This window comes from Rhineura floridana, chromosome 2 (genome assembly GCF_030035675.1).
Source record: "Rhineura floridana isolate rRhiFlo1 chromosome 2, rRhiFlo1.hap2, whole genome shotgun sequence".
NCBI classification, from domain to species: Eukaryota; Metazoa; Chordata; class Lepidosauria; order Squamata; family Rhineuridae; genus Rhineura; species Rhineura floridana.
The window spans coordinates 97,367,292-97,426,859 of record NC_084481.1 but is presented as its reverse complement, the minus strand read 5'-3'; the positions used below and the strand labels follow the sequence as shown (position 1 = coordinate 97,426,859).

Below are 59,568 nucleotides of genomic sequence, written 5' to 3'. Positions count from 1 at the left end.
TAACCTTAACTGGTCTACATCTATGTGGGTTTGGGGACAGAGGCTAAAGGAATTAGAGGGCACGGCTGTCTCTGTAGCGCTTTCCTTTGAACAGAACAGCCGCTGGGAGAAATAAATTTCTCTTTTCATTCCTCTCTATCTTCCGACCGCAGTGTTTGGCTCGTACTTGTCTCGCAGGGAAAAAAAGACAGCACTGTTCTTGATGGCTGAAATCTGATTTCATTACCATTGGAAAGATTTCGAGGTATTTCTCAGCAGCCTGACAGAGAGACCAGGGTGGCTTTTTAGAGGGAGTGGGGGAGGCATCGGAGTACCAGCGTCTGCTCTTCCAAATCGAAGTAGCTAAGGAGCTAAGCGGTGACCTTTTTCAAACGCAGTCTTCTCCAGTTCCCACCACACACACACGCAGAGTGGGGGAGAATCAGGACAGAGGAAAACAGAACTCCATGAAACTGCTACAGATGTGAAATAATTTACACTGAAAGGGCCGGTGACTGAAACAGGACACTTAAGAACGGGGTTGGTTCGTGTAAACGTTGGATCCAGGATCCAGGTGTGGGACATCTGTGGCGTTCCAAATGCTGTTGGACTCCAACTCCCATCACCACCCCGACCATTGGCCATGCTGGCTGGGACTGATGGGAATTGGAGTTCAACAACATCTGGGAAGCCGCAGGATCCTCATCCCTGATTATGGATCCTCCAGAAAATTGCCTGGTTTTGAAGCACAGCAACAGGAAAGGCGATTTTTAAAACATAGATCCACCCACTTGTTTTCTAGCGTGTTGCAAGCTTTCGAATCAAACGAAAGTCTATATGGAACACAGGCATTTGCAGAGCAGTCCTATCGCGTTCAATGGGATTTACTCCCATCATAGGTGTGTTTAGGATTACAGCATCCATTCAATGCTAATTTCTCTACCGCCCTTCAATAGACATTCCCAGGGCGGTTTGCCTAAAAGGCAGGTTAAAGAGCAAAGAAAGGTGCCCTCTGCTAAAACAGACACCAGCTCGACAGCGTTCCCAGATGGAAAAGGCTCGTCAGGATTATTCACCAGCAGAACGCTCGTCATTATGAGTAGCAGGGTGAGAGTGCGGGAGAACTTTTATGTCCTCTGCCGGGTGCCGTGCGTCTCAACGACTCATTTGTTTCTCCTGCGGGATCAGCCAGAGGCGCACGTCGTAACAGGTCACCCGGGGTCAGTGATGGGTGGTGGGCTGGTCTTGCCTCTCTGCCCCCTCCCCCGCCGCCACTGTCCTCGGTGCAGCTCTTGTGCCAACAGGAGTGAACGAATGCCTCTGTGCACTGGTAAAGAAGTGGTGGCTAAAACGGCTCCCTGCCACCACCGGTGGACTATTGAGAATTAAGCTTGCTCCTGTCTGCAGAACCAGTGGTGCCTTTAGGCAGTGGAGGTTGGTCCGTTAGGGTAAATGGGGCACTTCCTCACCAACGTCAGTCTGACCTCAGCCAGCCCTCGCTTGCCTACCTCTTGACTTACAACCAGTCCAGGGGATGGCATCGGCCGTCAGCCTCAGCAGGAAGGAGGAGGAAGGCATAACTATAATACGTTATCTCCACCTATCATTTCATGTGGCTCCACCTACTGTTGGCCTCCCTGCCTTCCGCCCTACCACTCTCAATGGGCACCAACCTGTACGGTAAGACTTGGGCAGACTCTAAAGCCCCCAAACGCGGCTTAACACATTTTGAAGTAAGTGAAATATACACAAGTGAAGTATGTATAGGGGCGGAGGGGGCATAAGATCACTATGTCCAGAGTGAAAAAAGTACCTAATTGCACAGCTGCCATGCTAGATTCTGTTTCCTGGTCAAGCAAGATTGTGACAAAACTTGGAAAGCCTACGATGCAGCGCTAACAAGGAGGCGAAAGGCAGTGTGGTGCAGTGGTTAGAATACCGGACTAGGACTAGGTCTGGACTAGGTTCTAATTTCCGCCACTCGGCCATGAATTTCCATCGCGGGATGCTGGGCCCTCAGTCACGGTCTCTTATCCTAAACTACCTCGAGGGATCTTTGTGAGTTTCAGATGGGATGAACCACGGGACAGGATATAATAAATGGGGGGAGGGAGAGAGCAGAAGATGGGACGGGCCTGGCTGGGCTCCCCCAGAGCATGTTTCTTCACCATCGCCCCCTGAGTGGTGGGGAGAGCCTGGAGGACCCGAAAGCCGCCACCCAAGAAAACTGGGTCACTGGCTGAAGCAGCGGGTGGCCAAAACCCAAGACAAGGCTCGGGAAGGAAAGGAGGTGAAGGAGAAGATGGAGCCCGTGCCGAGGATAACCTGGACGAGTCGCCAGCTGGTCGAAGCTCAGCCAGAGACTCCCCTGCCAATAATCGCTGCTCTTCCAGGAAAGAAAGCCGCCGCCGCCGCGGGGCCAGCAAGAGCTCCCCCGCCTCCGCCTCCACAATTTATCGCGCTCTCGCTCTCTTTCGGGCCAGTAGTTCATCCGCCAGTAGCCATGCGAAAGAGGGCACGGCCTGGGATTTTCTCCTCGCGGGACTTCGTCATCCTGGCCAAAAAATTAACAACATAAATAATAAATAAGGATTCGTCTGTCAACGCTCGCTCACGGACCGAAGGGGCTTCAGGGCTGGTGTAGCCGCGGAGTGTCCAGGGCTGCGATCCTATGCGCGCTTTACGTGGGAAGTAAATCCCGCTGGCGTCAGTGGGGCTTCCTTCCAAGTCAACATCAGAGGCGTGTGTGTGTGTGTGAGCGAAGGTTCAAGTCTTCACCCGGTTCAAATCTCAACTTGACCAAGAACTCTCGAATCTCAGGGGTGTACTCGTCCAGGGTCTCAGGGGGTCCTAGGCCCTTTACATTTTTGGGAGCTGAGTCCCAGCAGGGTCACTATGTCTCCAGCATCCTACCAGCCACGAAATGGGAGTGTGTTAGCCACTGAGAAGAGTCTTCTTATATGCTCCATTGTCCTTTCCTGCTGATTGGAGCCAATCAGAGTGAAAGGGGGCGAGTTGGCCACTGAGAAGACTCTTTTCAGTAGCTAAAACTTGCATGCTTATTGGCTCCTAGGGACTTCTGTTGTTGCTGGATAAGGCATTAACAAGGATCTCATTCTCAACCCAGTAGCAAGAAAAGGTGGAGGGGGCGTGACTCTGACTATCACGAAGGGACCCTGCACTTCTAAATTTGCCACTACACTATTGTCTACTCTAGATGGTATCTTAGGTCAGCCTCAGCTGCAGTAGGACGATAATATCCCAACCTCTCAGGATTGGTGTAGGAGAAGATGGGTTGGATCCACACTTATTAGTAATGCTTGGAGTAGACGCATTGAAATTAACAGGGTCTAACGAGTCCCGTTTATTTCACTGGGTCTGTTCTAATCATCACTGAGGTTGCAGTCCTGACCCCACATACCCCCCCGTTGCGTTCAATAGAAATTACCTGTGAGCAGATATGGTTAGGATTGGGTTGTAAATCTGGATCCCACCCAAATTATGTGAAGTGCCTTAAACTACTGGCTTACAGTGGCAAGCATGGAACCAATGTAATGTTATCCGGGTTCAGGCCTCAGGAAAACAGGTTGCTCCATTGTAATGTAAAGAAGTAGGTTTACAATGTGTATGGTAGGACATTCCTCAAGCCCATTCCCGCAATAATTTCTGCATAGATAGGAGTCCGGCCCTAATCACATGTATTTGGCAGTGATTATCCTATCCTTAAGGAACTAATGGTTTAGGATGGCCATCTAATAGTCATGCATCCAATCCAATGCATGTTTAAAGTCCGGAGTAAGTCTCATTAAGACCAATGGGGCTTACTCTGAGGTAAGTATACCAATAAGACTGCATCCCATATCATTAGTAAATTTGATTACCCTCTTGCTGCACAACTGCAAGCATGTGGAGGAATCTATGTGCTCCAGTGTAGCCATCTACAAAGCAGTGGCATGGCTAGCTTGTTTGGTGGCATGTAAACCAACTGGGATTTAAAAATGGAAATATTGCCTTTCTGAAGACAAGGATTTGTGGGTTTGGTCAATTTTGGTTACCAGAAACCTGAGCAAAACTAAAATAAACAAACTAAAAACACCCTCCAGTCAAAATTTTCATAGACTTGAACTTCTGGCAAAAGCTGAACATTTTAGGATTTACAAAAATGCTATCTTGTGACCAAAAATCAACCCACGTTGAACAGCTTTAGTTATTATAACTTGGAACATGCCATTTTTTTTTAATCGAGTGACAGAATGTACACGCAGGATCTTCTTAATCTGCATTAAGGAATGGGGGAAAAAACTCTTGGTGTAAATGATCTCATCGCGCAATGCAGGGGAGTGGGCCGCAATTATCATTTATAGGGAGATGAGCCTCTGATTGGCACGGTTAGGGAGGAGGGGGCAAGTCTGGGGCCAGGGAGGGGGGAATGTGTGTGTATGAGTGTGTGCGTGTTGGGAGGGGGGATACAATTCTACGACCCAGCCAACCAATGTTGATGAAGAGCTCTGGAGAGCGTAGGGAGGGCTGGGGAGGGGCTCTTCAGTACAATCTGGCATCGAGTTTGTTTGCCTCGCTGCCTCCGGAGTGAAATATCACAAGATGGAGAGACAGACGGTGAGGGTGCAGGTGGGTGGTGGCGGGCGGTAGCTCAGGCTGACTCAGGGGGGCCGTCATCCGCTTGGCTAGCCATATGCGGCTCGCTTAAGGAGGGAGGATCACTCCCAGAATGCACTGAGGCTAACCAAGCATGGGCAGCTGCCATCATGAGCGTGGCTTCCACTGCTTTCCTTTTCCTCCCCCGTCCTCTGTAGAGCCTTTAAATCAGATCCCCGCTTTCCTCAGTTGTCTTCCTCAAGCTATTTGCCTATATAGCCGTTCCACGTCCTTTCCTCTTTCAAGACAGTTAAGGTATCTTCTCCTTTCCTGCCTCCACATAGTATGTTGGCTTCAGATTCTCACCGGCCCATCCTAGTTGGTTGCCCATCAAGGATTGCATTCCCTCTCCAGGCACTCTGGAAGAAACTAGAGTTTCTGACTATCCAGTATCCTTTTCACAGCAATTGTGGTCTGTCAGATGCCTCCTGGAAGCTTAGAAAAAGGACATGACGCGGATCACCATCCTCTGGTGTCTGTCTCCAGCATTTGAGAAACAGGGACATACTGCTTTTGCTCACGGACTTCGTTTTTCTAATTATTATTATTTTAAACTAATAATCATTGATAGTTGGTTATCAGTGATGTGGCTAATCAGGCTAGTAACCATCACAATTTCTTATGGCCATCCATTCCATAAGTTAATTCAGTGCTGCATGAAAATCCCCTCTCCTCTGTTTGCCAGGGACCTGCTACCAGTCAGTGTCATTCTAGCGTTTTGAGAGCAAAATAAGCTTTTCTTTTGTTTTCTCTCTCCACAGTTATGATAAACCTCAGTGTAAATAAACCTTCCCCTTTAGGCTACCCCACTTACGTGGGAGTAATCTCAGTGAATTCAATAGATCTTACTTAATCCTTTCTCTTTCTTCCTTCCTTTCTTCCTTTCTTCCTTCCTTCCTTTCTTTCTTTCTTTCTTTCTTTCTTTCTTTCTTTCTTTCTTTCTTTCTTTCTTTCTTTCTTTCTTTCTTTCTTTCTTTCTTTCTTTCTTTCTTTCTTTCTTTCTTTCTTTCTTTCTTTCTTTCTTTCTTTCTTTCTTTCTTTCTTTCTTTCTTTCTTTCTTTCTTTATAATTTCCCCTTTTGAGTCCCCCTCCCCCTGCTCTCCATCTTCTCTGAGATGGGGGCGATTAGAACTGCTTCCCACTAAAAGCAGGAAAAGTAGATTCATAATAGTACTGTGATACCTGCTGTTTTTGTTTCAGTTGCTTTCCCAGCGGTTCCTAACATCACATTTGCCTTTTTAAAACCAAAAAGATGACAGCACCAGTCGACTGACTTTCATGACTCTATGATCTCTTTTAAGGGTAGATACAGTAAATTCAAATCCCATCAGAGTTTTTCCACTCCACAGCTAATGCATGTGACTCTGTGCTTATTATTTATGTTGAATCTCCTCTGCCATCTGTTGCCCAGTTACCCAATTCGAAAAGACCCTTTTGGTGCTCTTCACACAGTCTGTTTGATTTCATCATCCATGATAATTTGATGCCATCTGCAAACTTGGTTACTGTACTATTCAACCCCTGACACCAGATCATCCATGAGCAAGCTAAATAGCATAAATCAACCCAATACAGATTCTTAAAAGGATCCAGCTGGAATGGACTTGTCCACTAATAGGAAACAGTGGGAATTTCATCTCATTTCTTCAGTCCATAGACATGCCCATAAGCCACACTAGCCCTGCACCTCATTAGAGACAGGAACATAGGAAGCTATCTTGTATTGAGTCAGATCACTGATCCATCTAGGTCAGTACTGTCTGTACTGATTGGCAGCAGCTCTCCAGAGTTACAGACGGGAGATGCTCCCAAGTCCTACCCGGAGATGCCAGGGATTGAACCTGGGACCTTATGCATGCAAAGCAGATGCTCTACCACTGAGCTATGGCTCTTCTACCGTTACTCAATGATACAGAAAATATCCTCTTTACATGCTCTGAGGAATTCTTATTTCATTCTACAAGTTCATTGATTAAGCCCAGACAGTGAAGACAGCAAGGCCCAGCTGAAATTACATCTTTTCTCATCTGTTCATAATGAACACATTCCTTCAGTTTGCCCCTGAATCCCTGCACTTTCCCATTCCTTTATCCTGATTTGTATGCAACATTTGCAGTACAATACTCTAAGCATGTTTGCACAAAAGAAAGTCCAACTGAATTCAATGGAACTTACATCCATTTATTTATTTATTATTTGATTTATATCCTGTCCTTCCTCCCAGCAGGAAATCCATCTTTAATGGATTTGTAAATATTTTATTTAAAGAATTTTATAAACTGCCCACCATTTGAAAATATTGTAGAGGTGTACATTAAAAAGAAATAAAAACAAAATAAAAATAAATAGTAACTAGGTTTACTGATTTAGGTAGATATTTTACATAGGTAGAGTACTTTGCACCAAACAGGTGTTTTTTTGGGGGTGGGGGTGGGGGAGTCCACTATGCACCCAATGAGCCATCTATTCCCAGTATTTGTTCCACACGCCATCATGGCTGAATATGCAAGGAGCTTCTCTGACATGCACCAGATCGCTGCTGCAGAGCTATGAAGTAAAACTTACTAGTAATACCTCTCAAAGTTATCAGTTTTTAGACCTTTCAAGTCCCAAATTCATGCTTGCACCTTCAGTTGGCTGCCTAATGATGGATAATACAGAAGACAGGCTGGGTAAAGAGCTTGTCAAATTGCAGTGGTACATATACATGGGCCTAAGGCCCCCTCTGGTGGCTGCTGGTAAAATGTCAATTCTGGGTAACAACTTCCAGTGGAGATAGCTAAATCTTTTGCAGAAAAGCTAACACAGAGTCTTGTTTCAAATTAAAAACGCACATATTTATAATGACATAAAATTTCTGTGGTCCATAAATATTTATGCTATAATGAATCTTTTAGTCTTTAAGGTACCATAAGACTCTTGTTGTTTTCAATACCTGTTTTCAATACTTGTTGTTTTCAGTTCCAGATAGACCCCTTGTTAAAGTGCTGCTTCATACATGACTTTTTTTCCAACATGAAGAAAACCTCCATGCAGGAAAAATGTGTGCATGTTGCACACACCATCACAAACAAGTAGCTGTTTTGCTTCAGTTACATGATTTTGCTGCAAGGATGCGTCACACACTGAAATAATATTTTCATGCAGGAAATAGCATGTGCCAGCAGAACATGCCTACCATCATGTAGGGAGAACACATACAATGTCTTCATCATTGCAACCACAGAGTCAGTAATGGGTTTCCCCTACTATGTGTTTATGAAGGGAAATAAATACACACACACTTTTCACACTTAATAGTGTGCATATGTTTTTCTTATGTGGAAGTTATAAATGTGTATAAAAAAACATATGAAGCAGCCTGGAGTGGCTCCAAATATGTGTTATGACACAACAGGGAAGTGTGCAGTTTTCACAGGCTGCTTCATGATGGTGAATGTGTATGTATGGTGTGTGTTATCGTAGTTGTATGTCTGGCACACCAGGGCCTGAAGGTGAAGATGGCACACACACACCCATGGCTTGTACAGAAGTCTGATGGACTGGCAGTTGAATCTTATTTCAACACTAGCAATAGTACAGTATCCTTTCCATACATGAGAGAAAAAGGCTAACTTAGGGGATGAAGAGTAGAATGTGCAACAAAGTTCTGTCCTCTAAGACTTCATTGCTTCTTGCTCATTGCTCAGCCTGGTGTCTGCTTGCTGTCTGCTCCAACAAATGCTGCAATGCAGCCATGGTGGCCAGCATGCATCATATGAACAGAGCAATGTATGTGCATATGCAGTGCCTGCTGAAGTGCATGGCCTGGGATGGCTCCCTCTCTGCCTGCTTCCATGGTCAGAAGCCTTTCGCAGTGATGTTGTCAGTGATGTGTTGAGATAATATTATTCAAGTGAGACAGAGAGACATCAGCTCAGCTCAGGAGAAATCAAGCACTGCAGCTGCTTGAGCACCAGCTCAGGAGGGTGGGAATGCCAGGTGGAGGGGAGTGCTTGGAGAACAGGGGGGCTGCCATTGCTGCATCCTCAGCACCCACTGCCTAAGGCAGCTAGCTCACTCTTCCTAATGGTAGGGTTGCCCCTCCCTCCTCCACACAATACATATAGAATCTGATAATGTCTGGGACTATTCACAATCGTTTCAGCAGGAAGCATCTGTGGTTTTCAGTTAGATTGCGTCAGGTTTTCATTTTGCTGTAAGGCAGCAATGGTACAGAGCAGCAGAGTCAGTATGGAGAGGCTTTTTACTCTGCCATATTGCTACTGGTCCCTTAAAAGTTTCTTTTGAGGACCAAACTGGATATGATGGGGGCAGTCATGTTTGTTTATCAATGTGTTTGCTCTGACCACTATAAAGTGAAGGTGGATTGTAATTTTAACGGCAAAAGGCAGATGGGTGAGGGGAAGTGGATCTTCTCAAGCAGTATCTCTTCTATTGCTCCTATTACTTTTTTCTTAGACTGACTTCCTTCTGATAATGGAGTGAGATTGTGGTGGTGGGTAAATTCCTCTAGCGACGGAAGAATGGAAGAATACAAAAGAGAGGTAAGTCCACTCCACACACCCCATTCTTGCTGATGTAAAAATTAAACCTGCTCCCACCCACTGCTTTAGATATGAACAAACCAGGCAGTGGCCCAGCTAGATAATTCTAGAGTCTGGACTTAATGCTCTTATGAAGGGCCCTTTAGATGGCCACATGTATTATTTCACTTGTGAAGCACTCAATTAACATTTATCTTCTCCCCACCATTACCACTATCACTCCATGCTTTACAACTGCTTCTATATTCCTCATTCACTCCTACATTCCTGTTTGCCAACCCTGATTTTAAAAATAAATAAAACTGAGCATCTGCATTTTCATGTTTTAAACTCACTCAAATCACTGACATTATGACTGTGATTTCTTTAAAGGACATGGCCCCATATTAAGTACAACAGATATTCCATTAGGTGCATTGAGCCAGGTAGAAAGACAGATGTAATCCAGTTCCTAACTCTGCTACACTTCAGTGTGACCAAGAAACAGAACCACAGGGTGGGCTTACACAGGTGAAAAGACAGGAATGTGAATGAGAAATGGGGATGTGATAACGGCAGCAGGGTTGAATCTCAGGGACTAGACAGCATCCTTTCCCAACCAGTGTGCCTCCAGATGTTGTTAGACCACAACTCCCATCAGCCTCAGCCAGCATTGCCAATGGTCAGGAAGATGGGAGTTGTGGTCCAACAACATCTGGAGACACACTGGTTGGGAAAGGCTGGACTAGAGTCACCAAAAGCAGGCAGCAGGTTTAACCCCCACCTGATGTTATCCATCCTTTTTTACACACAGGGCCAGACCTACTATTAGGCAGAGTGAGATAGCTGCCTCAGGTGGCAAGTGCCATGGGGGAAGCAGCACTCCCCCCTCCCATTTTTGAGTTTCCTAAGCTAGTCTTCTCTACACCTCCTAAGCTAGTCTGCTCTACACCTCCTAATCTAGACTGCTACCTTCAAGTATGGTGGAAAATTTTGTTTCATCTCCACTGTTGAAAGAAGATTCAACTGACCGTCCAGTCAGATTCTGTATGTGGAAAGTGTGTATTTGTGCCATTTTGCCCTTTGTCTCAAGCAGCGAAATTTCTTGGGCTGGCCCAACATGAATGCTTGCTATTCACTCCAGTAGGCAAAGTAAAGTGTTGCCCTTGACTATTGTGGTGAGAGCAAAACATACTCTCTACCTTGACAATGAGTGACCTTGCCCTCACTGAGAGGGGTTCCACTAAGGGACACAATGCACCTCCCCAGATATCTGTGCAATATACTGTATACAATAGGGAGCATGTTACTGTGCTCATGTCCAGTATGAGGTTTTCCAATAAACATCTGCTTGGCTGCTATTGGAACAGAATACAGGACTAGATAGCTTTTGGTCTGATCCAGTTGGCTCATCTTATGTTTCTGTCTATTACTCATTTAGAGTCACACATAACAATAGTTCACTGGCCAGCTAACTCTTATACTACACATCCACACTCTGCCCTACATAACCACAAGCATTTTGCTGGCAACTAAAACATGCACAGCTTTCTGCTCAATAATAATAGCAAATTATGCTTTAAATTGGATTCCTGCATTGAGAAGGGCGTTGGACTTGATGGCCTTATAGGCCCCTTCCAACTCTACTATTCTATGATTCTAAGTTTAAGAGCTTGGCTACACATTTTACACACACACATACATACCCTATGTCAAAAATAATTGTGTGTATGCTGGGCTCTGACTGTTGCAAATTCTGGAGCCTCTCCAAAGAAAGGCAGAGAAAGTTTGTGTGGTGGGGAGAACACAGGCAAGCATACAACAAATCTAGGGCTGCTGGCTACATTTCTGTCTCTTTATGTTTTCTCTTTCCTTATCAGCGTCCCTGTGTATTTTCCTGTACAATTAATTACTTCCAACCTGGGAGAACTTCAGAGTTCTCAGCAGTCACTAGTTTACGTACATGCAGCCGAATCAAGCGGCAAAGCTTTCTTCGACTGTTCAAATAGTTGCTTTATGAAGAAGATTCCCTGAACACAACAAAGCAGCATGCCAGGTTAGCAAGTTGTAACAGTGGTTCAATACCATGTTGACCATTTTTATTTTATTTATTTATTTTTACCCCACTCTTCAGCAGAAAAGGCTCCCAAAGTGGCTTACAAAATATTAATAAAAACAACAAACAAGACACTCTGTGCCCATAGGCTTGCAATCTAAAGTTGTGATTGAAGATTGTGATTGAAGAAGGCATCTGAGGAAGAACTGGGTTTGAAAAGCATTGGGCTTAATGAAAATTGTGCTCTCCCCCCCCCCTTGTGCACATCCTTTCTTTTCCCAGCCTGCCAGGTTGCCTTGCTTTGAAATGAATTGGAGGGAGATGGTGGCTTGCCAAATGTATTGCAGTTATTGTATTATTGTTCTTGTGTTGTGAGACACTTGGACACATGCATGTAGAAGACTGACACACAAATTTAGCAGAACAGCAGCTCCTTACCTGCATTGCTCAGGGGAAAAAAGAAACACTCTCACATGATTGTACTGGGCCTCCTGCACATGATGCAGGATGAGATGGTAATAGAATGTAGAGGTGGTAGAATGGTCTTTCCCAATTTGGACTAGAGGGATTTGACTTTTGGATATTTCTCCACCCCCATTTGAACAAAATCCCCACAAATTGGAAGCTAGAACTTCAGGAAAGCAGGACCACCCTACCGTTGGGGAGCATAAGGCAGCTGTCTCAGCGGGTTGATTTGGGCTGCAATGGAAGGACAACAAACTGTTATTCAATTTATTATTTCATTTTTTACTGCCAGAGAAGGAAAGAGGTGCTTGTGGCGTTTTCTGCCTCAGGTACTCAAAATTACTTGGGGAAGGATCTTATCTCAGGGGTTAGAACATCTGCTGTGGAGTGCAGAAGGTCCCAGGTTCAATCTCTGTCATCTCCAGGTAAGGCTAGGAAAGACCACTGTCTGAAATCCAGGAGAGCTGCTGCCAGTCAGAATAGACAGTACTGAGCTAGATGGACCAATGTCCTCACTCGGTATAAGGCAGCTTCCTATGTTCAAAGAGCGGGATTGCAAGGTCCTACTTCCCAGGGTACTATATACACTGACTTGGGGGGGCCCATAGCTCTTCCGCCTCAAGCAACAAAATGTCTTGAGCCAACATTGTCAGGGTGGTTCAAGACCAGCATGTTGCCCACTGTGTTATTTTCTTTTTCATTATTATTATTTGCAGGGATTTTAACTTTTCTTTAAAAAAATGTGGGGGAGCATTCAAAAATTTGATCCTCTGAAGTGGTGCAGTCCATTCTATACCCTCAGCAGGCTACCACCTCATTCTGACGCGCCTCTAGAGCCCAAACTAGCTTCCACCTTGCAGGAGATGAGTGTTCTCAGAGCACTCTAAGGGCCCAATCCTGTACCCCTTTCCTCAGAAATAAGTGGGGCTTCTTCTCCCTGAGGTAAAACGCCCATGAGATTTAACCTATATGGTTCTAGGAGAGCTGACCGCAAAAGCGCAGCAGTTTTGGCGCCCGGAAGGTCGCGAAAAGAACAATCCTTCTTAAGGGGGGGATGGCTCCGTAAGAGGCGCGAGGAGGCTCTTTTCCGAGGGGAGGGGAGAGCGGGAGGTGTGTCTTTCGGCTGACGTCAGAGCCACCTCGCGCCTCGTTTGGCCAACGAGGGACTGGACACCCGCGGCGGGCAGCCAGGGCTACACGACCAGCCGCTATGATAATACTCTGGAGGCCGGATTAAAGCGGGGAGGGTGAGTCTCCCAGGAACAAAGACGCGCGTCGTTCTTTCACGAGGCCTGTCCCTGTCCCTGCTGGGAGCGTTCAGAGAGCCCGGTGCGGCTGCCTTGGTCCGGCACCATCTCATTTCTGCAAGCAGGCTTGGGAGGTGGTAGAGTTGAGGCGGGAAGAGAGAGGTCGATGCCCAATCGGAGAGGGGGGCAGAGCGGGGGTGGGGCTGATGACTGACACCGGGCAGGGAATGGAAAAACATCCTGTAGCTGAAGGAGATTGTGTGCACGCGGATGGGAAGGGAATATTGGTCTCTTCCAAGGGGGGGGGGGGACGGACGGACGAATATTGGTCTCTTCCAGAGCAGCCTGCCTTTCCCCCTCCCTTTGGCAGTGCTGGTCTACCTTTCCTGCTGTCCACGTTCCTCGCTTTGCATTGTGCTGAGTGGAAGTGGTGCCCTGAACCTTAGTAAGGAGGTACGTCTGAAACACGAAGGAACCCCCCCCCAGGGTGTGTTGAAAGAGTTATATGACAGAAAGGTGTTTGGGCTGCGATAGTAATTTTGCACGCCTACCTTGAACAAATCAGTGGGGACTTGTGAATAAATGTGCACGCGTTGGGTACTGCTGCTATGAAAATGCAGGTAGGGATGCAGCCTCGGTGCCTAACCACAGAGGGGAACATCGGAAAGTTTGGTTTGTATAGATCTGCGTCTGAGCAGTAGGGAGAAGCTGCAGCTCTTGTACCGAAAAGCTGGCAGAGGTTATAGGGCTACAGGTAATAACAGTGCAGATATGAGTAGGCAGGCTACCTGAGTAAATCCTGGGCAGTGGGGTGATTGTGATGAGGAGTTTGTATTCCATGTGTTGTGCATTTATTTCTAACATTTCTAAGCTGCTCTGTCTCCAGGGTAGATGCCACTACTGAAAACAAGCCAGGAAAATGAATGGGCTAAGATCTTAATCAAGTATAAAATTCTACACAGAATTCAAATCAGTGGATTGAACTGTTCTGGCCTCTGAAAGGCAAGCCAAATAAATAAGCCTTACGGCACATCTGGAAAATGTTCAGGGTTGGGCTTTTGAGATGCTGAAAGTTCACAGCAGCCAGCTGTAGCAGAGACTAAATTAGATGGAAGTGAAATTCAGGGCAGGACTGAATCTCTGGAGAAGGGCTGGCAGGATTAGTTTGTATCCTTTGGTACTGGCAAGTATTTGGTGGCTTTCTGGATCTCTGGGACATGCAGGAGTTTTTGTTGTGAATTACAGAGGCAGAAGGATTTTGGGTAAAGGCCTTACTCAAGGGAAGCTCTTTTGTGGGAGAGGAATGGCTTGTTTGTTTTCAGCGTTGAACGTGGTTTCAGAAAGTGTCCCGTTACAATGTCTGACAAACTGGCCTTGCCGCATTTCATATTGTTTCAACAGTTGTTTGGCGAGAGGCAACAGTGGGACAAAAGCAATATGTGAGTTCAGTGAGACCTACTGCCTTGTAAGTGTGCACTACTTTCTTTTTAAAAAAACACTGCCTGCCTCCAGTCTTTATCTCTGAGGTCCTGTCCACTGTTTGTGGTTCTGAAACTGCAGGCAAGGAGACACTGAAAGGAATCAGTCTTTGTCTGACATCTACAGACTTTCCTTTTGCTGCTTTTTGTGCTCATTAGCAAGAACATATGCCACTGCCATGTTTCTGAGGTTGGCTGAAGAGTATTTTTCACACAGTACTCCTTTCATTTCCCACTAATTCAATTATTACCGAAGAGTTTATACAGGCCCTGCTGTTCGCACTGTTCAGGAAATAGCACTGTTGGACAGTGTCTCCCATTTTTATGCCCCAGGTGTCCCCAGACTTTGGGCACAGAGCCAGACAGTTGTTTTATTCTTTCAATTAAATACTAAAGGCTGGGTTCTGGGCTGGTATAAATAAGTCTCCTTTTTGTATTAGTAGGAGAACAGTTTGTGTAAATTACTTCTTTCTATTCTGTCTGGTGAGATAAGGATGGAATTGTGTGGGGTATGGCCTATGAAGAGTTGTTGTCTTTTCTGTTCCCCTAGACTTGCTGTTCCCTTAGGTCCTGCCCACTGTTTGTGGTCCATCTCTGAAAGGGACTCATGCTTCAGAGCATGAGCCAACTTCTGTTTCTAAAAGTAAAAGAGGAAGCTCTTTTACAGACTGACCAAAACTTTGGGTGAAACCACATTCAGTTAGGCAGCATTTGCATCCTTAAATCATTTTTAATCACATTTCACAGCTATCTTTACATTTCTTTGCTTCAGTAGGATACAGTGCTGATAAATGAGCCCAGATCTCCCCCCAAAGAAACAAAAGTGGGATCTGCAACAAAATGTTGCAGCAGTGGAGAGTTTTTGTTCAGGATGCCAGCCAGCTTTTTCTAGGATACTCTGTTCCATTCCCCCTCTCTACAATTTTCAGTTATTTTCCTTTTAAAGAAAGTCAGTATTCTGTCTTTGCCCACTGGTCATACTCAGTCCTCAATGAGCTGTTTGTTTGGATCCCTACCCCCCATAGAGTTTTTTCCTTAAACATTTTTCTTGTATTGATATAAACCTTGGGGTTTCCCCAAACCTGTTTGTGCGTGAATGCTGTCATTTGACTGTATAAAGATAAGCTGTCAGTTTGCTTTTAGTATATGCACAGCAAAGACCTCTGAAAACAGAATAATCATATTGATACTACTGAATTGCAATATATTATTCCCATTTAAAACCCAGCTCAATACACTTCTATATTAGTCATAAACAGAACTCAAGTGCTGTATGTGGGGTGATGAGATGCAAAAGAAAACAGGGTTTCTATAGAAAAGGGGAATTTCAGCAAGAGGTGAGGAAAGTTGTAGTTAGTTTCCTTCTCTGTGAAATGATTAAAGGTGTAGAAGCCTTCTCTTCTTGGGGAACTGATCACCATAACTTTATGTTGTGAAACTGGAGTTTTTGTGGAAAGTTTTGTCCTGACTACCTCAGGATATGGGGGAGTCCAAAGTCTGGAAAATGTCATTCTATTTCATTGTCTGGAAAGTCAACATAGCAGCTGAAATTAGAAACAAGAGTAAATAAACAAAGTTTTGACCTAGTTATGAAGCAAATCCCTTTTGGATTAGCCTTTGGTTATCACTGAATATGAGTGATAAGAAACTTTTAAGGATGATTGGCTTGCTTGTTCATTGTATGGGTCTGATCTATATCCTAGAGTCACCGATGGACAGCAACAAGGGTGTTGGGCTCCTTGTAGGTAGAAGGGCGGGATATAAATGTAATAAATAAATAAATAATAAAATAAATATTCCCATCTCTGACTAATTTGGGGCAGACAGGATATTGCAATAATGTCATAGAAGAGGGACTTGCTAGAGTATCTCTCAACTGCTAAAAAGTTATTGGAAGTAACAATGCAATTCTATACATGTCTCCATAGAAGTAAGTCTCATGGAGTTCAATAAAGCTTCCTTCCAGGTAAGTGGGCATAGAAGCACAGAGTTTGTTTGAAACTTTAGAGTTGGAATTGACATTAAGTTATCTAGCCCTGTCTTTAGACTGCAATCCTAAATGCACTTACTAGGAATTTATGTTGCAATCCTATACTTGCATATCTAGTTGTAAGTCTAATTGGACAGTGGGACTTGCTTCTGAGTATACATGTATAGGAATGTACTGTAAGCCTAACTGAACTCAGCAGAACACATTTCCAAGTAGACCTGCATAGGATCCAATTGCACCTCTACTTAAGAGAGTCATTGGATTTAGTTGGTCTTTTGACCTATAATGGGAAAGCAACATTTAGGGCATAGTTAATAATAGGGAGGGAAAAATAAAAATGCCAAAAGGTGTATCCCATATGTAAAAAAAAGTTACCACCAGTACTTTTCCCTCCATATTGTCATCATGTCACCCGAAAGCAAATAATTTAGAGAGATGTTTCAGTGTAAAAAAGGAGGGTGTGGTGGGGGAGAAAGAGATAAGTATCTAGAAAACAATACGAATCATAAACACAAGGAAAGTTGTGGTGAAATGGAATGGTGAGCTTGGTGATTCAAGAATTATAACCCAAGGGAATATTTTGTTCAAGGCAGACTGTTAGAGATGCTTGTACCAAACTGGTTTCAGCATGATCCCTCAAACTTTAGGACTCAGAGGAAACTGGGAGGGGGGACACACCACCAGATGAAATCATTTCATTTGTAGCTACACAAGCAGGCTGATTCAACAGTTGCATTATGCTAGCAGTTGCTTCACTGAAGTTAACACCAGCACAATATAGTTGCAAGCCTATGTTCAGTTTGCACCTGTAGAAGCAAAAGCTAATATCATCACTGACAGACATTCACAAAGTGATTCCACCACCGATCACAGTGCTGCTTGCCAATGGAAGCCCCATTAGTATTTTGCAGATACCAATCAAGATGCTGTGATGCTGGACTGTCCCCTTGAAATCGCCCAACCCAGCATGCATATGTTAGTATACGCAACCAGGGAGCCAAAATGAATCCATAGCACAAGTTGCCGTAATGCTTCAGGTAGGAGGCCTTCATAGAGAACCTATGTGATAGGAATGGCTTTGTGCAGATAATTGTGATAGTGTTGCTGCCTTTGTGAGGAGAAATGGCATTCTGCAGGGAAAAAGGATAGAGGTTATGTGCGTATTGAAGAGTAGAAGCTACAATAGCAGGCTCAGAGCAGAGAGTGCTATGAATTGTGTGGAAGCTCAGTGAGGAAAATAACTCCGGGGAAACAGAAGAGACCCTCCTTCAGAGATCTAAACATAGCCCCCACAAGGCAATATTCACCTTTTGTGAGTCCTAATGGAAAAGGGTGAGGCAGTCAAAATTCAGCCCATTCTTCCCAGTCCACAAACCAACATCTAAACTATACAGAAGACCAGTGGAAGACTTATGAGGGGGATACTTGTAGTCTAACCTGTGGCATGACCCAATTTGCTTTCTCTGTGTTGCGTCAAGTCATACACCATGTACCAGAGAATGGGAGCCTATGGCCCTCCAGATGATGTTGAACTACAGCTCCCAACATTCATGCCCATTTACCATGCTGACTGGGACTGATGGGAGTTGTAGTTCCACAGTATCTGGAGGGACATTAGTTCCCCATCCCTCCTATACTCAAAAGTGACCTATGATGTTAGTTCTCATTATGCCTTTGATGCTGCTAGTGAGGGACCGCTTTCTGCTCTGTTGCTGCTTAGCCTCTGGCCCCACCTGCTCAGCTGGTTTAAGGACAACAAGGGTCTCCTTAATAATCATTCTGTCTCCTTGAAGAACTTTAGTTATGCAAATAGAGGCTGGAGAATTCTAACAGAAGACTTTTTCTCAGCACTCTTACCAAGGTGCAGGTTCTTTTTGTTAAACCAGGCCAGTTAAACTGGTATAAAACATATGTAAGTCTGTAGTATAGATGTCTACTCTGTCCCTGATTTAAGGCTACACATTATCGTGGTTGCAGTCCTGCAGATTGGAATCAATGGGGCTTGAGCACATATAACTGTTATCTGGATTATGGCCTTTGTTCTTTATCATGTGTTTAGATGCCATTGAGGTTGCTGGATTTGAGGTAAATGTTCTGCTGAATCAGAGCCTCTAGTTGTTGCTTAGCACTCGGTCTACTGACCACCAAGGGCATTCTGTTCAATGCATTTCTGCTCATGACCTTTGTGTCCTACTATTCTTACTGTTTCATGTAGTTAATCATTCACAAATTGAAAGTGAATTCTTCAGAAACTCAAAACTAATTCATAATCTGTTTTCATGTTATACCTCATGTTGATGATTCTCGTCCTTAGAAAAGAGTGCTTGAAGGTACATTTTCAACATTAGTTTAGTATGATTGTCTCCTTTTTTGATTGTCTACTGATCTTCTGCCTCTAACAGCACCTGACAAACAGAAATTTTGCAGGTTTTTTTAAAGCAAGGAGATAGAAGTGATGAGAAAAGCTTTATCTAGTTATTTACAACATGCTTGGTTACTGTTAACAGAACATAAGTAAGGCCAGTAAAAGAAAGAAAAAGGGGAAAAATCACAAACCTATCCTGAAAAGCCAGCACTGTGGGCAGATGCAAAAGAAATCAGGGCTCTTTCACCTTTAACATTTGTGTAGAACAGGGGATGTCAGCAGGCAGAGCTGGTCATGCAAACTACACACCTGTTAAAGGTGCAGGAGCCCTGCCCCCTTATGCCATCTGCTCAGCCTAAAATCTGCACTTTTTCCCCACCCCCAATAGTGGTTTGCCATGAACAGCATTTATGTGTACCTCACAAGTGATTCATAGATATCCCAGAATGTATTACTAATTCTGTTTGCATCATAAAATAAAACTAGAAGTCCAAAAAGAGCAGGACTGATTTTGGGGATGTTGTCAGTCACTGGGACACAAAAGGGAGCTCTGTATACATAAAAGAGAACTGCAAAATGTTTCTGAGAGGGGGAGGTGTGCACTGTAGAAACATGAATAGGCTGTTCATAATCCAATATTGTCCAGCATATGATCCCAGGGACTGATTTTCTTAGATTGTCCTGGTAGTGTCATGCTTGGGATTTAATGAGACAGAACTTCATTTCCAGAAGTAATTGGTAATTTATACCAGCTAAGAGCTGACAATAGAGAGTATTTTCCCAGGGTTTGTTTGTGTTTTGCTTGAAAGTCCAAGATTTTTTTATCAGATAAACCTGGGGTGACCTTGGGCCCGTCACTGCCTCTCAGCCTCAGAGGGAGGCAATGGTAAACCCCCTCTGAATACCGCTTACCATGAAAACCCTATTCATAGGGTTGCCATAAGTTGGAATTGACTTGAAGGCAGTCCATTTCCTTTTTCAATTAACATAATACATAATTTATCCAGTACTAAAGAAAATGGAGGAGTGGGGGGAAATGTTGAAGGTATGACTGGTGGGATACAGCCCAAAAGAACCATATTTCTCCCCCCCTGAAGATGTCTAAGGAGATTCTGCTTCTGTGGGATTGCTAAAGTGAACTGCACCTGGGTCTGCATTCCTGCAAGCCTAGTGCAGGTGCATAAGTAGTGGCCTTAGGGCACTGGCTGTGTGCGCAGGTTACTGTGTTTAAAATAGAAGCAATCAATCCATATAATGAGGAGCCTTTACTTGTAGCTTTCCCAAATAATTCCAGATAACTATCCACAAAAGGCATTCTTGTTTTATAGTCTCACTGGCTAGTCCTGGATTAAATGACAGAATACTTCCATCAATTTAGGTTGCTCTTTATGTCATAGTTATCTGCTGCTACTCCCATATATTACACACAGATTCTATTCGCTATGTGATTAGATTCCTTTCAATCTGCCTTCCCAACTGGGCAGCCTTATTACTTCTCTCTCCCAGTCTTTTTCTGCAAGCTGAACAGTTTGAGTGATTACAAAGAATGTACTTGACACCTTCCTTGTCTTCCTCCTTCTGTCACCTCTCAAAACTAATGGATGAATGTGGTAATTTTTTCTTCCCTATTCTACATGCAGCCTTTTTGCATCTCCAGGCACAACATACTCCTGCCACCTGTATTGGTTAAATGATTCCTACACTAGGAAGCTTTCCTTTTCTTTAAGCCCAAATTACAATGAATGTGAGCAAAAATAAAGCATGGCTGTGCTGTGACCAACTTCCACTCATTTTAATGGAGCTCGCAGAACAGAACTTCTCTTATCAATTGTGACTCATTAGGTTGGGGGTGAAGTGAGGGAACTGTGGCCCTCAAGATGATGTTGGACTCACAACTCCCACAAGCTGCAGCCAGCATGGTCAGGGATGATGGGAGCTGTAGTCCAGCAACATATGTCCTAGTGTCACAGACTGGTACAATTACTTGTGACCCACTATACTACATGCAGCTCACCATATGTGATTTGGGACTACTAGGTGCTTGACAGGCTGCCTGCATCACATTTCCAGTCCCTTAGAAGAGTTTCATATCCCCAGTATTTCAATAACACCAATTATTAAAGAAACAAACTTGAGAATAGAACTTTAATAAAAAAACTAATTGACTACAAAATGTCAAACGATATTTATATATGGTATGAGAGTATAGAACATAGACAAAAGCACAATATAGTGGTAGTAGTAATAAACAAATAACACATTTAAAAAGCTTTCTTAAGAATCTTAAAGAAGTATTTTCTTTCTATAAAGTGTCTTTCTCAAAATTATTTTCTGTATTCTGCAATTATGAAACTTACATAAAAGTAGATTAAAAAAACCCTATAGCACATCTTTCAGGGCACACTGCCCTCACTAGGTGTTTTACATAAAGTTTTAAAAACTTTGCAATTTAATCATTCATCTTAAAACATTAATTGAAAACTATCAACAGCTAAAATTCTTCAAGCAGAGCTCATTAATTAATCAAATACAGACTGGAATAAAACATCTTCAGAGATTTCTTAAACAGCAACAGTAATGAAACCACATAGATTTCCCTGGGAGGGAATTCCAAAGGTGTGGGGCCATGACTGAAAAAGTCCTGTTCCTGGCACCCACCAATCTAAGAGCTCTTACTGGCAGGCTAGAGTGCAGAGTCTCAGACACTCTGATTTTAATGCTTTGCAAGCTCATATGGGTGCATGTGCTCCTTAGATAATCTGATCTCAAACTTTTTAGGGCTTTAAAGGCCAAAACCAGCACCTTGCATTGGGCATGGAACTGGTTCAGAATAGGTATAATATTATCTGAATGCCTGGATTAATTTAATGCATAGTAATAGAAAACAGTGCCTTTGAAGCACAATATTAAAGAAGAATATACATTTATAATGCAATATGGCAGTGTTCATTCTACGATGCTGCCACATACACTCCAGCTTGATCACTGAGGTCTTCTGATAGGTTGGTCTTTACCAGGAACCCCTTTTGTGTGGTAGGCCCTGCCTTGTGGAACTCCTAGCCAACAGGAGTTTGGCAGGAGTCATCCCTGTTCGCTTTTAGACACCTTCTGAAAACTGTTATTTAAACAGGTCTTTCAAACCTGAGCTCTTTGCCAACCAGCTTTTACTGATGTGCCTGACATTTTTATTTTTAAATTATAGTATTGTGTTTTTAGGTGTATACTGGCTTATTTTAGATGAAAGTGTGGTTTACAAATATTTGTATATAAAAATAAGTATTCTTTTGTTAATGTATTTTAATATTTGTTATGAGGCACTGTTTTCAAATCTCTGATCAGTCATGATCAGTCATACCTCACAGGATTGTTGTGAGGATTAAATATGAGTGAGGGGTGGGGAGAAGCATGTATGCTGCCTTGAGCTTCCTGAAGGAAAGGTGGGATATTATTTAATAAATGATAACCTGTTCTGTTGTCTCTGGTCAAACACGTTTTTTCAGGTTTTAAAGCACTGCGTTAACCAAGTGTGTATACCATGGGCAGTGATAACTCTATTAATGTCACTTTCAGCTGAGAGAAAAATACTGCTTGCCTCTAGCTGTAGTAAACTACTCTGGACAGAAGAACAGGTACCATGCCAGCAGTACAGTTATAACTCAGATTGGAAAAGTGTAAAGAAAGAAAGAAAGAAAGAAAGAAGTGATAAAAATGTTAACAGAGAAATTACTGAGTGAATTTTAAAAAGAGTATGACCTACAAATGCTGGCGTAGTTGGTGTAAATAATGACATAGTCAATGCAATGGTGAAGGGAATATTGAAAGAGTGACAGTTCTTGACCAAAGTTAATCTTTAGTATTGAAAAGCAACTGTTTGGCATAATTAAGTGGACTTTTTACAAGCTCTTGCAATAATGTACCTCCATTAAAGGCCCATTAAGGAAGTTAAATAAACAAGTGGAAGGTGCAAAGTCTTGTTAGGGATTAAAAGGTCTTTCTAACTGTAAACAGTAGCAGGTGGTATGGTGCTTCTTTTTGCAGTTTAGAGTGGGAGCAGTGCTAATGGCTCGGAAGAAGCGTGGATAGTAGGCCTCTGATGTTGTCCTAACAATCCACAGGTGGTAGTTCATCTAAGATATCCAGATGGGTAATTGAACAGCAGGATGGCAGATGAAAAACAACGTAGGTATATTTCCAGGACTGTGGAGGTGCTGGTGGTCTTTTGGGTGAAATGTTCAGAAAGTGCATGTAAGGTTTTCCCAGTTCTAGCCTCATAGGCATGTTACAACTGTAATTCATACTGTGTGCTAGGAATGGAGTGGTTATAAAAAAGCCCCTGTATTATTTAGACAGGACTTTCAAACCTGAGATCTTCACCAACCAGCTTTTATTGATGTGCCTGACATTTTATTTTTAATCTTTAAATCATAGTATTGTGTTTTTGGGTGCGATCGGGCTGGTTTTTCTTTTCTACACCATAACATCTGTGTTAAGCCTAAGCATACTTTTGCTTTGTAGACCGATAATGCATGTACAATTTTTTGGTAGGGCTTTGTGGGGAAAATGCAAATATCCTAGAATTCCTGAGGGGGTGGGGTGGGGGTATAGGGGTGAGGCAAAGTAAAGTGAGTGACTTGCTGTATACTGATTTAGTGAAAGAAATCTGCATTAAGTTCTAAGTTGGGGATACAATGCAGCCTAATGCCTTAACTTTTCATGATCTGGTTTGTGGCACTTGTATTCTGGACTGCATTATGGGTAAAAGAGAATATATGGAGCATTTTCATGATCTAGTTACAACAAAGTAAACTTAATAGTAGATATCTGTGGTGATGCCATACAGATAATGAAAAATAAATGGCGATATGGCTCTACTCTTAAAGGCATGATTTAGAACTAGTCGTTTCACTGTAGAGTGAAGGCCTGTGCTGTTCTCCTATGCTGTCTTGTTTAGAATGCTTCATAGCAGAGCACTATAGATTGTGTACACAAATTCAGTGTTTTTGAATGCATTACCTCGGTGGAATGGCTTTAAACTTTATTTGGTCTTCATTATGTCACCATTAGAAACTCCTTTCTTGGGAGAGCTTGAATGTCCACTATGCGCCATTGCTCTGTCAAGATACAGAACTACTTCCTGTGTTCCTTGTGTGGTGAACCATTGAGGGAGTATGAAGTGTCTGTGGAAAAGGCAGACCTTGAGGATCTTAATCCTTCGGTTACTTGGACCAGTTTGGAATCCAAGGTGGCTTGCATCCAAGGGAGTCTGAGATGTATCAGGCTGGTTGTGAGGCTTTGGAACTGCTTCAGAATCTTGGGAGGTCTACTAAGGTGTCCTTAAAATGGGGAATACTTGGCTCAGCAATACTACACGTGAGAAGGATCTTGGGATTGTTGTTTATCACAAGCTGAATGTGAGCCAACAGTGTGATGTGGCTGCAAAAAAGGCAAATGCTATTTTAGGCTGCTTTAACAGAAGTATAGTTTCCAAATCACATAAAGTATTAATTCCCCTCTATTCAGCACTGGTTAGGCCTCATCCTGAGTACTGTGTACAGTTCAGGACACCACAGTTTAAGAAGGATGCAGACAAACTGGAACAGGTTCAGAGGAGGGCAATAAGGACAGAAAACAAAGCCCTATGAGGAGAGATGGAAAGAACTGGGAATTTTTAGACTTAAGAAGAGAAGACTGAAAGGAGATATGATAGCACTGTTCAAGTACTTGAAGGGTTGTCACATAGAGGAGGGCCAGGATCTCTTCTTGATCATCCCAGAGTGCGGGACACGGAATAATGGGCTCCAGTTACAGGAAGCCAGATTTCAAATGAACATCAGGAAAAACTTCCTAACTGTTAGAGTGGTACGACAATGGAACCAATGACCTAGGGAGGTGGTGGGCTCTCCAACACTGGAGGTATTCAAGAAGCAGCTGGACAGCCACCTGTCGGGTATGATTTAGGTTGGATTCCTCATTGAGCAGGGGGTTGGACTCGATGGCTTTATTGGCCCCTTCCAACTCTACGATTCTATGAAATATATTTTGTAACCTTACCCAAGCATTTCATGAAATTGAAAACACCAGACAGAGAAGAGGTAGGAGGCAGGGGAAGGATGTGTGTGTAATTTTGTGACTTGCAGTTCTAGCTTCCAGTCAAAGTATGACTTTACCAGGTCTCTCTTTTTACTGCCATTCACACTGCTCTTGGGAGGAACACCTTCATCCTAACCAGGTTTTTGCTTTCTGTGGATTTTAGTGCGAACTGAGCAGAAAACAAAATAATGATGTTTAAAACCTCAGACTGTTTTTATTCACAGCATCCTAACCTCTGCATCAATCCTTTTCTAAATGTTTCATGGAACTTATCTAAGGGCACATCTATACTGTATGACTTATTCATACACAGTTCCTATAAAATCATAGGGCAAGGCATCAAGCCTATCACATAGGGAAAAAGGCACTTTGGGGTTATGGTTATGTACAAAGTGTCAAAGGAAGGGGGCCTGGGAATCCCAAATTTGAGGCTTTACTGGGGGTTTACCACCTGAGACAGTTAAACCCAGTTTTGCCCAAGGCAAAATCAGTGTACCAGGCATCCATGGAATATGATGGGCCTCGCCCAGACTTTAGACAGTCCCATTTGGCACTCTGTCCAAACCTAATTTGGACTCCCTGAACAATCCTTTTTTGAGTTGTACTTTAAAGGTTTGGAGGAGATGTTGAAAACACTTAGCTCCCTCTCCCTCGCTTCTTTCCCATTCTGGACCATCCTGATTTGCCAGGCCTGGTCGCTATGCCTAATTCAAAAGCTGGGAGAGTAGAGGAGTCCTATAGCTAAGGGATCTGTTTCAGGATGGATTGCCTGTGTCTCAAGAACACCTGTTAGCCTCTTTCTCTGCAACTGGTTGTTCTTGGCTGCATGCCGCCTAGCTTCATAGTTTTACAAGTAGGTTCCGGGAAGGAGACAGACTTAATAGGATCATGATGCCATTTGAAAATGAATGTATTCAACAACCAAACAGGCCTAGGGGCACCATTTCTCTTTTTTTATATGTTAATCTCCATCTCCTTTAAGGATTTGGGAGGGATTAAATTGGAGTGGTAGGGAAATCTAGGAGAATCCATACCTGACATGGCATGAAAATCTATTTGGACCAAACCCCTTTTCAAAACTATTTCAGCTGCAGTAAGAAAAACAGCACTTAAGGTGGTTCATCAGCAGCATTTGACACCTGCTCGCCTAAATTACATGTATCTGACTATGTCTCCCAATTGTTGGACAGGATGTGCATCTTTTCCATATGTGGTGGCAATGCCACCATGTTGGTTTCTGGGATCTGATGTTTGATCACATCTCCAAAATTGCCAGCCAGACAATTTCCAAATCACTGGCTTTGGGGCTTCTCTCTATACATTTGGGACCTAAATTAACACACAAGAATGGCAGCACAGCATATGACTGGGGTTTTTTTTTTGGAAAACATCCTCAGACTTTACGCTGAGTGTCTGTTATACCCATATCTGGTTCCTAGTTCTGTCTGAGAAAGTAATACAGTCAGTTCAGCAAGCTAGGGGTTATCCCAAACTGGGCTTCTTTGAAGAAACCGGGGATAGAAACACACAAACTGTTGTGCCAATTCCATCTCTGTCTTCTGAAAATGGAGGCACATGACACTAGTCAAACCCTGCTCCTTTTTACTGTAAAACCTGGTGGGAGCAGCTTGAGTGCTTTTTTTAAAAAAAAAAATCAGCTTCAAAGAGATTTTGCAACTGATCGACAGATCAACCCATTCCCCCTTCAGGGGTGGCTAATGAAAACACTTTGATGTGATGACTAGTGTGTTTACAGCCATGGTTTTCTTCTCATTTGTGAAAGATTTAGTTGGAGGCACTAGACCACCTGCAACCTAAAGACACTTCAGCAGAAGATTTATTCGATAAGATTCTTGGTGGGAGTCTTTTTGACTGCATGCTGGTGTCCCCTTGCTACCCTCTTATCCCCACTTTCTTTCCTCTTGTTTAATTGAAATGCAACACTGAAACCTTGTGGTGATGTTTGTGGTCTTGATTGTTGTGTGTCATTTTTTACTTGTTTATTACAAAAATGTCAATAATATATATATATATATATATATATATATTAAAAAACTCAAACCCTAAAAGTGCCTAGCACAGAAAACCCTATGCCTGTTTGTCTGAAATTCAGCAGGCTTCATCCCTTCAAAAGGGGCTATTACACCTTTAAATTTCATCCAGTTCTGACTGAATTTTAAAAGGTCATAGGCATTTGTTAATTTTTTCCTTGTAGTCAGTGGGGAGCACACATGAGACTTCAGAAAATGTGGTGTGACCCTTCCACTTGGATCCAAGGTGAAGTGTGACATTCATCCGAGCCACAGGGCTGAGACAGCCACCTATCCAAGCCAATGAGACTGATATTTTTCTGTGTGTAGCCCTGTTAACATACCCATGCATAATGCAAGGCTTGGATGTGCTGAGACAGTTTGCCTGGTTTGTTTAAAGTTGTGTGGATGCTCGCTTGGATCATAGGAAGAGTTTTTCACCTGGGGCCAAGTGCCATGTGGCTCCTCTCTTTGGGAATTGTCTTCATCAGCAGCCATGCCACCTGGCCGCTTCAGTGACAGAGGGGAAAAGGTTGTTTCCTCCTAGTGGCTTAGCTGGAACCTGCAGCCATTTGACTCCCTCCCATGAGCATCTTGTGCAGTGCCCACGCCACTCAATCATTATGTAAGAACTGCCATGTGAATTTGCTTATTTCCCTCTTCCCCCCATGTCTTTTTCTTTTTGTATCATATTTATTAAATTTCAAGCTTTTTTAAAAACCTGTGAACTGGCTTGAGCACATTGGCAGAAAAGCAGCATATAGATTTTGTAAACAAATATAAATAAGACTAGATGTGGAGTGGATTGTAGTTAGGGGAATGAGAGCCAGAAACTGAGCGATTCTTTAGTCTGAATGCTGTACAGTGCATTTCACTGCTGTGGTTTCAAACAGCACTATTAAAAAAAAAATTATTATGAGCATGGACAGCTGGCTTATACCAAGCCATCCCAGTGGTCCATCTTGCTTGTTGTTGTCTGCATTGGACAGCAGTGGCTCCAGCAGGGGTATTTCCCAGCCCTAGCTAAAGATGGCAGGGATTAAACCTGAGACCTTCTGCATGAAAATGATGTATTGTACTGCTGAGCTATGGCCTCTCTCCTCCACTGGCCCACTCTCCACCTTAATTTGAGCTGTATTTGCCTTCTGTACTATTTGTACTGCCAGTTCAGTAGGGATACAATATTTCTGTTCTTTTCACCTTGCCTCCATGTTGGTTATCTCATATACCACTACATAAACTAGATTAAAGGAATATGAAGGGTGCTGCATTGAAAATGGTACTCCATACAACCATTTCTGCCTAGGAGGGCAACAGTAGCCATACTCAGAACCATTTGCACAATGTTTAAAGCAGGGTGTCAGGCATGAAGGTTGAGCTGTTTTATTGTATTTATTTATTATTTGATTTATATCCCGCCATCCTCCTCGCAGGAGCCATGTTACGCACCACCACCACTAACTCCACTGTTTATTGAACCATATGGTAATCAGGTCCTTTGCTAGGAAGTTGAGGGCCTTAGCAGGACAAAGGATCTGACAACAGCAGCTATTGTTGCATGGGTTGGCTAGTCCTTTCACTCTTTGGAGGATTTTGATGTTTGCAGGATCCACTGCTAGTACTATTATTATTTTCTGAAAAGCAAGGTATTGGAACACACCATCTAACTTGAAAGTCCTTATCATGGATGTGTGGTGATAATTTAGGCAAATATACTTGGCACTTGTAGCCACCAAGTGACTCTTGAATAGAAAACTGATTGTGAGCTCAACTCTGGCAAGTTCTGGCTCAAATGCAGCTCTAGATGGCATATAGAAAGGGTGTGTGTGAGAGAGGGGGGGAGAGAGAGAGATGGAGAGTGATGGAGAGCTTTGCTGGCACACAATATTTGGCAGGGTAGTGTGTCTTGACAGGATCTTTGACCTGGACTCATGGACTGCAGTTATTCAGTGGTGAGTATAGAGCATGGCGAGTATAATGCTCATGGTCAGACAGAGATACTCTTAGTTGTTTTTATAGATATTTGCGTTGATATCATGAAATGAAAGTGTGTTGGATGGAATTTGACTAAGTGTGGGATGCTATGTATAAGGATATTCAAGTTTTTTAAAAAACTTGTTATGGAGGATAGGGCATTCTTACATTTAAGGCCAGCTTCTGTCATTGATGATTTTGTATATGTGAGTGATCACAATCTTGTTCTAATGGCAGTTTGAGAAATGTAATAAAGTGCTCCTGGATTCTCCAGAATGCAGCAAATAAATTAAACAAAATGTGGGTGCATAAAATTCCCTTTTATGATGATAGTTATTCTGGAAATGCTTAAGAGCAAATATTGAACCATACCAGCAAGGTGGAGGTGGGGAGGGGAAAAAATGAAAAATGGAAATGGACTGCCTTTGAAGAACCTATATTATTTCCCAGATGGATCTTTTGTGGCCCATAGGGCCACCCAAAGACATTTTGCTGCTTGAGGTAGAGCAACAAATTGCCCTCCCCTCCCAAGTCAAGGTACCTAGTACCCAAGGCTGGTCAAGTTATTTTGGGACCTGCAGCATAAAATCCCACAAGTACTTCTTCCCCTCCCTGACAATAGAAATGCCACAATAATTAAAATAACAACTTTCTGACTACTCATGACCCCTGAAATCAGCTTCTTGAGGTGGCCACCTCATTCTACCTAATGTTAGGGCTGGCCCAGTCCGCCGTGAGATAACGGGTTGCTAGCCTCTCCTTCTAGGCTAGCCTGGTGGCTGAGATAAGGAGCAAAGAGGTTACAAGCTCCTGAGTCTGCGATGATAGGGACGGGGAGAGGTAGTCTGGCATCATTTGTCTACATTACATATTGTAGGTGTAAAGGAAGGGAGTGGGGAAGAAGAAAATGCAGGGGAAATTTTAGGTTGTTGTGGGGGCTAGTTGTGCAGAGTAAAAGGCATTCTGAAGCTGCTTAGAGAACCTCTGCATATACTTCAGCTGTCGCATATTTTCTAGCCCCTCTCCCAGGTAAGTCCCTATTCTTGTATTTTGGGAAATGCCTTGTTCAAATTTTGTTAGTGTGCATTCCTAGATCTACTGTTCTTTGGGTTTCAGCTTCCTACCCCAGGCCTGTAGAAATTAAATCAGTGAGCTTGATTGAGGAAATGAATGCATTTTGCTTCCAGTATGTATCCATGTAAATCAGGGTGGTGCATCCTTTTTTTATCTGTCGAGGGCCACTTTCCATTGCATGGTGATTGTGGGGACTGCCTACCAGTGGTGGGTTTGTTAGTAGTCCAAATTGGGTGAGACCAGAGCCAAAGGTGGGTGGAGCTGCCACTTTTCCATCTTTCTGCCACTTCTTTTTTGCTCTTTTTCCCTTTTCCTTATTTTATTCCTCCTTGCCACCTGCATACAATTAGGCCACAGATCACAGGTTGCCCACCACTGATGCATGCACATGAGGAGTGAGGTCCTATGAGCATGAACAGTAAAACCCTGTGTAGCATGCAGACTGCCATTTTACAGCCCTGCAGCTGCTTAAGATATGTTTTTGAACTATTGTAGGATATGTTTCACATATTGTACATCTTTAAGCAAATGATCCAACACCCTCTTAGTTTTTAAATCAGCAGAGGAGAGACATTTGCAGAGTAAACCAATTCAGTAGATCTGAAGCAGAGTCTTCAGCAATGTATAATTGTGTGTGTGTGTGCATGTAGGATGGGGGCAGTGATTCTTGGTGTGAAAATTGAGGTGTTATAAGCATATATTTATTTCATCAGTGAATTTTCTGGGAATGTGACCCTGCTCCTTATGAGCGCCTCTAGTGTTCTTGTTCGTTGGTTCATAAACTTCAGGAAAGATGATGCATTTGCAAGCTAGAGGTTTTTGCACCACTTTTACATAGTTTGAACTCCAAATCTTGGGTCATGATTAAGAGAATCTGCACTACAGAGTGAATCCTCTGGCTTCATCTCATGTGTGGTGTTTTGCTTTTACAGAGAGAAAATCCGGCATAGATAAAAATGTGCATGTTGTCCTCACTTGTGAAGTGTGTCACATGACTTAATTTACAACATGGGTTAGGAAGCTGCTGTGTGCCTCAGCGTCCCAGGATGTGTACTGGTAGCTCTCGAGAAAAAGACAGTGAAATGCCTCAGTGGAAATTGAGTAAAGGAGAGACCTGAGATGGCAGCTTATGCATAAATGTGAATATACCAGTCAGTATGTGTCACTGTGCCTGTTGCAAGTGCCATAGTCTGTTTATGGAGCTAACATAAGCTTCCCTGCTTCAGGTTTTGCCCTTTCAACATCCGTTTCCTTCCTGTAGGGAAAGAGGGATGAGGCTTAAGGGAGGAGAGACTCTGTGGGTGTTCTCTGCTATGTTTGACAGCTTGTTCATGCTAGATGTGGTCCCAGTCCAGTGTCTGCTTCATAACTCTGTCAAGCCACACTGCCTTCTCACTGGAAGAGCTCTCATTCTTGAGGAGACTATGTACCTTCCAGGTCTTGTCCAAGAGTGAGTTGCGGAAAACTACATTGATCCCGACATATAACAGGCTAGGTTGGTCAGCAACATACTCTGCCCCTTTTCTCCTTGCAGTAGGTGTCCAACCCTCAAGAGCCTAGTCAAGAGTAAGATTTTCCATGGGGAAAATATGATGAAGTTTTGAAAATAGCTAAATGTTTCTAAGAGAAACCAGATGCCATGGGAGTGAAGGAGCAAGGATTAATGTTTGGGAGGTTGAAAGTGACTCAGAAATGAGGGAGGATGATTGAAGAGGACAAAGAAGGCTTAAATCAATATAACATAGATATCAAGAGATAGTGAGGAATGTGGTGTCATGGTAGTAGAAGGTACAAGATGAAATAAGAATTTTAGTAGGAGTGGGGGAAAGATAACATATTGTTGCGTGCCTCCCCAATCTCCAAGCGGTGAGATTTCAGGGGTCCCTGCACTCGCCCTGGGTTTGGTTTCCTTGGGAAGAAGGTCAGCGGAGACTGTGGTGTCTTTATGAAATATGGTTTGTTTATTTACACACATTCCAACCTGAGCTTAGGATGGAGGGGGTTCAAGGCATCAGCAGTCCAATATCCAGCTTTTCCATCAGGGTTTCAGGAGGCATCCTAAAGCCATGGTGCAGAGAGCCAGCCTCTCTACCTGACTCCAGTTCTCAGCCTTTCTCCAGACACAACTCTAAACACAATCAAAGCACAAACCTCTGCTAGCTGCCCATGGGGGAGAGAGGCTCTCCTGAAGAGTTTCAATGACAAAAGGATCTTCCTGGCCCATTCACCAGTTGCTGGGCACCTGAAAGACCCATTAGCAAACTGGCCACCCTATTAGCTTAACAAAAGAAACTCATCTGGCCAGCAGAGCCAGCCCCTCACCCCAAGGCACAGGATTCCAAATCAGGGCTGGAAGGGGACTCACAGGGATCATCCATTCCAACCCCAAACTCACAACAATATCTACTGAATCTGAAACTACTTTAGTCATATATAGCTAGCTGTGTTGGTTCTGTTGGGGAAAAATTGCCAAGATCTCAAAACTTTGCTCACAATTTTTGTGACCTTTTTAGTTGGTTCTAGTAGAGGCATTACTCCACCATGACTTTAGGAGTCCAGCTACTGTGTGGTCTGAGAAGAAGATGAGCCGAGTAAGGGACAGGCATGGGTAAGAGGTTTTAATTTGAGTTAATTGATGGGATAGGTGCAAGGAAAGGATACTTATTAGATCTCTGCTACTCTATTAGCTCTATTAGTTTCCAGTGGAAAAATTAATCCCTAGATGTTTACCTAGCTTTGGACAGCATCCCCCTGATCTGTGAAACCCTATAGTGAGATCAGCATGTTAGAGGAAGTCTATCTGTGACTCTATACTCAAGTTTTCCTTCTCCCCACCCCTTCACATACTATTCAGTACTCAGCAGGGTTCCAATGTTTATAGCAGAAAAGACTTGAGTCTGTGGAGAGTATCTGGATTCAGCCAGGTCTAATCCTGGGAAGATGGGCCTCAGTTTCCTTCTAAGTGATTGAGAGGTGATGGTATTTATTTACCAGTCATTGAGGCTGGGCTTGGGTAGTTAATTTAGGTGGAACATATTGATAGGGCTATGGATTGAACGGTCCCAGAAACGTGGAACATTATTTTTAACATTTACCACCACCCACAGCTGAGAGGGAACAGGCTTTTATTAAAAGAATGTGTGATTAATGATTCACAGAGAAAGCTGCAACGATGAAGGTTATACAATGCAACATATATATATATATATATATATAGTTGTGTGTGTATATATATGTGTGAGTGTGTGTGTGTGTATGTATATATGTACGTACACACACACACACACACAGATTTTCTTTCTCCAGATACAACTCGTCCCAATAACCAAAGACCAAACCTATATCTATATTTATTATACAGCACTGAAGAAATACCATGGTGATGAGCTTGCCAGCAAGATATAGGAGGATGGTAGAAATACAGATAGCGAGGGGATAACTGGTGGCACAGGCGCATGTCAAGTAGGAAAATAGTTGATTGACAGGAAGTTGGGTGTCTTTAAGTTAAACAGATGGTGGGATGTGAATCTGTGAATATTAGAGGGAGTTTGAGAGGGTGCATTCCTGTTTAGCAGTGATCATATGTGCAATGAATTATCACGTGTAACTGCACAGGCTCATATTTTGGGCCTTCTTACCCGTGCCCCCTTCTTTTCCTTCTGTCTGTAGTTTTTCTCCCCGCCCATAGTCTCAATGTGAATTGTAAGGTCCTCAGGACAGGAGTCTACTTCTGCCTCTGTTACTCTGTAAAGTGCAGAATACTCTGATGTTGCTATATAGATGCATTCTTGTTGTTAACAACAACATCTCTTTGCTTGCTTGAACTATACAGGTTGGGGAGTCAAAACTAAAAAACATATTTAGTAGGTGGCACCATCAGAGAAGTCTGGGTATGTGGCTGCCTGATGTTTTATTCTTTCTTCTGTAGAAAGAACTTCTATGATGTAGGAAAAAGTGTGAAGCCTGCATGTACATAACTGTGGGCAGTGATTATATACCTGTGTACCTCACTGCATGCATAGGTCTTTCAAAGCTGCATGGGTGCATGTGAAATGCATATGTGCAATTATCGTATGTGATGTCAACATGTAGGTTTCATGCTTTTTCCAATATTCAAGCTCTTCCCATGGAAAAGAAAAGCAAGAAGTGGCTTTGGGGGCATGTTCACACTGCTGTTTTACTATGAAATTTATCATGGATGTAATGCTACATTTATTTCTGCTGAGCTCATATTCTGTATTAAATAATAATAAAAGCACATTTCAAGGCTTTTACCTACATTACCTCACTAACCTTTGACAGCCCTGGAAGGTAGGCTACTATTATTATCTGTACTTTGCAGATGCAGAGCTGAGGCTGAAAGCCAAACTAGATGAGACTTTTGTCAGATTGTTAGTCCTGATGTGGTCCTGTATTTTTTTAGAAAAAGAAAATGGCGAGCACAGGGGAAAGCCTTTCAAGTTAAGACCTTGTCCCAGTCTGCATCTGTGTTGGAATTGCATTTTAATATGTTCTTAAACTTTCTTTTTAAAAATGTTTTTAATCTTAGAAGATGTTTTGATAGCTTTTTTTAAGTAACATTTTTGAAGATGTTTTAAAGTTTGTTTTTATGATGTTTTAATGTTTTAGTGCTTTTGTTTGCTGCCCTGGGCTCCTGCTGGGAGGAAGGGTGGGATATAAATATAATAATAATAATAATAATAATAATAATAATAATAATAATAATAATAATAATAATGCAAGCCAGTGTAGCAGCAGCTCAAGCTTTTCATGTTAGAAGAGGGGAGAGGGCTTTCCTTCCCCACCAGAAACCAGAGTGTTGTAGAATGCCCAGTGTAGATGACGCATAGCAAAGTAATTGCCATGAGTGTTAGCATGCCATGGCATGGTGTAGTGTAGCTTCAGTAATGGTCTTTGATGTGGGAAGCTGGGTACAAATCCCACACACCCCTTGAAGGTCACTGGGTGGAATTGGGCAAGTCGTTGTCTTTCAGCGTGATTTGTCCCACTACAGTGTTAAAGAGAACAAAGTTAGATAAAGGATATATATTCTAAGGGGAATGGATACAAAGTTAGATATGGATACAGATTGTGCACCACTTCCTTCCTTATACAGTAATATTAATGAAATATCCCTAAAATGCCATGCAGTGCTCTTGAGAGATTATACCCAGCTCCCTTGCAATGTAATCAAGGGAGGCAATGAGTTCAAAGGAAGTGGCCCAGGAACAACATGCATCATTTCCCATGTCACCAGGTGACTTCCCATGTTATATTCTTCCAATATCAGTGCTGAAATCCTGCATGTTTAGCAGTCTTTATCCTTTGGCTTCCTGACTGAGTTTGGTCTCATTTCTGTGTTCCTGAGAAACAGCTAGGGCTTTCTCACAACAGGTCAATAGGGACTGGCAGTGTGAGGTGTCCCGTGGCTGTCCATAAGCCAGTGGTACTTGTGAGCTTCATAACTGAGCTTCTTAATTGTTTTTTGTTAAACAGACCAAGCTTGAAATCCTCTTTGCAAGCAGTCCTTTTAAAAATACATTTTGCAAAACTGAAGTATCATTCTAGCCATTCACAAACTTATTCTGAGTACAACTTATACATTCTTATATTGCCAGATTAAATATTACCTACTATTAAGTTAATGAAACTGTTGAGAAGCCTCTGCCATTGTCTGATTTAAGGTCTTTTGCCTGTGCTGCAGATCTAGAGATCTTGTTTGGTCCCTGCTCATAGTCTCATGACATTACCATTAATCTGCTTCCTCATTTCCCCATTTGCCTCTACTAGGTCTAGCATCTTCAGGACCCCCCCTCATAAATTCATGTATGGCGTTACATATTACATCCCAGAAGCAGTTGCAGCATCTCATTGCTGAACAAGAGCTTCCTGTGTTTAAAATATCCATCATGTATAATCCAGAAATGCACCAACTACTGGCCTAGAGACCAACTTGGATACTCCCTACCTAGATTTCCAAGTATTTCATTGACTATGCTTTCTCTTTGATTGTAGAATCGGGACAGGAATTACCTCAGGATCAACAGGGAAGCACCATGGAGCGTCGGAGCTCAGGCAAGGTCAAACGTCTGGCCACGCTGCTCACAGGTCTGGTGGAATGCATGTGCTTTGCAGGTGTCATTTTTGGATGGGCATCCCTGGTGTATGTCCTCAAGGATTTGAACTACTTTGAGAATCTGTGTGTGTCAGCAGCTGCCAATCAAACAGGCAATGTTACAGGTATGATCAGGGGAAAAGAGTGGAGGTGGTGGGATTTGCATCTAAACTGAGTTTCAGTAGCCCCGGGGTTTATGTGGTATGCGTATATGTATTGGACTTGCTGGGCCTCATAAATAGGTGTATGGGCAGGACTGCACAATTTGTAATCCCACCAAGCCACATGAGTCTCCTATTCCTGTATTGTGATCTGCAAAATGTTTGACAACTATCTATTGTTGCAGGCAGCAAAACCCAAGGAGCTTTTTCAGGCTCCCAGTGGATTGTCATGCATGGCTGATGGGCTACATTCAACTTGGTGGGTCACAAGTTGTGCAGGCCTGACATAAGGAATTAGTACAGAGCGTAGATGTGATGCTATATATATGAACTATTGAAGGGATGTGGAACTGTGTCCTTCCAGATGTTGTTGGACTTGACAGCCCATCAGCCTCAGACGGCATGGCCAATGGTCAGTGATGATGGGAGCTGGAATTCACAAACACTTGGAGGGCCACAGGTTCCTTGTCCCTGAACTCTTAGATGTGGAGGGTCATATGCTGGTTCAGCTGTTCCATGGAGTGTCTGCAAAGTTTTGTCACAGGGTACTTTTAAGAAAAGCTGGTGCAATTTCTATATTATCCTGGGTGATGCCCTTGTGATTATAGGGCTCAGTTTTTAGGTCTTGCCACTGCAATGAGAACACCTTGTTGAAGGGGTACAAACCTCCCCATAGTGTTCCTCTGCTCCAGGCTTTGTGGCTTGAAACTGCAGAATGGGATTTCCTGACAGTGGAGCTGGTTGAAGAAAGGAATATAGATTAACATATTGAGTGGCAGCGGGAGTCCATTTTCTCTTAGCAGATGTGCTCCTTAGCAAGCACTCCAGCATGTCTTTTAACGCATGGGCCACTTGCTGGTAAATAATCCTGCGTTCCTTTTTGTGAATGAGTAGACTGCAAAAAGTTCAAGGAACGGAACAGAAATATTTAAGGATGTGGAAAGAAAGTTGCTCCCTCCTTGCCCTGGATAGAAGGTTAGAATCAAGTTTTGGTGTGGGCTCAGTCTAAGATGATGCCAAACACCCACCATGACATGCCAGGCTTTTAGTGCCAGAGGTCAACTCCAGAAATCTGGAGTAGTAACAGGGAGAGTTCTTCTAAGCATGTGCAAGTGGCACTTTCAAAAACATTTACTAGCTGCAGCAATCGCCAGCACTGCTGGAATTCAAGATTAAGGGTTTTCAGATAAGAGGCTGTGGATCTTTATCAGGAGGGTTTGATCCTGGCACCTCTAATTTCAAAAAGTAAGTATTGGCTATTAAAAATATGATGCTAGGAGTTTGCTGTGTGTGTGGGACAAGGTGAACATAGAGAAAATATAAAATATATTGAGACTGAGGGCCACACATAAAAAGTATTTGCTTTAGGATTTCTGCACAGGACTTACTGGCATTAGGGACTAGTATCTGAATTCTCTGTCCCTTTGCAGACTGCAGTGCTCAGGATGAACAGTTTTCCCTCATCTTCACCATTGGCTCCTTCATGAACAACTTCATGACCTTCCCAACAGGCTACATCTTTGACCGCTTTGGCACCATGGCAGCCCGTCTGCTTGCCATGTAAGTGCTGGGTGCAGCCCATTCCTGTTTTCCCACCTTGGAGCTCTCTGTCCCTGTGGATCTAAACCAGGATTGTCATACTTCTTGTGCCTGTAAAAGTTGTGTAGCAGAGAGCAATTGGGTAATAGTGAACTCTTCCATCACCACAGCACTGGGATATGAGCAATGGAACCAGCAGAAATCCACCCTGCTATGCGACTCTTAAGTCAAAATCTTTTAAAGATGAAGAGTGGGTAACCCTTCGCTGAAGAAAGCACATTCTTGGTGGCCTGATTCATGAGGTGTGCGGGAGGTTGGTTCCTGGGGTGGCCACTTGCACAGTCCTGGGAGGAAAAATATGCATCACCAAAAGAGGACAAAAGGAGACACAAATCTGCATACATTTTTGCATACTGAAGTATAAATATTCATGAATTTATAAAAGTTTTTTATAATTTAAAATGTGACACCTGCCTGTAGTCTGAGGTGGTTCAGGCCATACTTGCTGCCTGTTTTCCTGCCCCTTTTTTGGATGGGATGGGTGATATCCTAGATACTTGGGCACATGGTGAGCAGAAAGGAACTCGGACGGTCAGCAATTCTCTTCTGTGCACATCTTCTCTCTCCCGGATTCTTTTCCTCTCTTCCACCCCCACTCACCCCCATCCATGTTGTCAGACAGCTAGAATGAGCAAATCTGTTATCTTGAACAACCCAGACTGCCTCTGTAGGGGTATGGAGAAGCTGCTCTTGACTTAACACTAATCATTCCCATAACTCTAATGAACAGCTTTCCACCCCCGTCAAGGGGTGGGGTGGGGCTATACTCAAAGGAGATAGATCAGAAACAGTTGTCAGTTTTTTCATGAGGCCTTTGCGCAGTGCTGTATATAAAACATTAACTCCCTCTTATGTAATAAATAGGATATGTAACCAAATACCTATACATGCATGTTTTTTAGCCTGCGTTAACATGTTCCATTTCTGAAAGACAATTCCTCCCTCTCCTCAGATTTAGACATGTTTGGTAAGACCTGAAGGAGCAAAGGGGAGAGCATGGAGACCGGGTGAGCAGGAGTATTAGAAAGTAATACAGAAGTATTAGAAAGGTAACTAGGAGTTGCCCATGGCCTGGAAGGCCTGTTCATATGACTTCTTGAGGCGGTAGCAGCTGCAGTTTTTCATCTGTCAGTCTGACTTCCACTTGGGCTGTGTACTGAGCTGATGGCATGGGCTGGGCACAGTGTGACTAGGCTTTAGGCACCAGGTCAAAAACTGAACTGATATTTTGTTGGGGGGTGGAAACCCATTATCTCAAAAAATTTAATCAGATTGTGATTGGATATATAGTCAACTCCTTTCCAATCCTCGCACTGGAACCCCAGAGCCTTCCACTGCTAAGGGCTTCAAAACCACTCCTATTTCTCCACATTGGCAATGGGGAATAGAAGAACTGTACTCTTTTTTGCAGGGAAGGAGGAGTTGAGTAAAGTGCAGAACAGGGCAATCAAAATTATTAGGGAGATGGAGTAATCCACACCATACATATAAAGCACATGGCAAACTGTAGTTTACCCCTCACAGAGCTACAATTCCCACCACCCTTCACAAATGACTGTTCCCAGGATTATTTGGGAGAAGAGATGTGCTTTAAATGTATGGTGTGAGTGTGACCTTAGTTTAGGAAAAGGGTAACTAAGTGGAGATATGATGGAGGTTTACAAAATTGTGCATAATGTTGACAAAGTGACTAAAGAGAAGTTTATCCCTGCCCCCTGTAATACTATAACTGAGGGTCAGAGTGAGGTAAAAATAAATGAAAATGGCTGGCAAGTGATTTAGAACAGACAGAATGAAATACTTCACATGACACATGATTAACGTATGAAATTCTCTGCTACTAGATGTGGTGAATGTACCCAGCACCTCTGCCTGAGTGCCTTCTAGCTGTGAATCCAGCCACTCTGTGTTCCTCTGGAGGTGATCATAACAGGCATGGGGGCCCCCAGTTTCTCTTTAATACTTATTCATTATACAATGGCTTGATTGCAGGGCCAGCAGAAAAGGAGGTTATTGAGTCTACTGCACTGAGATGTCAATTTTCAGTAGCTTCCAAATTAGCCCTGTTGTCTGTTATGAAGTTCATATATGATCAGCTATAAAGAAGGGGGGCATTTGCACTGTGTGATGACTGGGTCCAGGGTCTTCAGTGGAGCTGTGCAAGGAGTCTCTGTTCTGTGATTTGGGTGTTCAGTTGATACAATACTCAGCCCAGCTTACGGAGCTGGAAGTCCAAGGGTTCCTATGACCACATACAGGAAGTTGATATTTGCTGTAGCTGCAGTTTGTGAAGTTTCTCAATTGGCTGAGCATATTAATGGAGTGGGGCAAGTCATGCAGCTCATGTGAGTGAATTGATTAACCACGTGCAGGAGAGCAGTGCTGAGGTGGCTGTTCTGGGTTCCTGCCCTCCCACACTGTCAGGCACATGGCCAACTCAAAGGAGTTGGGAAAATGTTTTCCTATCCTATCCAGGGCTTGATCTGCAAGTCTAGTGCAAAAACTGGTGTTTGGATACAGAATTCAGCATTCCAAAAACAGAGAAAGAGCCCTGAGGAATCAAGCAAACGGTCCATCTTGTCTGGCATCTTGTTACCCACAGTGGCCAGCCACATGCCTCCAGGAAGCCCCAAAGCAGGGCATGATGTCCTTTCCCTGCAACTGTTCTTCCCCAGCAATTGGTATTACAAAGTACACTTCCTTTGAACTTGGAGGTGCCATATCCCCTGTGAATTTGTCTACATCTCTCCTTTAAACCCATCTAAGCCAGTCATCTAGCACTGAACTCCATAAATTAATATATGTTGATGGTGAGGTATCTGTTTTAACAGCATCATCAATGTATATGGCACTTACACAATTAAAGAGGACAGGTCCCTGCCCTGAGCAGCTTACAATCTAAAATTTGACATGGGCTGGCGGGTGGAAATGAAGACAGAGGGTATCTGTTTTTGTTAGTCATACTTAGGCTTAGTTACAGCAAGGGATGAGGAGTAAGGGGTTGTGCCAAAGACTTCATGAGTCAGAGAGCAAAGCATTTTCAAAGTATTTTCTAAACCTATTGCTAATCTGTTTTAAATAGTCTTCATTTGTTTTAAAGGGAAAAAAAGTTCTAAAACAAGGCCCACCTTCTGATTAGTTAGCTATCTGTTGGGGAAGCTTTAGCTCTGTATTTCTTGCACTCAGCAGGGATTGGACAAGGGTAGCCAATGTGGTGCTCTCCAGATGTTCAACTACAACCCCCATCATGTTGTAACCCTCCCAGAGAGCTTTGGCTATGGAGCGGTATACAAATGTAATAAATAATAATAATAATAAAATCATCATCATCATCATTTCTGACCCCTAGGGCTGATTGGAGTTGCCCTCTGGGTCGTGTTGTCCCACATCATGTTGGCTACCTTTTGAGATGGCCTACAAGTCCCCACTCCCTTTATTTTTTGGGGAGGTCATTTTCTGTCCAGAATGTAGCATGGGAAGCTAATTTCTACCCTGTCACCCATCTATAAACTTCTGTCATGTTCCGCTTAGTTATCCAGTGTGTAGCTCTAGGGCATAAAGTCACATGAGGCCAGCACCTTTCTGAAGCTGAGCAGGTTATCTAGTCAGTGCTTGGATGGGTAACTGCTTGGGAACCTCGTGTATGCCACCTTGAGTCCTTTGATGGAAGAAAGGTAGGCTATAAATATGAGGAAGTATAAAAAAATATTCTGAATGACAAAAACACCCTAACTTTTTCTGCATAGGAAGTTGCTTAAAGCCCTTGATCATTTTAGGCTGCAATTCTTTACCCATTTATCTGGGGGTAAGCGCCATTGAACTGAATGGGATTTAACTTTGAGGCTCTGAGTAAACGTGTAGGATTTCACTATTATTAGCAAGCCAGTGCGGTGTACTGGTTAGAGTGCTGGACTAGGACCTGGGAGACCAGGGTTCAAATCCCCACTCAGCCATGAAGCTCACTGAGTGATCTTGGGCCAGTCACTGCCTCTCTGCTTAACCTACCTCATAGGGTTGTTGTGGGGATTAAATGAGGAAAAGTTGGGATATAAATGCTAATAATAAAATAAATAATAATAGTGTCGATCTTTCAGGTCTATGACTGCTTGCTCAACTGAGATAACTACAAGTGTACACAGTATTCTGAACATGGCCATACCACCAATTTTAAATGATGATATTGTGCTTGCCATTCTTTTCGTTGATCTTCAAGAGAAACCAAGAAATTAGAATACTAAAATTAGCTAAAATTGTTATTTCTGGGTCTGCTATGCTAGTCAATGTAGAAATAACACAGTTGACAAGACTTCTGGAGGATTAGCATTATTACATGCAAATACTATGTTTCAAAATACATTTTTCTCCAGTTTGTGTTTGGATAGGAGTTACATTGCAGTTGTAACTGTTTATGACACTGATCTATATGAAGTGTATCTGAACTGGCCCATTTGCTTCAAAGTGGCTGAGCCAGTTACCAGAAAACGTTTTAAAGTTGGGGCCAAACTAGATGTGACATTAAAGCAGTAGTGGTTGGTGTGTGTGTGAAGGGGGCAGAGGGCAGACACAGCTTACCTAGATGGGGATGGGGCCAGGGCCGGGGCAGATACACGCCCCTGACCTTGCCCCAACTACATTCAGGCAAGGTGCAGTAACACAGGTGCTGGAGGGTGGCTCCGCCCCATCAACCTGACCACTGATGTGTTAAATGCACCTTTAAAGTGCAGATTTTTAACAATGCACAAGCTAGGAAGGCATATTGATTTTTTGGGATCACAGCAGGTTTGGAAGGTTAGGACCCTGCTGTGGTCCTAAGAATGCTGCTCTGGGCTCCTACTGGGAGAAATGGTGGAATATAAATTAATTAAATAAGAAAATCCCTCCTCTGAAGCTGGCCTGTGCATTGGGAGGACCCCCCTCCCCAGTTTGTGCCACAGCGGGGAAGAAATTGTTAAATTATTCTCTCAACACCTGCTGCAATCCTAATAATTACCAGCAACCTGCCCCACCTCTGCAGCTGATGCTATTTGCATTTTTACAAAAACCCTGAATGTTAAAGGCAAAAGACACACTTAGCTTTCGTATAGCTTGGCTGGAAGTGTGTGAACTAAAATGAAACCGGAGAATAAAAATAAAAATAATAATGACCCTGAACAAGAACAGAGGACCATTTTTTAAATGGTTCTACTCCCTCCTTGTTGTGTGGCTGCCTGAATTTCTTTTTCTGCCCTTCTAACGTCACCTTTGTGTCCTGTTCCTCAGCATGCCTCCCTTCATCCTTTCCCCATCAATCTATTTCTATTTTCATATGATCCCTCAATTTCAAACTTACTGACTCCTCTTTCTTCCTCCAATGCCCATGCCCCCCACAGCTGCCTGGCTATTTGCCAAAAGGATGGGAAACTGATGGATGCTCACTATGTCTGATGGGGGATGAAGGGAGGAAGTAGTTCACCTTGCTGTCCTCATGTCCACAGCCCAGTGCCCATTTGGTAGTTCAGGGCATCTCTTTGTCTTCCAGATCTGCCTACACCTCTGGTACCCTCCTCATTGCCTTTTCTTCAGCAGGTGAGTGCTCCTGGCTGAAGAGCCAGGCTCAGTTAGGTTGATCTTTGGAGTACAATGGTCAGTCTTGGGCAAAGTAGGTCTAGTGTTAGGTTTGGAGACTGTTGGGAATTGTTGTGGGGAGTGGGGGGTGCATGTCAATGTTAGTCCTTTATGGTTTGTTTGAGTTTGCAGATCACTAAGAATATGTATATGTATGCTTGTATGCATGTGGGTGAAGAAGAAAAAAAGTTGCTACTTCTTCAGTAAACTGAACCCTCTCCATTGTGCACCCTGGTCTACAGAAATAAAGTTAGGGTGCCTAATGGAAGGCTCAGTTTAGGAATGTAGGAAGGTGCCTTATACTGAGTCAGACCCTTGGTCTATCTAGTTTAATATTGTCTACACTGACTGGCAGCAGCTCTTTAGGATTTTTAGATGAGAGTCTCTCCCAGCCCTACAAGGAGATGCTAGCGATTGAACCTAGAACCTTGTGCATGCACAGCAGATGCTTTACCAGGAAAATATGGTCTATAAATGATTTTAATACACATTTAATAATAAAAATTCTGCATGTCTGTGTGTGGAGGAGCATAATATGTCTGGATGGGTCTCTATGTTGGGAAGTTATATGTGTTGTGTGCACATGAGTGTACATTAGCAATGCTCTCTGTGATGTAAGAGTGGATGAGAAAGGGGAGCATATGTTCATTAGGGTTGCCAGGCTCAGGGCCTGAGATTGATCCTGTATCTTTAGGAGAAGAGAGAGTCAGCCAAGTGCAGGTGTCCTTGCGACTCTGTAATGGGAAAAACCACAAGGTGGAATTCTCCCTTCCCCCTGCACAACTTTTAAAGATACAGAAGACCTCTTGGTTGCCAGGCCCGGCCTCCAAGAGGTCTTCTGTATCTTTAAAAGTTGTGGAGGGGAGAGAGAGGATTCCACCTTGTGGTTTTTCCCATTACAGAGTTGCAAGAACACCTGCACTTGGCTCACTTTCTCTTCTCCTAAAGATACAGGATCAGTCTCAGGCCATGGACCTGGCAACCCTAATGTTCATGTTTGTAATATAGTCTATATGACAGAACTTCAATGGGAATCCCAATGACTGCACAGAGAGAGAAACTGTGCTAGTATAATCTTCAGCCTGATTTTCTCGCTTGTGTAGGCCTCCCAAAATTATGTTGGATCCCTTAACCATTTTTAAAGATTGGAAATGGGGATCATATGAGGTAGGATCTTAACTACAATATATATTTGTAGGAAGTTGCTGCCCTGCTTCTTTCCACATACCTGGCAACTTGTGTTAATTTATATCAAAAGCTAAAGACCAAAAAGCAAGCAAATTGGATTCATGGTTCCCACTGCTGTTTTCTGAGTCCCCTGAGCTGGCAAATAAATTTACAGTGGCACATTATGCTGCCTTCTGTTAGTGTGTCAAATGAAGAATCATAGGAAAATATGCCTGTATAACATACATGAGGAGTATGAATTCCTTTTGTTGTTCTGGAGCACTAATTGTTAAGTACTGAGCTGTTTCTGTGTGCGTGCGCCAGTGTATGAGTGTAAAGGGGAAAAAGTTATTTAGGATCAATGGTAGAGAGGAATGCAGGGAAGTGCCTCTCTGGAGCTTTTTTTTTTCATCTGCCAGGGTAACTAACAGAACCTCTTTGTTCTGACATATGAACAAGGTGATAACAAGGCTTTCAAACTTGTATTTGTAACAGATGAATAGAAACAACACTTTCCTTTTCTTTGATGGGGTTCCTACTTCATGCTAAATAACACTTCATTGCATTTCTGATTTAAAACCTAAAGGCTGATCAGGAATGTGAACCTAGGTCTCCACAGCCAAGTTCAATATGCTAACCACTACACCATCTTTTGCCATTTTACTATTCAATGACTGTGTCTTGTTTTATGAACATGATAGGCCTGTGATGCTGATATACCTCTTGATTTTTCTCTCCCTTGCAGCCACTGCTATAATGTTATTTCCAGCACTATCGTTTCTCTCTATTGGTGGGATCCTCCTTATCCTCACCAACATGCAGGTTTGATGCTCTTCCCTTGCATTTCCTACTGGGGAGGGAAGCTGGGAGAGGAAATTCTTTACAGGAGAAACTTTGGGGCTGATGGTAGGGAGACTGAGTGCCATTTTCCTGCCTCTTATCTACATCTCTGTGAGACATAAAATATGAACTTGGGGAAGGGTGCTATTTGACCTTTTCTTTCAAATTCTTTAAAAAAAGTTAAGGCTGGTCTGAATGTGGGAAAACACTAGACAGTGGATATAGAAATGGTTTGATGATGGAGAAATGGGTTGCATTCACCTTTTGACCTATTAGTAGCTCATTTTCCCCCACAGCAATTATCTTATGAAGTGCTTAGGGAGGCCAGGTGAAAAAGAGGACAAGGCTCTTGCACCTTTAATAGTTGCGCAGAAGATGGAATTTCGGCAGATGTCGGTTGAAATAACTGTGCAAGAGCCCTATCCTCTTTTTTCCCCCATCTAGCCACCCTAGATGTACACTAGCCTGTTGAAATTCACTAGGCCCTTTGCCTGTGATCTGCTGACCATCTCAGGAAATGAATCAATTTGATTTGAGCTCTAGGGCCTTTTTGGTGGCTGCCCCTAGGCTGTGGAACTCCCTTCCGAGTGAGGTGCGATCAGCTCCCTCCTTGCCGTCTTTCCGGCGACAAGTAAAGACTGTTTTATTTCAACGGGCATTTGGGATAGAGAATGACCAGGATTAAGTGTCATAGGTTTGGTGATTACATTATATGATTTTATTATTTTAAATTGTCTGCTGTTTTTAACCTATATTTTATGGTTTTAATTTTTCTCATAGTTTAATTCTTTTTTAATAATATACTCTGTATGTTATAATGGTGTTGTTTTTAGTTGTAAGCCGCTCTGAGTCCTATTGGAAAAAGGGTGGGGTAGAAATAAAGTTGTTTATTATTATTATTAGGTTGGGAATCTCTTTGGAAAACATCGCTCAACCATAATTACCCTCTACAATGGGGCCTTTGACTCTTCCTCTGCTGTTTTTCTTGTCATCAAGGTTGGTGGCTGTTTCTAAAGAACGAGAAATTACCACAAAAACAAACACCAGAACCCTCTGCCCATAACATGCTGTGGACTTTCCACCTAAGAAATGATGGGTGCTGTAAGGGTGCTTCTTCTTCTAGGATGCTGAGTAATCAGATTAATGGAACCCTCACAGCATCCCTAGCAAAGGGGAGTCTGGACTCAGGCAAGGCATTGCCTCCCACTTGCCCCACCTAACTTACCCATTGTGATTGAGCCAGTGACTGGGCTTTCAATGGCCTAAACTGGCAGCTGGTTTGGACACTGAAAGAAACAGATAGTCCAGCATCGGAGGAAATTATGCTGCCGAGATGGGGGTGGGTGGGAGAAGAGATCATGATTTAGGTGGGTGGAAGGGGAAGGAGTCAAGAAAATGGGCTCATCCTAGGAGGAAGGGCAGGATATACATTTAATAAATAAATAAAATATGGGAAAACAGATGGAGCAAGATTTTGAGATTCCAAATGGTATCTAAGATCCAGTAGATACATCTTCCACCACTCTTTTCAGAAAAATTCTACCACCCTCCGACTTTATGTGATGCACTTTGTTGAATATCTGGGAGCCTGCAGGGATAGAATTAGCAAGCATGCAAGAATATAAGAAGTGCTAGGTAGATTATTCCTCTAATCTTTGGGGGCATCTAATCTGAATTAACTCTCCACATTTAAAACTAAGGACATGTGCAACATATTTGTCTCCTCTCCACCTGAGATTCATTTTCCATTTAAATCACAAAAACAAACTATTTTTAGAAGTCGTATTATGCTTGTACAATAGATAAGCTAATCCATGACTCTTGAAGATCGTGTAACAAACTGCCAGCTGCTTTGCTTCAGGACACTGAAGAATTAACTCGATAGCTTGTAGTGAACCTGGGACATTTTCAGACCATTAATCCCATAAAGTTGCTAAATTGCATATGAAGGGTCATCCCTGTGCCATCAGCTGATTCCCAGTTAGGTCGGAGCTAAGGATACGGGCAAAACAAGATATTACGGAGTCGCCTGTCTCATTCTGCAAAAGTCTGGTTCTTGCCCACCCACTTCTGAGAAAAGCAGTCTCATGCAGTTGTGACTTGATAATCTTGGGAAAGAGGCTGTTCAAGCCTTTTCCTTCTTGCCATTTATCTACTCCAAATATTCTTCAGCTGCTTTTCTCCTGTGGACAAGGTACCCTTTCCTTCATCGGTGGGACAGCTGATGGGTGGAAGGAGGGGGAGAGCAATTTTGAATAGATAAGCAGCAGGAAGAAAAAAAGCTAAGCACCCCTTTCCATTCCTCCTCTTAAGCTCATAATGCCCAAGACTGCTTTTCAGTAAAAACAACAAACAAACTAGGGGGAGGGGGAATGCATCTGTGTTTTAATCTGGTTTGGTCCATGTTCTTTGTTACCAGTTTCCATTTGTGTTCCTGGCAGACCACTCCAGGATTCTGCTTCTGATCAGAGACTCAACACCTCCAGCTCAATGTGTGATCCCAATATACCCCAGAGATAGTCAATGTGGTGCTCTCTAGAGGTTGTTGGTCTACAACTCCAGTCAGCCCCAATTGCCATGGCAAATGGTCAGGGATAATGGGAGTTGTAGTCCAACAATATCTACCCATGATGGATATCCTGATTTATCCATTGCATTTGAACGTATTGGTAGATTTTGCTTTGCTCTACTGAGCATTTCTAATAAAGCTAATACAGCTAATACAGCTAAATGCTTCCTGACTAGATTTCTGGAGATAGGTCCAGTACCTTACATCACAGGTTCCATACACTTGGTAGAAGCTAGTCTCTGTCCTATTAGCATTACTATTTTCTTTGTATCAAGTTTTATTAAGACTGTTCAGGTATGTATTGAGCTAAAGGATCAGCATGATCTGTTCAGAGAGCATGTGAGCAATTTATTATTATTAATTAATTAATTAATTAATTAATTAATTAATTAATTAATTAATTAATTAAATTTCTATACCGCCCCATAGCCGAAGCTCTCTGGGCAGTTTACAACATAAAAATCAATATATAATATACAATTCATAATTAAAAGGAAAAACAATGCATCACATTTTAAATAAACATAAGTAAACAATAAATCTCAACAGTATACATAACATAATAACAGAATAAATAAAACAAACCAAACATAGCAATTATAACAGTATCTGCAACATATTCTCCAATGTCCCATTGTGCTTCTCTCCACCTAGTCCCATCTTCCATAACCAATAGCACTATAAACATTTAAACATATCTAATAATAATAATAATAATAATACAGTGGAAGACCTGACATCATCCCACAAGAGATCTATTCCAGCTGTGGTTCAGCACTGTATGATCAATGTGCAATCATGTGCCTGTTCAAATCCATGTTTATGTGCAAAACTCTGCTCACGGAAAGGATTGTGAGGCATGATTTGCTGATGGTGTTTTATGGTGCTTAGCACAGGGACTGGAAGCACTCTGCTATCTGTCATTAGCTGAAGCATGTCCAGCCTAAGACTTCTGAAGACGTAAATGGAGAAAGAGGCACCTGGCAGTGCAGAGCAGGGGTGGGGAGTAGTTTTCTTCAGCTTGAGGGCCGCACTGCCTCATGAGCAACTTTCTGGGATACGGGGGTTGGGGTTTCACAAGCTAGTGGTGCAAAAGTAGGTGGAGCAACCTTTGTATAGTAGGGTATATTCCAGCTGCACAAAAGTCACAAAAAGTTCCCACACATCTCTCCATCCAGGCAAGCAAGAGACATGATCATAGTTCAGTGATGCATTCCAGCCAGGCAAAAGCGCTCATGAAGCAGGGCTAGTGAGATGTGGTCCCTGGAAGGAAGGGATGCGGCCTGGGAAAGGGATATTACCTGGGAGAGAGTCCCAAGAGCTGGACAGAGAGGACTGAAGGGCCTCATTTGGCCCCTGGGCCTGAGTTTCCACACTTGTGGTTAGAAGTAAGTTCCCCTGGGATGGTGACGGCAGTGGTAGGCACTACCAGAACTACTGAACCTCTTGGGCCCTATTTGGTGTAATGTTAAATGCATGTTTGTGTTTCACTTGCATGTTTTTAAAAATGGTAGCTGTGGGGGGGGAATAATAATTATGGGGACCACAGCATGTGGCAAAGGAGAGCTTAAGCCTTTCATCCCTGCTGTGGTCCTGGGGAAAATGCTTCTACTGAAGAGGCTGTTTACACTGGGAAGAAATCCCCCATTGGCACCAACAGGAAATTTTGTCCCTATGCAAACAGAAACTTGGAAGGGTTTTCCTCAGGACTGCAGATGGGGAGGAAAGGGCTAAATTTCCCTCTGTCACTTACAGTGATCCTGATAATTAATAATTCCCCCAGCTGATGCTATTTACATTAAAAAAACCCTACACATTACATGCAGACATGTTTAATATTTCATCTAATTTAGTCCAATTTTGATGAGATGAGGAAGTCCAGAAACAGTAGCTGGGTCTATGCAAAACAATAAACTGAAAATAATCGGATGAGTCTGTTACGTAAATGAGAAATTGAGCCTGAGAGCTGGTGAGTGACTAGGACTAATCCAAGGTATTTTGGTGTCTGAGGTGGAAACTCCAAAGGCAAACTTCATCACGAGGTAAAGATGGACCACAGTCCACCAGAATTTTTTTCCTGTTCAAGCCCCATTGAAATGAACAGGAATTGCAGAGTATACATGGTAGCGTTCCTTCCATTGGGTTGTACCCTGTGGGTTAGATCCATCTCTCTCCCAGTCTGACAGACAGACAAGCCATTATGTGAGTATGAGCGACTGGCCCAAAGCCAAGGCAATCATTGCAGCACACTGGAAACAAAGTAACATTTAACCTGCATAACTCAGATTTGTTTTGTTTTCCTACAGCTACTGTATGAACAAGGCCTCTCACTGAGAACCATGTTCCTCTTTATATCTGCCTGCAGTGCCTGGCACTTGATCCGTACTTTCTTCCTGATGCCCCGCAGTCATATTCCATATCCACTTCCCCCAGGATACACATATGGGTAAGCAAACAGTGCCTCTGTCTGGTGCACAGCTGCCTCCCTTGTGTGCCTTCTCTTAAAAAATAAAATAAAATCCTCAGCCCCTTTGCCTATTGCCCTCCACTTATTTCTTCCTTTTTTACCTGGAACCTTGGTGATGGGCAGTAGAAAGAAGTGTTGCATCAGTTGTTGTTTTTACAAGACAGTTCTGCTTTCTGAATGCTGCTTCAGGCAGGCACTATGAATGTAATCTCTGGGGCTGACATAAAGTTGCCAACTCTTCAGTAGCCACAATAACTGTGCCTTTAACAGAAACTTGAAGTGCAGTATTAGCAGGTGATCATATCCATGATGTGAATAGCTTCACCTGCAGTTTTTCTTACATCAGGGTGCTATTAAAGATAAAAAACACCTGAGCAACTTCTTCTGGTCAGTTGACAATGCTAGGACAGACACCCTCCACAGCTGTTACTGTGGTGACTTCCCAATAGCACCATCCCAAGCTCCTTTGGAAAACTGTGGTCTGGAGGGCTCAGGTGCCATTTTGTAGCATCTAAGCTTTAATTAAACAACAGGCCACATGGCCTTCACTGAAATGATTCAGGAAATTTAGTCCCTCCCCTCGGCTGAGCCAATCGTTTCAGGATGCCTGCAGTTCAGGGAGGTATCACTAACAGCCCAGTCCTCTGCATGTTTACCTGGCCATTTACGTAGAAATAAGGACCATCCTCCATAATGTGCAAATGCATTTTAACTATAGTCCTTTTTAAAGAGGAAAAGCTACTTCCTGAGGGGGTGGTCCTGAGCAGAGAAGCAGCTGATGGGAAGGAGATGCTCAACCCTTTTCCCATCTGCCACTTTCCTGCTCCAAATGACCCCCTCAATCAAATTCCCTTTTCAGCAAGGTTTCAAATCCTTGTTTGTGGGAACATCCTCTTCTTGCCTGCCATTTCTCTGGTCCTGAAAGAAGCGGCTTTGCCTCTGCAAGAAGGTCCATTGAGCTACAGCTAAACATGTTTGCATGCAGTGTGTAGTTTGGCCCTAAGTCTCACAGAGTTCAATTGGTCTCGCTCCCAAATAAGTGAGTAGAGGACTGCAGCATGAACTGGTTTGCAATTAACTGGTTTGCAATTCATCTTCCCATTTCTCACAATTTTCAAACAAAAATTAAAGGAGGAAGAAGAGGAAGATTATATACAGAGAGAATGGTTATTGACTCTCACGTTATGAATGTGATTTGCTGTAAGAGAGATGGTCTAATTTGAGGTTGAGTTCTCAGATTCCTGTTGCTTCCCATTTTGTCTTATAGCTCAGATTAACCATTTAGTTTATGTATTTAATGACAATTTTTATTTACTTGTCATTGTGATTTTGTACCTTCCTGTCATGGTGCATCAGCTGGAAGAATTAAAGAATCTTACTTGGACCTCCCTGTCTTTTTCCTTGCACATATGTAGAATCTTTTGTTTTCACTCTTTGCGTGGGAAATGTGGGGAAATAAGTTTCCAAAATTGGGGGGGGGGCAGGATACCAGTCATGCTAATTGTGTCTGCAGAGTAAGCTTCCAGAGGAAGTCCCGTTCATATCGCACCTACGACGAACAGTGTTACCCCAAAGTCCTGGATGAGGGTGAAGCACAGGACTTGGATAATCCGCTTGCTGACTCAGCATTCAAAGAAGAAAATGCCACCATCAAAGTGATTGGGGGCAAAGGTAGGGACTTGAGGCCAAGAGTGCCCACAAAAATATTTCTACGGGAGTGGGCAAGGTCTATGAATTGTTACTACAGGTCATTGGCAACCCAATCCACCCACCATTACATTTAGAATTATGGGGAGGGGGAAGCACCCCCTCCTCACAGACACCCTCGACTGGGGCCAGTTCTAAGATCCATATTCAAAGATTGTGGTGGACCTTCATATTAGATAGACAAGACATGTTGGGAAAGTATTCTCTTCTTCTGGGATCTGCTGCACAGTGGGCCTGGGAAATCTGCTGAGGCCGCCTCATTGTGTATTGGGGGCAGCCTTCTCCAGGGATGAGCAATTTATGGAGGCTTGAGGGTCACCTTTATTTAATGCTAGCTTCTCTTCTTGCTTGGTATGTGTTCTGAAAAGAGGGTGTTTGTATGGGTGTGTGCCTCGTCATGTAGTTGGACTCATAATGTCTGTTGTCTTACCCGCAAATGCGTGAAAGTCAGTGCTGTCTTCTGCAGGGCCTACTTTCTGTCCCATCCTTGTAGCCTGAACAGACACCACTGCAGGGGGAGGGGAGCGCAGAGATTCACTTCCAGGGACTTGAAGACTCAAGCCATTCCCAGTCCCTATAACCCCTCTTTTTCCTTCCCCCCCCAAACCTAGCTACTAATAACTTGCAGGCTGCCATCCATCTTCCCCATTCCAGCTAGAGAACAAGGTGCCATGTTTTCTGGACTATTTCTTTTTGGGCAGGAAGAGCCAACTCAGTTGTTTACTCTTAATGGCTCCCCCCACCCCACCCCACCCCACCCCACCCCAGGACGCGTGAGCTATTACTGGAGGATTTCAGCAATACTTTAATAACCTTAAACACAGCATTGCTACTGACAAAATTAAATCCTATACTAGAACCTGCTTCAAATACCCATTTTCTCTCCTGGGTTGAAGTTCGCACGAGCTATTCTTGAGGCCTCTGTATGTTGAACCTATCGCTTAGAAGCACTCATAAAACCAGATCAATCCATGCCTATTTGATTTATGCCTAGAAAAGGCTCTCATGCTTGTATGAGTGTCAGCAGTGAAACAGCAGCAAAATATTAATGTGAACACCTCCTGGTCCTTATGACATAAAGATCAATTTTGGTTTGACATGCTCCCCACACTCCTCTCTGTTTATTTATTTAGGAGATACTGAAACTGCACCAAACATCAAGGAGCCGGCTGTTCTTTCTTTCTGGAGCTGTGTGTTCTCCAAATTGTTTTTCTGGCATCTGGTGTGGCTGTCAGTGATGCAGCTGCGCCACTATCTCTTCATTGGCACCCTCAACCCCATGCTGACACAGTTGGCTGCTGGAGACTCTGCCCTTGGTACTGAGTGTGGTGGGAGTGGGTGGGAGGGAAACCATTGGGTGGTGATAGATAGGTTATCTTGTTTGTGGAATGCCCTCCCTAATGGGGTGCATCTGTCTCATTATTAACATTCGATGTGTCAAAGATTTCCCCCCAGTGGTCCCTTGACCTCAGCACCCCAAGGGGGTTCTTTGCTTTGGAGAACAGCCCCAGTTCCCTGGGATCACTGCTTCCCGGGCAAACTCTTGCCTTCCTAGGATTAGTTACACCCAAATACCAATCCTGGAAGGGGTATACTGCCACCACCCCTTTTTTAGCTTCTACTCTGAATAAGGGGAATCCAGAGCACTAGCGGAGATTGTTAGTTACACCCTCTGCTCTAGGGCATTAACCCACACTAATCAATGGTAGTCAGTAGCAACCAGTGATCAAGGACTGAATTTAGAGTCATAAGCCCCAAGCAATACACATCATTAATAAAAGGGTAGTTTATTTAAAATAAAAGAAAGGTACATACAAAAAGAGCAGCATGTATTTCCTTTAAAGCTGATTGTTCTCAACTGGGCTAAACAAGAGATACCTTTGCACAATACTGTGAGAGATTCAAACAGACAACACAACAAACCTAGCCTAACCTATCTGTTCACTTCAGTAAATGCCTGGTTCCCATCAGTATCGTCAGGCAGGTCAAAGTAGTTGGAATAAGGGAATGGGAACAAGTAACTGAAGGATCACCCTTCATTTTTATGGGGTTTAGCTGGCAACAGGGAGGGGGGCAATTAGCTATCATAGGCACCCCTTCTGTGATCACCTCCTTTGAAGATAAGGGGGGCTAGACAGTCCACCAAGTGGTCCTTATCTGCAATACCCACTCTTCCTGACTTTGATCTCAGGAAGCAGATAAGAGATAACAGATAAGGTTCAGTTGCATCTTCTTGACATTAGCAAATTGCCTGTCTGGCACTAAAGCCTTGGACTTTTCCAGTAGAGTATCCCAGGGATCAACAAAGCTCCCAGAATTCCCTCTGGTTGAACCATTTTAGCTTGACCAACTTTAGCTCAAACTTAGCTATTCTTGACACAGGAGAATTGTAAAATGTTCCTGTTCACCCAGACATTTGATAGCTGAAAGATGCTGTGAAGAGATGTGACTGCTCTTAAATGTTTTTAGATGATCTTAATGTTTTTCAATGTTTGTAGTTTGTTTTTAATTGCATTGTTTTGATGCCTTGCTGTTTTGCTGTCCTGGGCTCCTCTGGGAGGAAGGACAAGATAGAAATTTAAATACATACATTTCTTTTAGGGAATAGAGCAGGACAGCCAGAAGTAGATAGAGATTAATGAATTTAGGATATGTAAGAAGTTAACAAAAATATGCATGTGGAGATGGGTAAGAGTTACCAGGTGATATCCAACTAAGTCGTAGTAGACTCAGTGAAATCAGCAGACCTAAGTCAGTTGATCGCAATGGGTCTACTCTAAATATGACTTACACTGGCTCTCACACATTGAGAGGAATTGATTGTGGCAGTAGATTAGAGGAGTATACAGGAACAAGAACACACTTTGAGAGATGTTTGCTTACTAGGATTACTCAATAAATCAAATTCTTGTTCCCCTGAGGAAGGTTTCCACTGAAACTTATTGGACATTTCACTATTTTATTATAGTTCCATCAGTAGAGTTTTAGCCAAGTAAGTTATATTCAGAGTAGATTTACTGAAATTAATGGACCTACATTAGTTGCATTCATTCATTTTAATGAGTCTACTCAGAGTATTTATTTATTTTATAATTAGATTTATATCCCACCTTCCTCCAAGGAGCTCAAGGTGGCATACAAGGTTCTCCTCCATTCTCCATTTTATCCTTGCAAAAACCCTGTGAGGTAGGTTATGCTGAGAGGCAGTGACTGGCGCAAGGTACCCAGAAAGCTTCATGGCTGAGTGGGAATTTGAACCCTGGTCTTCCAGGTCCTAGTCTGACACTCTAACCACTACACCACACCAACAATTTAACAATGGATGCAGCCCATATATTTTTAGTACAATTTTGAGGCTAGCCTCTGTGTTTGCTTTCTTGTGCTTGGTACTGCTCATCAGGATTTGAGGTTGGGGCTCAGCTAAGCATGGCCTGAGTCCCTGCATCAAAGGTTGGCTCAGGAATAAGCTCCTGCAATAAAATCCAAGTGGTGTTGGAATGGCTTAGATGATGAGCGATAACAAAACTTGTTGCCTGCTAGCCAGACTGGCCTGGTCTAGTAGCTGAGGGTTAAGCCCCTTCCCTTGGTGATAGGCTTGATGAAAGCCCCATCTATTGACCAAGAAGAGGTACTTCCTGAAAGTGGAGACTGCTTGGAACCACTGGAGAACTAAGGACTACTGACTTTGAATTCCTCCTAGCCTCTTGTCAACATCTAATATGGGTTATGTGTAGTTGGTTTTTTGTGATGGTACTCACTGGCACAGAATACCTTCACTACTTTTTTTTTTTTTTGCTGCCCATAGCAGCCATTTTGTGCTGGGACCCACAATAATTTTTAGCAAAATATGAGTGCTGGCACCTCATTTTGTTTTTTTAAAAAGCACTGGTTATATCTGTGAAAATATTGGAACATTTTTGTGCTACTGGAAAAGGTCTCTTGGAAAGGGTTTTGTCATCCTCTTGCCTTAACTCTTTCTGTCAACAGTGAGTAGCTACACCAATGCTTTTGCCTTCACCCAGCTCTGTGGAGTCCTCTGTGCCCCCTGGAATGGGCTTATCCTTGACCGTCACAAACGTGGACGTAAAAAGGAGGAAAAATTTCAAGGTACATCCTTTTGTGCACTATGGATGTTTGCTTTCCTCACAACAGCCCATCAAAAACTGTTGGTGTTCTGAGCTTCCCTTGGCCCTGCTCTGAGTTCTCTCCAGCTGTATTCTCTGTCTCCATCTCAGGGGTACCAGATTCTCTTGCGGACCTGCGTTCCTGTGTGCTGTCACTGGCCATCACCGTGCTGCAGTGTGTGGTCTTCTCAATTTGCGCCTCCATTCCAGTGCTGCCTGTGCAGTATGCCACCTTTATCCTGCAGGTTCTGAGCCGCTCCTTCCTCTATGGGGGCAATGCTGCTTTCTTGGCTATTGCGTAAGTACCTGGCCTCTCAGTGGAAAGAGGGAAGAATGGTTTGGAAGAGAAGGATTAGAGGCAGATGAATGAGAAAGGGAAGGATGAAAGCAGAAGGGAGGTTCAGTACCCAGTGATGCTCAGTGGATGATACTTGGAGCCATGGCGAGGGACTGATAGTAGTGCTGCGTAACAGTCAGTCACTGAAAAATGTTCGCTGAACCCCCCCCCAACTCCTTCAGTTTTGAATTTGTTAGTAGAAACAGCCAGAACTTGTTCAAGATGCTTCTCAAATGCAAGAGGGCTAAATATATCAATTTATACTAATAATAAATGGCCATGGTTCTCAGAATTCTGCTTTAGGAGCAACTTCCACAATTCCTAGCACAATTTCAGTCTTCGGGTTTTGTAGAACCCTGCAGAGATACCTTTCTAGAGCTGGTCTCTGTCAGACATGGGAGACTGGACTACATGAGCCATTAATCTGGGATGTTAATGCTTCTGTTTTGCAGCTATAATATGCTGGCAGCACTATGGAGAAGTGACTGATGTACTTGAATTAATATACTGTAGAAAGCAGATGTGAGGACAAAGTTTAGTATGAGTCCTTAATATGCTCATTCTCATTCCATATTGGTCATTAAGGGCGTGACTTAGAAGTATATTCTCTGACTAAGTTAATTGAAACATGAACGTTTCCTTCACTGGATTTATGGATTTATTTTACAACAAAAAGGCTTTCACTGCAGTGTGGGTGCCATGAAATATTGGTGCAGGTGCTGCAGTCAAATGTTCTGCCATGACCCTACTTGGGGTGAAGTTCTGCTGTCCTTCCTCCTGATGAGGAGAAAGGAATACAGAAGGCAAAAGATCAGGATGGAAGGTGGAGAAGAAACAGAACAGTGACAAGTCACAGTGAGGAAGAGAGACCACTTAGAAATTGTGTCACTTTTTCCATATGCTTCTGGTTTTTTTCTGTGTCTTGGCAGCTTCCCCTTGGAACACTTTGGGAAGCTGTATGGTCTGGTGATGGGACTCTCAGCCGTGGTGTCTCTCCTTCAATACCCCTGCTTCTCACTCATCAAGGGCCCACTTCAGGGGGATCCCTTTTATGTGAGTGTTCACTGTCCTAAGGAATCTGTTTCACTTTGTGGCAGACAATACCCCAAACAGAGATCTATTATGAGTAGGGATTGGTGAGAATTTCAATTCAGTTTGCATTGAAAGCTGAATCTGTCAAATTTGCACTTTCTAAAACAATATGAGAACTGAAACACAACCATTCTTAGAAATCCATGCTTATTCGATGTTTGCGATGCAGTTCACCTACAGTTCAATGTTTACAAAATGCTTATGTTAGGGGAAAGCGTGCATTAAAAAGAATATATAGTGAAAATAACGTGCAAAAATACGTTATATGACAAGAAATGGCTTGCAAAAATATGTATGTTAGTCAAAACTCCCTACAAAAATATGTTTATAAGGAGAAATTTGCACTAAAATGCTGAAGAATTTTCATAAGGATTAAAAAAAATTGCAAATGACTGCAGAAATGTGGAGTACTGAGTTTAAGTTTGGAAAAATGAGAAACAGAGAACCAAAACTTACAGATCTTTCTATCCCTCTTTCCTTCTGCCTCTGAAGAAGACTTTGAGGTTTGAGCATATATAGAATCCCAGTTAGCTCCTAGGCTAGATGCCAGCCTTGAGCTCCTTACTTATCCTGTTCAAGCGCTGAAGTGTTCAGTAGCAATAGTGGGTGCCCTCTGGGAGGGAATGTTTTTAAAAGCTGCAGCCCGTGTATTTATTCTACATCCCTTCTTTCAGGTGAATATTGGTTTCATAGTCTTCACACTGCTGGCTTTCGTTAACCCTTTGATGGTGTGGTGGGAGTGCAAGCGACGATCGAAGGAACAGCACAGCACCCTCTCTCCAGCCTAGACTGTAGGGAAGTCAGGCCTGGAGTTGTCCATCTGAGTCCTTCATTGTGTAGACTTTGGGAACCCTCCTAACAAAAGGGAACCTTCAGAAGATATGAAAAGGGAACTGGAGAACAAGCCTCCTCTCTCAGAGCCTTGCTCCCAGCAAAATCAGGTCATAGTCCAACACAATCAGGTGTGCTTAAGCCCATTGAAACAACTGGACTTAGATGTGTCTGTTTTTCAAAACCACAATTTATTGTTTCCTCTCTGTATAGTATTTTTCCCTAGGAATCCAGTCCATAATGTAGCCTTCTAATGTGGGAATTTAGGTCATATTTTGCTTACATTTATTTTGTCCTATTACAGAGCTCTATTTTTGTGAATCATATAAACATGCCAGTATTATAATGTTTATTATGTCAGAAAATGCAACTTTGAAATGAAAGTCTTAACATTTTACCTGCCCATTAAGTTTTTGAACTGGTTGGAAAAAAAATCTACCCTTGGATTTTTAAATATATATATTTAATTTTGGTTTTCAAGAATCAAAATCCATACCACAGCTTGAAGATTTTTTTTTTAAATCATGGAATGAAAAAAATATGCCGTTGGATACTTTAATAAATGTGTGTTTTTAAAAATCCATTGTGGAAATATGTACTAAATATTTTGGGGAGAGTGGAATTAAGGAGATCCAATATTAAATTAAAAATTAAATTAAAATGGGATCCCAGCTGTATTGGAAATACACAGTTGATGAATACTGTTGAATAGCAGAAGAACTAGAAGCTTGATGTTCAGAGCTTGGCTCTTCCTGTCACAGATAACTCTGCTGTCAAAAGACACAGCAAGGAGGATGGTGTAGTGAGTTTCTCTCCTCCTGTGGCTACTGGCAACTGGTTTTTCAGAAGCAGACTGCATCTGACTGCAGAGCACACCCATCATGGCTAGCAGCCATGGATAGCCTTTACGTCACTTTGCCTCATGATAGGGCTGGCCCTGGGAAGCTGACGTTCTAGCCAAAGCTTATCTATTTGAAAACCTATAAATGTTGTCTGATTTCTTAGCAGGCCCCTCACCATAAGTC

General features: G+C 43.0%; 1 protein-coding gene across 8 annotated transcripts; it reads left to right on the top strand.

The window, feature by feature from the left end:
• The first annotated feature begins 12,813 nt into the window (after positions 1-12,813).
• Positions 12,814-58,940, top strand: SLC43A3 (solute carrier family 43 member 3). 8 transcript variants are annotated; one of them, XM_061609624.1, is made up of 13 exons: positions 12,814-12,929; positions 35,946-36,170; positions 37,637-37,766; positions 43,324-43,370; positions 45,322-45,398; positions 46,320-46,412; positions 50,292-50,431; positions 51,966-52,123; positions 53,293-53,475; positions 56,147-56,266; positions 56,395-56,581; positions 57,550-57,673; positions 58,387-58,940. In XM_061609624.1, exons 2-13 carry the CDS (start codon positions 35,987-35,989, stop codon positions 58,498-58,500), a joined length of 1,557 nt encoding a protein of 518 aa, XP_061465608.1. In that variant the 5' UTR covers positions 12,814-12,929; positions 35,946-35,986; the 3' UTR covers positions 58,501-58,940. The 8 variants fall into 8 exon arrangements, with proteins under 8 accessions (XP_061465608.1, XP_061465611.1, XP_061465610.1 ...); XM_061609627.1 differs by lacking the exon at positions 12,814-12,929 and adding an exon at positions 12,943-13,025; XM_061609626.1 differs by lacking the exon at positions 12,814-12,929 and adding an exon at positions 13,198-13,382.
• Positions 58,941-59,568: the final 628 nt, after the last annotated feature.

What these genes read in the sequence shown, in the direction of transcription:
- SLC43A3 (XM_061609622.1), top strand. Translation starts at nt 27,084, where the DNA reads ATGAGACTTCAGAAAATGTGGTGTGACCCTTCCACTTGGATCCAAG. An exon ending in TTATCCTCACCAACATGCAG is followed by an intron (nt 45,399 to 46,319) that starts GTTTGATGCTCT and finishes TATTATTATTAG; the next exon opens with GTTGGGAATCTCTTTGGAAA. An exon ending in TGCTGGAGACTCTGCCCTTG is followed by an intron (nt 53,476 to 56,146) that starts GTACTGAGTGTG and finishes TTCTGTCAACAG; the next exon opens with TGAGTAGCTACACCAATGCT.